The following is a 70,458-nucleotide window of genomic DNA, read 5'->3' on the forward strand; positions in this document are numbered from 1 at the left end:
GTCGCACATTTTATTTTAAAATTAAGAAATAAAACTCTTTAAGAATAAATAATTTAGGATACATGGCGCAAAATTGGAACTCTAATTTGGAATTTTAATTTGAGTTTCTTTCAGTTTCACCTATTATTATATACTAGCTTGTAACCCTATGCATATGCATGGATATACTTAAAAATATACAAAAAATAAATGAATAATATAATTCATATATATATATATATATAATTTAAATACAATAAGTTGTTAACTCTTTAAAAAAAATTAAGGATATTATTATGTATAAAATGTAAATTGTCCTTTTTTTTCTAAATTATTGTGAAGCACTTTTTTTTTTTTTTTAATGATTCATTTATTCTAGACTCTTTAGATTTTGTACTTTTTTTTTTTTTTATAAGAATGATTAGANATAGATGTACCAAAAAAAACTAGCCTCTGAGCATGCGTTCACACGCGTGCTTAGAGGCTTTTCTAATTTTTTAAGGAAAAAAGTTAATAATTTGCAACCATTAGAATTTGGGATTAATACATTTTCTAATAACAAAAATACCTAGGGGTATGATGAAAAAATTATTTCATCTAAAGTGCATAACACTTAGAGGCTAGTATAATTTGATTCATCGATAAATTTGAGCTCAATATGTGTTAAAAATTATTTTTTTTTTAAAAAAACCTTAATTTTTAATACATGACTAGACTTTTTTTTTTTTTAATAATTCAATAGCTATAATGGAGAATGTCAATCAATTGCTTGACTTTATACAAATCAATTCGTTTAGAACTGTGGTGACAATTTTAGCTAATTAATATATTTTTCCTTATTCAAAATATGAAAAATGTTAAAACAATTACCAATTTCATTACCAAACTTTTTATAAATCGATGTGATAATAAGAATAATTATCGAATTTCAAACACTATGCTAAATGAATATTAAAAAAAAAAATTCATAATATTTTTTATGAGATTAAACTATTAAACTCTAAACCACTCATTGCTCTTTCCTTCTATCCAAACACTACTGCTACTACAACTTTCCCTCTTTCTGGTTCCGAATAGTTTCAAAGTTTCAATATTAAAGCCCGCAGAACACACACACACACACACAGAGAAAAATGAATTGTTGTGCATTATTTCTCAACTCCACTCTTTTCCCAATTACCATTAATATCAAATCTGTTACATTCAAAAAACAATCATTTTTTCTCAGACAATCCTCAATTGTCTCCGCAAACCTTAGTACTGTTACCAAACACAAATCCTTATCCTCTGTTCACTCCAACAGCCTCAGAGTTCTCGAATGGGACAAGCTCTGTGACTCTGTCTCTTCCTTTGCCACCACTTCCTTTGGCCGCGAAGCCACAAAGGTCTCTCTCTTAAACTCTGCTTCAAATTCTCAATGAATGTTTCATCACATTGCTTTGTTTTTATTTTATTTTATTTTATTTTTTTCTTCTCTGTGTGTTAGGCACAGCTGTGGTCTCTGAATCAAACGTACGAAGAGAGTCTGAGGCTTTTGGAAGAGACCAATGCGGCCGTGGAAATGTACAACCATGGTGGTTGTAGATTGGACTTTACCGGCATTGATGTTGTTCTTGTTAGTGCACTGTTCTTAGTTTGTTTTGTTCTGTCTTTTATTTTAGTCAATACTATTGTTCTTCCTAAGTTCTATTTGTTTGACCAACACATGCATGATTGTTTGTTGTTTTCTAAGTTTTTGAGCTTGAACACTCTCAAATTTCATTTTGGCATTTTGTCATATATGTAGTGTTCGTTTTTGTGACCATGTAGAAGTAGGACTCATTGTAATTCGTTGTAACTTATCGTGGTAATATTTGTTCGGTAATTGGTCTCTCACATTCATTGATGGATACTCTGTACATACAATTCATATTTTCACATGCGATGTGCACATTTATAATGTGAAATGGGTGGTGTATGAACAATGTACAATAAGGATTGTGTGAGAATCAATGCCCATATTTGCTCTCTCAACAGTGGTAGATTCATAATCTTGATCTTACACAAGAATGAGAATTTTTTCTATTTATTCATGGCCTTGCTCTTAAAGTGCTTGTTATGTTGTCCTTGAAGGTGAAATCTGCTATCCAACAAGCCCGGAGAAGTTTACCGGTGGATGGAAATGCGGCAATGGCTGTTGCAGCTCTACTACAGCATTGTGAAACTTTGCAGTTAAATTTAAAAGCTGCAATCAAGGAAGATGCAGATTGGTACAGACGTTTCATGCCTCTCACAGAAGAGGTAAGTAGAGTGTTAATATTCAAACTAATTGTCTCCATGTTTATTGAATGCTTTCATGTGTTGACTTCTTCCCAACTTTGCATGCAGATAATTGGATTTCTTATAAATCGATCATTAGTTAAGTTGATACTGCAAATTATAGACGAAGATGGCTCTGTTAAAGATTCAGCGGTTTGTTCATTTTAACCACACTGAATTTCACTATTGCTGTTTTATATATATTATGACACCGGAACTTTGTTGATTTCCTCTAGTTAAGATGGTTTCTGATTTTTCAGAAAGCAGTTGTTTTATTGAAAAAAGTTTTTGAACCTTTATGCATATGCTGTTCTGCTCCACAATTATTTGTTGGCTTGTTTGTCATTTTTCATATTGAAATGTTGTACCAGGAACCTAATTATTCTACTCTTACTAATTTTGTTTTTTTCAATTTTTGTTCCTGGTTTTAGAGTCCAACCCTGAAACGATCACGCGAACAAGTGAGAATGCTTGAGAGAAAGGTAAATTTGGTCTTTTATTTATTTATATTATTTCCAAGTGGTGTTTTTGGTTAGATATGTAGAAACTTCTAGTTGTCCCCAGCTACTATTTGATGAGGGCTAGCTAGCAAAAATATTGATTAATTAAGTTAGTGTATTGCAGTCATCAGCCAGCAGATATGATTAATCATTTTGACACTGAACATAAAAGAAAGATTCACATATCCCAATGTCTCCCTTGTCATTGTGCAAAACTGTCATGAGTGCTTCAATGGAAGTTACTTGAAAGTTGAAACTTATAATTCACACATATTGCTTCTAACCCTTTGGTTGGGTTTAGGTTTGCATGGTACTGGAACTGTGCCCGGCATTTGGGCACGTAGCAGGGCTTGTCGGACCTGCTTGAGGAGCCCTTTGGGCCTTCTTTCAGGCATATAAGCTGTTAGCAGGGCCTGAGAGCCCACTGAGTTTTGGCAGCCCTTTTGGTGTAATTATTTCTGCTAAAACATATGGGATGAGCACTTTTCCACATGCTTCTAAAGTTCATATTTTAACATGGATTTATGTATTCTTTATATTTTACATCCTACTATCACAAACCTGTCCTTATATCTCGAGTTGAAGTGCCTTCTTGGTGGGTTTAAGTTGGCGTATAAGGTTACACATGTTGAATGCACTACTGGCCAGGAGCTTAAAATCATCACTACTCTATGTTCTTATTGACAATTTTATCTTAAAATCTTTTAGTCTTCTCTGTTCAGATATATCAGTTAATGGACAGCTTAATTAGGAGTGAGAAGAATGAAACACCATTTCTGGTATGAAGCATGGGATCAAAGATGTCTTTCTTTTGCATCTTCATGATTTTCTTTTTCCCCTAATAAAATAATTATCCCATTACTGGTTCAGGAAGTGAGTAACATTGATGGCAGGTGGTGTATAAAATCAGGGGCAGATCAACTGAAAGGCGTCAAGGGTCTACTGTTATACAGGTCCACAAAATTTTATTGTGTAACTTCCAAGATCATTACACATGCAAACACATTCTAGTTGAGTTTTCTTCAAGTGGTAACTCATATGTTGTATTTGTTTCCTGAGAGATAATATGCTGTTTGTAGTGGTTCAGGCAGAGGAAGCATTGTAGAGCCACTCTCTGCTGTTCCTTTAAATGATGAGTTGCAGCAAGCTAGAGCATCAATGGCAAAGGCTGAGGCAGATGTGCTTTCAATGTTAACAGAAAAGGTTGCTGTATTATGTGATGAAATTTCTTTTGATTGGACTTATATGTATTTCATTCTTATGTTTCTGTGTTGCTGTTTTCTGCACAGATGCAAATTGATCTTGATGAGATTGAAAAGTTGTTAAACAGTATAATTCAACTGGATGTGGTAGGTGTCTCACCTTTTTCTCTCTCTCTCTCTCTCAAAAGAGGTGTGGTCCCTTGCTTACTCTATACACTTGCTTCTTGAATGACAATAGGCACATAAAAGATAAATTTAGAGTAGTAGTTTAGCCAATTTAAAAAGTTTCAGCTGTGGTTTTGTTAAGTTGTGTTGTGGATCTCTTTATTGCTCATCAAGGAATTCTTATAAAATAAATAAATAAATAAATAAAACTCTGCCAAAACATTCTAGATATAATGTGTGATTGATGTAATGAAGCTTGGAAAACAAAAAGAATAATATTGGGTAGAGGCAAGAAGGCTACCTCTCTTTACCTTATAAGGATTCAGCCTCAAACATGGAGCACGCAAGCCATGTGCCATGACCCTTTAAGATTATATATTTAAGCATGCCCCAGAGTCCTTGCAGATGTTTCATCATCTGATTGTTCTAGTTGGTGATTCATTAGTTGCTTATTTTGTGGTTCTTAATATGTAGGTCAATGCTCGAGCAACCTTTGGTCTTTCGTTTGGAGGCACATATCCTGATTTATTTCTATCAGAAGGCAGTGGCTCTTCTACTTCTGTTGTGTATCCATCAGGAAACAAAAATTCAAATGCATCATACCCCATTAAGAGGGAATGGACATTGTATCTGCCAAAAGCTTATCATCCTTTATTGCTTCAGCAGCATAGGAAAAATTTGCAGAAGGCCAGGAAAGATGTCAGTAATGCTACTTCTGTAAGTTATGCTGGACCCAAAAGCTGCTGACCTCTTCTTCTTTTTTTTTCTTTTTTGGGGGGGGGGGGGGGGGGGGGGGGGGTGTGGTGTTTCCTGAGTTAAGACCACATAAATTACATTAAAATACTGCAAGTTGAGGTAGAATTTGCTTTTCCCAGAATGCTGTGGCAATTGACTTCTTTGAAAAAAAAAGTTATTCAGCTGGCTCTCGCTAGTCATTCTACCCTTAGTTTATCATTTATGCTAAGTTTCTATGTTGCATGTGGTATTAAACAGCGTTTTTTCCCTCAGGATATTAGGAGAAAACAGCAAGGTGAGATTATGGCACGAAAAGGAGAAAAAGATATAGATCTTCCATCATTAAAAATGCAGGTAATGATTTCAAAAAAAAAAAGAGTTGGAATGGAATTTCATATTTCCAGTTGCCTATAAATTTTCATTTTTTTTAATGTACATCTCAAATTATAATAATTTTTTTTCAAGACAAATGCATTTCTGGTTTTCAGGTTACTGCACTAGAAAAAGCTCATCCAGTTCCAGTTGATTTTTTTGTAAATCATAAAACTCGAGTTTTGGTTATAACTGGCCCCAATACTGGGGGTAAAACCATTTGTTTAAAGACTGTCGGATTGGCAGCTATGATGGCTAAATCAGGTTCATGTAACTCCTCTTTTGTTTTTATGTAGTTCTATTTTTACATGGCTGTGGAATCTAAATACAAATCTTACCATTCACAATCATGTAGAGACTTCTTATTCTATGTTAACTACATTTTTGCTTGAGACTCTTGATATTTAGGCAGTTATGGTAAGTTTGATATATTAATTGGAAATATAAACAGCTTGCCAGGCAGCACGGTGCAGAATATTTATGGATTAAAAAAATTAAATCCACAAACCAAGATGCAACTTCCAACAACATATACCAAGTTTGCCCCAGACTTGCTGACTAGTTTTTCTCCAAATGTTGATGATAGAAACTTTGTGAAATCATAAATCCAGCCATGTGGCTCACAAATAATCCAAATAAGTTTAGTTAGTGAGAACAGCTGAAGATTTGCACTAAATGTTCTACTAATTTTTCCTTTTAATTTTATCATTTGGGGTTCTTTATTGTACCACCCACCATTGTAATAATTTCTTAAGTGTTGCAGGTCTATATGTTTTAGCTTCTGAATCGGTAAAAATCCCTTGGTTTGATGCTGTTTTTGCTGACATTGGGGATGAACAGTCCTTGTCCCAGTCTTTATCTACCTTCTCTGGCCATTTGAAACAAATAAATGTAAGGATAATATATTTCCCAGAACATTTCTCACCTCATTAAATTAATAGTCTGTGTTGATTAAAATTACTGGCTAGAGCACTATAAACTGCTTACAAGTTCCTTGAAATTAGATATATATGCCTTTTTTCTCAATGAAATCCTTCAGCAAATTAGAGTGGCTTTTTAAACCAAGAGACTGATTTTTACTAGGTTTCAGTTAAATCATTCCTTGTGCAATCATAAATTTTTATTTTTTGATATATTACAGTATTTCCTTTTTCATATGAGAAATTTACATTCAAGTTCTTTATAACATCGTGCAGGACATTCGATTACATGCAACAAGTCAGTCATTGGTGCTACTAGATGAAGTATGTTTTAAATTGGCTTGGTTAAAGTTTGGAAACATAATTACTAATTTTACAGAAAAGTAAGAAAGAGAATAAAAACTTATTTTACAACAACTCTATATGGATTTTATTCTTTTTATATTTGTTAGGTTGGTGCGGGAACAAATCCCCTTGAAGGAGCAGCACTAGGGATGTCATTGTTGGAATCTTTTGCTGAAACTGGTGTTTTGTTGACAATAGCTACTACACATCATGGCGAACTCAAAACCCTGAAATACAGGTATTTGTGTACATGTAAAGATGAAACTGAAATGTAAACAATGTTATGTTTTAGTCACTTAACATGTCTAGTTTGAACAAGAAATCTAGTCTTATTGAAGATAATTGAACAAAGTTATGCCTCAGCATCGTGCTTTTAATTGGGATGAGCCCCAAAGATTATTTGCACCCTGCAGTGAATTCTTGGGATCATGTTCATGAGGGTTTTTTTTTTTTTTCCCCACAGTAATGACACCTTTGAAAATGCATGCATGGAGTTTGATGAAGTGAATCTGAAACCAACTTTCAAGATTCTCTGGGGAGTACCAGGTTTTCAATATCAGTTTTGGACCTCTTTCATTCATGCTGCTACCTTTTCTTTTTCTTTGACTATTTTTATCTTGTTGCCATGTAAAAAATGTAAAATAAAATGGCATAGAGATCTATTACACATGGAATAGAGGTCGATATTGCAAATTGTATTTGATTTGTATCGGCAAGTTGAGTATAAATCATGTTAATGTCATCTCTAGTTTGTGGAAGTGGTAAATGCCCACATTTGGTTTTTTAAAATGGAGTTGCATTGATGGTGACTACTACTAGTACTGGAAGCATGATAGCGTAGAGCAGTGTGATGAATCGGTAAATACTATTTGACTTCCTCAGGAAGTATGTTATTATTTAGTGTTTGACCTATTGCTAATTTTGGCAATAACTTGTTAAAGTACTCCTGATAGTGTCAACTCTAGTTATATAAATAGAGCTTGCAGTTATCTTATAGGTTTACTACTAGAAGTGTATTGTAAATTTTTGTGCTGCATGCACTTCAGACCACATTTTTTCATTGGCCAAGCAGTGGCTCTTTGGTGCTTTTTTTTTTTTTTTTTTTTTGGTGATAACATTACTGGCTATAACTCAAGGAATGAAATTTTACTGTAGGGCGTTCAAATGCAATAGTTGGCCAAGCAGTGGCTCTTTGGTGCTTTTTTTTTTTTTTTTTTTTTGGTGATAACATTACTGGCTATAACTCAAGGAATGAAATTTTACTGTAGGGCGTTCAAATGCAATCAACATAGCTGAAAAGTTAGGAGTGGCCAGTATAATTGTGGATAATGCTCGTGAGCTATATGGTTCAGCTAGTGCAGAGATAGATGAGGTAATGCGCATTAGCTCATACGTGTTTTTTTCGAATTTAGATGTGAATACTATGTGTTGATAGAGGTTTTATGATTTCTACTTTGAACTGGAGAATATAAAATTATATTTCTTTTATTCATTAAATATACACAAAATCTTCTTGAAAGGACTTGAGGTGCCCATCTCAGCTAAAATAATCACAGCTGTTCTTTTTCTATTGCTACCAGAAAATCAAGCTCTAAAATGACCTGATTGCTGTTCCAATTAAAATTTCTAGTCATATTTAAGTCAAAAGTCCATGTCAAAAGTGGAATTTTGTTACTTTGGGTTACATGATGTAGTGAATTTACTATATAAAAATAATGTAAATTTGTAATTAAGTAGCATAGATTTTAGATGTTGGAAATTTGCAGCCCCTTGCTGTCATTTTAAGCTTGCGTGTACTGAGAAGTACAGATACTAGATAATGATAGCTCATTGTGTTTCAGTCCTTTTACCAAGACGTCATCTATTTCCATAGAATTTATTTGTTATATTTTGATACAGGTCATAACTGAAATGGAAAGGTTAAAGCAAGACTTCAAGGAGTATTTGGAGGAAGCACAACATCATATGATGTGAGAATCTTTCACTCAAAAAAAAAAAGAACTTCTAATTTAGACTGTAGTGTCACAGTTTGTACATAGAAGTTTGGTATTCACCATGCTGTTTAAATCCCACAGCTTAAAATTCTAATACTATCATTTGCTATTATTAAATATTATGTAATGAATGAAGGACACCAACAATTGGTTTAACCTCCACTCCAACCCTCTTCCCTTTTTTTTTCTCTGGTAAAACCAATTCTGTTCTATGTAATAAAGAAATTTGACTTTTGATGCCATATGTAAACCGGGCGCTGCACATATCAAATATTTGAGGCATGTAGATCTCCAACAGATGTCACGAGACAACTATTGATGGGAAAAAAATGTTTTGGCACTGCGTACTCAGATAAATTGCATCACGATAAAAGCCCTCATTCTAAAATATGAACAGACATTTGTAGAGGCCTCCTTGCTGTAGTTCAGTATCATGAACTTTTTTGGATTAGTGATAAAAAGAATCCAAGAACAGGCCAGGGAGGAAAAAAATCCATATGGCCTTCATTTATCCCAATAAATATAATTTCAGTTATGTAAAACTTACTTGATAATTGATGCTCATCATTAATATGGCTAGCCTTGCTTTGTGAGTGACTGAAAAATCTGTACTCTGATGCATGCTCTATCTGATATCTCTTTGTATTTGTGACTATAGGCTCTCAAAAGACCTTTATGAAAATTTATTGGTTGCTAGAAGGAAAATAATGGAACATGGCACTAGACAAAGATTGAGGAAGATGCGTGAAATATCTGAGGCTGCAGCAATGGCACGTTCTATTCTTCACAACAAAGTGCGACAACTTCGTGCATCTGCAATTCAATCTTCACAGCCAACTCCAGCTCATAAAAGCCAGCATGCATTGGCTATCAACAGACAGCAGACTATGGCAGAATACACTGAACCTCCTATGGCATATAAGAGTGCATCCTTTATTGAAGATATCAAGCAAACACCATCAGGTATTCATTAAGAATTGATCAGATCTTCTTCTGCCAAATCCACCCTGCTTGTAGTTGAACAACGTTTGTGAGACTTAATCTTGTATCTTTGCTTTCTCCTAAATATGTTGCAGAGAAGTCTCAGCTTCCCAAGGTTGGTGATATGGTGTATGTTTCTTCTCTTGGGAGGAAGGGGACAGTTTTAAGATTGGAGCCATCTAAAGATGAAATAGTAGTTCAAACCGGTAACATGAAGTTGAAGTTAAAGTTGATTGATATTGAGAAGTGACTATCGAGGATTTATACATGTCCTTGAGAACAAGTAAGCATTTTCTGTTCCTGTTCAAATTAGCAATCTGACACTGCCTGGTATAATGCTGGTCCTCACTTCACTCTAAATTAGTCAATAATTAATAGGTAGGTAGTTGATAGGATACAGTGGCAACGAAAGGGTGAAAGACAATCTGTATGATTAATTGATTATAAATTTATAATACAATTTGAACTAACAAAAGTAATTTGCTTTGTCATACTTCAAAATATAGGAACTCATGATATACAGAAATTCTCCAAAGACGTAATAGACCTATAAGTTTGATTCTCCAAAACCCCATTCTGTACTGGGCTTTTGCTCCTATATTTTCTGATCTCAGCACTTGGGTAGTACTCAAGCATTGAAATATTCTCTTTCTCGCACCCATAATGTATGATTCTCTTATCTCCTTCGCATTATGTAGGAATTTTCTGACATATGTCACATCTTTCAGGAAGGTGGGATCATATTGAACACTGTCATCATCAGGTGCCCTCAAGAAGATGGACCATTGGAAACCAGAAGCATTCTGAAATTCAAATCTGAAGATTCAAGAAAACAAAGAGCTTTGACAATTCAATGAGTCAAGTCATAGAGTTTTAAGATATTATCAGTTATACAAACCCACATCCTAGTGGAGACTCAATGATGGTTTACTGTTCAATTCCAGCATCTTGAGTATACCAAGGAAAATGGTGCAAGGTATACTTTTGTTTAACTTCATTCATGGTTTAGTTGAATGATAGACCATCTAACAAGGCCCACAGGAATAAAGAAATTCTACTCCTATTACTATATGTAATAGCAGAAGCCTAATCCTCCATTCCCTCCCATAAATACACGTGGCACATGAAATTCCAGTACCAAAGACAGTGTAAAACACACTTCTAAGACATTGTTTATGCTTAAAAAAAAACCGTTTAATGCTAAGACACCATTTGACTTAATATGTTTAAAAAATAACCATTTAATTAAATACAAAAACTTGAAAGGATTGAGAGAGGTACAGAGAGATTTAGAGTTCGCAAGGAACAGGGGGAGAAAGAGAGACATTTATATTGAGATTTATTTGATATTAGGTATCATTCTTTTGTGGACTAATTGTTTTTGAGATGTTTTGATTAGGTATTTCAAGTTCAAGTTTAGGACTATGAATGATAGGAATATTAGGCGCTAGAAGGAGTGTTGGCAAGTTTTTTTTGGAGTTTTATGCTAAACTCATTGATTTAATTATGTTCAGGTTTTATTTCAACAATTTTGGTAGTAATTGTTGCCCGTTTTGCCAATCATCATTTAAAGGCATTCCTTAAACTTTTTTTTTGGGTTAAACACATAATTTATACAGTTCTTTTGTTGCTACTTGCTGGTCTTTTTGGTTTTCCAATTCTTTGGTGAATGTGAGAGCATGTTTATTTCAGGTGGGGATTTCATCTGGTGCTGCAGCAGCAGCAGCTGCAATAAAAGTGGGAAAGAGGCCTGAAAATGATGGAAAACTCGTTGCTTTAAGTCTTATTGCCTTCTTCAAATCTATATAGAATCTCTGTTGCATGTTTTTGTATTATGATAGTCAGCTTAGGTTATTTTAATTTAAGCTTCACATAAGAAATTCAGAATCGCTTTAAATATGTTTAAGGTGACTCCTTTTGTATTCATACTGATGGTAACATAGATTTTCAGAAGGTTTTTGATCTACTCTTGGAAGTTTCTGAGGTTGAAAAGATAACCCCAGATAGGATGGTGAAGATAGTTTTTGTGTTTAGCAATGTGGGTTCCAGCGAGGAGGGGATAAGATATTGCCAGAAATAGTGTTTTGGAATGCTAGAGACTCTGTTCAAGTTTGCTGGCAAGGAAGAGAGAAGGTGTAGCCGTTGTTCGTGGGCTTTTGGATGGTTCACTGACTACATTGTTGGAGGAAAATGTGGTTCCATCTCTGGAGGATTTAGTGAAGTCAGTTCCAAAGCCGGAGAAGTTGATGGAGTCCCCGTCAGCAATTTCTGGAGAAGATTACTATGATCTTATTGTATTTGATTGATGTATCTAAAACAGTGAGAAATTTTTCTTTTACAGAATAGAATTTGATCTGTATGCACTGTATAGTCTTCATTATTAGAAAACTGACATCAAGGATTCATTGATGTCAGCAGTATGTTTACTGTGATCTTTTTTGCTTTTTGTGTTTTATTTTAATGGATTGAATTTTCATTGCATTGCATTTACAGTTTTGTGGCTTGATGAAAGTATAGTTTTAATGTGTACAAGTTATTGAAAGTTAAGGAGCCATTATCTCTTTCTGCTATAAATAATACCCCACTATAAGTACTTTGGTTTTGGTACTTTCTTTGTAAGCTAATCTATAATTTATATAGGATTTTATTAATTTCCTTGTAAGTTAATCTATTATTTTCTTGCAAATTAAAATAATACAAAATTCATAATACAACAAAATATGAAAATAAATACTTGCACTTAAGGTCCGTTTGGATACAACTGAAAACACTGTAGCAAAATAATTTTTAAATGTGTAAATAATACCGTGAGACCCATTTTTAATAAAAAAGTTTCATAAAATTAAGGTTTGTGAATCCATAAATAGTGTACGGGATCTACTGGTGTGTACTATTCACACCTCAAAGTCAACAATCACGGCATGATGAAAAAAAAAAAAAAAGCAAACAAACGTAGACGCAAATGTGGGAAGCGCATTGCAAATGTGGGAAGCGCAAAATGCGCTTCCCAAATGCACACGTATTCAAAAAAAAAAGTTACACTGATATTGCCTTGGGAACTCTATACTAAAATGCATTTGTCACATATATTATAAAAATCTTATTTTGAATCTCTATATCTATGAGGATTGAAGAAATTTACTAAGGAAAATAGTTTGTTTACCAGTTTGCGCTTTAACATTAATATAGCATATCAACATATATTATCATGATAATTTATTTTTGAAACTAATTAAAACCTTATTTAAAATTTTATTTAAAAAAAAATCCCATGTATATCTTTGGAAGGTAGTTGTGTTTTTACTGACGTGAAATCATACACTTGGGAGGACCAACTCAACCCAAAAATATATATTACACATTGGGTGCAATGAAATGTACGTGGTGGAGGCTGCACTCTACACATTTTTCTTGGCTTTACTACTTAAATATTGAAGAAATAGAGACTTTTTTTCTCATCCTTTATGGCACTTTTGACTTCCCCAGATGAACCCTTTGGAAAAATGTCTGTTCAAGATTGTCCACATGCTAATCAGTGATGGTTTGAATTATCTCTAAACCCCATATAATGCAATTACACTTGTAATTTGAGCAAGACTATCAATTTATTTCTTAATTATCATTCGCTTCAGACTGAAATTGCTTAGAAATTTCCAAGTGCTTTTGAGTGGCAAGGATATCCCAGTCATGCCAGGGCATGATACCGACTTAAATGGAGAATAAATAAAAATAATGCTTCTTTCCCCCCATCATCTTGCAAAAAAGCCCCCATTGAATCAAGTAATATCCATTATTTGAAGTGAAGATTCTCATCTCAAAGAATATGAGGATTGATTTAAAAATGTTCCTTATTCCTTAGTCTCACAGAATGTATCATTCTTGACACAAGAAAAAGCCCATTGTGTGCAAAATTGAAGACTTACATAGATAGAGAAACTAAATTAACAAAACATGCCCAAGTGACATGCTTATTCAAGACGATAATAGAAGTTACAGAACTAGAAATGCAACTTAATTCAACTTGGGTTGAACTTTGAGTTGCTCTTTCTTTTCATTTTTGGGACTCACAAGCCTGGTTGTTGTTATTCCATACTAAGCTTACATCTATGCTAGATTGCCATAAATGATAAACCCAATATTTTTAAGTAGTTTCACTTCCACACTCAACTTCCTCATCCTTGTTGTGGTCTTCATCAGAAACAGCAACAACCCACCCACTCTCAAAACTAACATCCAGAAAATAAAGCATGAAAACCAGGAGCAAACAGCTCAAGAACATAGGGATGGGCCCAAAGATCCACAAAAACATAGGAAAAGAGAAGTAGAAGGCACGCAAGCCTAGAGACCAGAAATAGCCTCCCCTATTCACTGTCTTGGCAACATACTCAGTAGTGAGAAATTGATTGCGGTGATCCAGTAACATTTTCTTGAAGGGAACGTTGACAAGGAAACTTGCATGGCTGTAATACCTATCAAAAAATAGAAGAAATATACAAACAAACAAACCAATTCACATGTGAGTACAATACAAAAAGCACACATATATATGGAAAGTGTGTAGAGAAATACACAACCTACAATCTTACAAAAACTAATCTAAAAATACATATTTTTGTACCTTATAGACTGCATGTTGAAAAGGAAAGCAACCAAGAAGCAAACCAGTATAAGAAAGAACTTTATGGAGAAGACAAGCTCACTTTTGTCTCCAAACACAAGTATTGCTGATTTGTCCCAGTTGCCACTAGTCATCAGCACAGCAATGACTGAGCTAAGCATTATTGCTGTGGAAGCCAATAGGGTCGATGCCATTATATTGTTTCTCAGTGTCTGTACAGCCAAAACACCATTTTTGGACACATCCTACAAAAGCCAACAAACACAAAATATATATTCATTGCATCACCCTTGAGAGATTTGTTTAAACTAAAAATTTGCTATTTTCTAGCTACTAATTAACAATATTATATGATATATTTCGTTGTATCATAATGACATGCGTGTAAACAAATGAAAATAATGTGACAAAAGGAAGAGATAAGAATTAAAAACCATGGATGTGACGTACGTATATACCTCCATCATAGCACGGACCCAGAAGCGACGATTGACGGCATTGATGCCGATGATAGTGTTGTTGGGGTGCTTCAAAATTCGGTAGAGAAGCCATATGTGGTATGACACCATTACAACAAGGCCTGACGGAACTAATACGTAATCGAGAACACTTTTCTCCATTATGGGGTTGATTTCTTTCGTCTCTCTTTGTGTATAACCCTTTTTTTGTTTGTTTTGTTCTTGGACGGGAGAGAGAGAGAGAGAGAGAGAGAGAGTTCAACTCTAATACGGGTTTTAAGAGAAGTTAAGGTCAAGAGGCTTTTAATACACAATACAGCTGGCTTGTTTTCTGTTTTTGTGCGAATCATACTCAAGACCATGCTATCAATTTTATTTAAAGTATTTTTTATTTTATTTTATCAAACTTTAAATAATTTGTTTTTTTGTCCTTAAACATGATCCCAAAAAAATAGTTAAATAAGAAATTTAGGGTTCAGTCTCCACCTACGCCAAAAATCGATTAGTGTCTTAGTCTGATGATAAAGAGCCATCATTAAAAGTGGACGCCATAAATTGAAACTCTCTCAAAAAAAATAAATAAATAAAACATGAGTAGTTTTTTTTTTACCTTTCTCTAGTAGGTTTATAACCTTTATTTTGCTTTCCAAGCCCCCTAATATAAATCATTTTAGCTATTTAGGTTTAAATTTTCTATTTAGTGTCCGTTTGGCAAATATTATTTTTGCAAACTTATTTTACTATTCAGTTTATTTGTACTACTATTAATAGATCCTACTGCACTTTTTGGTACTATTCATAGATCTCTCACTATACTATTTTATCTAATTTTTATTTTTATCTATAGTACTTTCAGTCAAATAAGTCTCAAACCAACCCTTAGTGTAAATTAATTTAACCAAGAAAAAAAAAGAGACACAAATAATGGAGTACTTAAAATAAATAAATAAATAAAATAAAAAAATAAAAAACTTCTACGCACTTTCAAAAGTTTCACATGCCAAGAGTCATGAGGGGCTTCTTCCTATAAACTCTCACCACCCTCTCTAGTGCGCTACACAGTACACACAAATAGCTAATACAACAATGGCTTCCTTTTCCCACCTCCCAATTTCTTTCTTTGTCTACGCTTCCCTTCTCTCTTTTTCCACTCTCATGTGTTTGAGTAGTGCTTCAATTGAGCAACCATCTTCTATCAAGCCTTCAATTCAAGCATCACTTGAGTCATACCATGATCTACATGTAGTTCCTCCACCAAAAATTAGTTCTGATATCTTACCGGTTTCAGAGCCAAAACCACCTCAAATTCAAGCACCAGTTGAGCCATACCATGATCTACATGTAGTTCCTCCACCAAAAATTAGTTCTGATATTCTACCGGTTTCAGAGCCAAAACCACCTCATATTCAAGCACCAGTTGAGCCATACCATGATCTACATGTGGTTCCTCCACCAAAAATTAGTTCTGATATTCTACCGGTTTCAGAGCCAAAACCACCTCAAATTCAAGCACCAGTTGAGCCATACCATGATCTACATGTAGTTCCTCCACCAAAAATTAGCTCTGATATCTTACCGGTTTCAGAGCCAATAACATAGAAGAGGAATGGTGTGTAATATTACATCCATCAAACTCGTAACTAAATAATGTTTAGTAAGCATGAATACGGGGTATTGAGGGATGTTTGCTACTTATTTTTATCTGTACCTTATTCGCATGTTAAGTTTTGATTTCTCACAAACAAATTGTGCAAGCTTTTAAAATGGTAAACACTAGTGATAAAATGGCTGGCTGGCTGCTTGTACTAACTACTAAGTGCCGGTTTGGATAGCCCTTCAAATCACTCAATGTCGCGTTTTTTTTTAAAAAAAAAAAAAAAAAAAAAAAAAAAAACTTCTTTTAAGCAGCCGGCCTTATTGACTTTTGAAAAAAAATGCTGTGCATGTACTGTTTACATATTGTTTATGCATTGTTTACTCACGGTTTACACATTAAAAATATTAAAAATAAGCCCCACGATATTATTTATATATTTAAAAATTATTTTGCTACAGTGTTTTGAGCAACAATCAGTTTTCAACAACAATAAACTGTATCCAAACGGACCCTAAGTGCAATTCATTTTCCACTACAGTTTTAAGGCTGAAAGTAATTTCATTGAAAATCAAGATCTGACATTTTGATCTTAAGTTTTGTCAATTGAAAGATAGAAATTTTATTTCATCAAAGGTAATACTGATAAATGAGTACACAGCTATTACGCCACGTAAAACGGACATTTCACAATACCTCAAGACATAAGCATCTCAGATTCTCAGTTCAATGCGTCATATTAGAAGAACATTAGGTGGTATTATTAATTGAAAAGTAGATGTTACTAAGACCAAAATACAAAAAACTTAAATAATAATTTTGCATCTCAAAAAATAGGAAGATTGGATTTTAAATAAAATAAATAAATTAAATCTTAAATATAAAAATATCTCACTTAAAATCATTGCTTTAGCAAAATGTATCAAGCCAGACCTGAAAAAGATAAACTACCAACATATTTATAAAATAAAAATTAAACAAGTGGTTAGGAGTATATGAAAAAACCTGAATATATAGTTTTAAGAACACGTAGAGGCTTAACAGGTTACAAATAATCTACGGAGTTTTATTGGGGTTGACCATATTATATGCCTAGATGGTTTAATCAAAGACTTGAATCAGTCTTTCTCAAAAAAAAAAAAAAAAAGACTTGAATCAGTCTAGGTACTGTGTGGTACCCCGACATATATGGATTGATGCGTGTTGTGCAAGTGTGTCCAGAGTTTGACATCTAATGTTTACTCGATCAAATTGGGTTATATAAGTAAACACAATGAGTAGGAGTGTGCATATATCAATCAGGTTGGAAGGTTTTTTCAATCAGTGAATTGTGCACTTGTGCTTATATGTTTCTTGTCTTACAAAAAAACTGGATTTTCAAAAACTACTTAAGCATTATTTTAATAAAAAATTATTATAATTCACATAATATGTCTATATTATTTTTAAAATTTTCAAATTCATCAAAACTAATTCTCAAAATACCAAAATAAATCAAACTTAAAAATTAAAATAAGGATAATAAAATAATCTAATATATATGATGGGTTGAATTGAATAAGATGGATTGAAAAAACTATTAATCCAAACCCAACCCAACCCAACCCAAAACTTTAAATAAAATTACAACCCAAAATAGCCCACGAAAACCAACCCAAGGTGTCGGGTTAGGTTGAGTTGGTGGGTCGGTTTCATCGAGTTGGTAGGTTAGATGCATACCCCAAACGAGGAATTCCAATTGTAACTTGATTAGTCCTTTTGGGGGATGTAGTGCAAATGTGATAGTGCTTCATTAGGTCGTGACAAGTGATATCAAAAGCAACCTAGTAATGGCAATAGGTCATGACAAATGGTATCATAAGCAACCTAGTAACACAACATAGGATTTGACAAGGATGTTAGAAATTTTTTTGGGATAATTTGATAGTTGTGAGAGGAGGAATTTGAATTGATGATGTCTTTGTTATACACCAGGAAGTTCAAATGAGATATAAGGTTCCTGGTTAACATTAGGAATTTAAGTGGAAGATATTGTGATACCTTAGCTTATGTGGATTGGGTTAGATAAACTATTGTGTGGACATTTATTAGTCCTACATCGAGTATTTACTAAATCAAATTGTGTTTGTCATATAAGTGATTATGTGGAGATATAATTGTGCCCTTTTGGAATATAGTACAAATGCAACTAATAATGCTTCCTCTAATCATGATAAATAGACATGGTTTTAAGAAATATGATATATATATATATATATATATATTCCATTAGGAGAGTTATAGTGTGAAAGAATATGAACTTATCTGTTGCATTTATAAAATTCTTAAGAAGAAGTATTATTTCTTGAAACTTTTAGGGACGTCTCATTTCGTGAAACTTAAAGGGAAATTTGTATAATTTCCCCAAAAATTAAGTGACAACTCGTAGAAGGGGAATACTTATTTTTATAAAAAGGGGGTGTGATAGCAATGTTTTTCTTAAGGGAGATTCTTATCATATTCTCAACAAAGTTACTTTCTATTTATTTCTTTTAAAAGATCCAAATAAAGTAGTTTATTTCTAATTTTGCATATAATATTTCTTTTCCCATATGCAATTCTCCGCAAAAGCTCATGGGAATCAAGTAATATCCTTTGCTTGAAGTGAAGATTCTTGTCTCAATGAAAATGGGGATAGATCAAAAGAGGCTCTTTATTCCTTGGTATCACAGTAATAAGGAATAAAGAGCCTCTTTTGATCCACTTTTTATTCAAGATGATAGTACAAGTTAAACGAACTTGATGTGCAACTTAATTCAACTTGGGTTGAATGTGTAACCTTATATTGCTATGCTATTAAAGTCTACATCTATGATAAATTGCTATAAACCCACCATATATAAGTGACCAATTTTAAGTTTCCCTCCCAGGTTCCTCATCCTTATCAGCATCAACAGAATCAGCCCACCCAAGCTCAAATGTGACGTCTAGGAAATAAAGCATGAAAACCAGGACAAAGCAGGATAAGAACATAGGGATGGGCCCAAAGATCCACAAAAACAAAGGAAAGGAGAAGTAGAAGGCACGCAATCCTAAAGACCAGAAATAGCTTCCCCTATTCACTGTCTTAGCAACATACTCAGAAGTGAGATGTTGATAACGGTGATCTAGGGACATCTTCTTGAAAGGAACATTGATGAGGATACTTGCATGGCTGTAGTACCTTATAGACTGCACGTTGAAAAGGAAAGCAACCAAGAAGCACACCAATATGGAGAAGAACTTTATGGAGAAGCCAAGCTCACTCATGTCTCCAAACACGAGTAATGCTGATTTATCCCAGCTGCGACTTGTCATCAAAACCGCAATGAGGGAGCTAAGCATTATTGCTGTGGAAGCCAACAGGGTCGATGCCATAATATTGTTTCTCAGTGTCTGTACAGCAAGAACACCATTCTTTGACACATCCTGCACAGCCAAGCATATACACATTTATATCATCATGCATGAAATTTAATTTGCATACTCATTTGAAATTGATTGCATTATCAGATCAGACATGTATGTAACAAATAGAAATATATGAGAGGTCGATCTAGCGGTTCTTAGGCCCCATATGATGTAAGAGGTTCTGAGCTCAAATTCTGGACTTCTCACTTAAATTACATGAGAACAAAACAATTGTATAGAAATGTGCCACAAAGACAAAGGTAAAATTCCAATATGGTAAAGCAAAAGAATTTACCTCCATCATAGCTTCGACCCAGAAGCGGCGATTGAAGGTATTGATGCCGATGACAGTCTTGTTGGGGTGCTTCATGATTCGATAGAGAAGCCACATGTGGTATGACAACATTACAACAAGGCCTGAAGGAACAAATATGAAATCAAGAACTTTTTTCTCCATTAGTATAATATCCACAGCTCTTTAATTTTGTCTCTTAGTATAAACCTTTTGTTTGTTCTTGAAGGCTTGAGATGAAAGACACAGAATCCAACTCTAATACGGGTGTAGTGTGTGTGAACTGAGTGAATTGGAAGAATAAGCAATAGAAAAGCAATGTAGATTTAGCTTTTTATACACAACACACAAGGCTCATGTGTACGTATTGCTTTTGTCTTTGTCTTTGGAGAGAGGCTTTAAATGGGATCCACGTATTTGTGGTGGGCTAAGAGTCTGTCTGTGATCCATTGGTTAAGCCAACTCCAACCCACTAAACTCACCAAACACCTATATGACTCTCTTTTTTCCCTTACTTTTTGTTAATCAATAGTGGTTTGGTCACTTGGAGTCAGTTTGAGTGGTGTATGGGTGCCTTTTTCAGTTTTTTTTCTAGTTCTAACTCATGATGAGGTTAGCAAGCAGCGGCTAATATGTCCACATGAAAAAAGCCTGCTTTGAATGCATAAATACTATATCAAACCAATACTAGAAGGGTACAATGGTAGCCTCTGTCACATGTTACCCTTTATTACTAAATTCAAATTGTAACTTTGTCAATCTAGGTATATTATAATATTCAAAGTGGTTCATACATGAGGTATCTTTAAACCAAGTTTTATGCCATGATTCTTTAAGAATGCCTTTGAATTCATTAATCAAAGAAACATGCTTTAACCCTTTTTTTTTACATTAATCTGGGGTTTCTCAAAAAAAGAAAAAAGAAAAAAGAGAGAGATAAGAAACATTCTTTAACATTTTTCATTAAAGTATTTGACCACATCTCTTGAAGTGTTTTTAACTTACTATATTCCATTTCAGAATATTATGCACTGAATCCGATAAGTCATAGTGAACTATTAAGTGGAATTCATTGATGCCCTGTTTTATATCGGTGAAATTTGAACCCCTCCCATCTTCCATAATCCATAGTACTCACAATAAAGTGAAAAATGGTAGCCCCCCGGCCATAAGAGTGTAAGACCACATTTCACAAATTAAGGCACTATGGTAAGACCAAGGGATCCACACTCAAACCAGTTAAATTCCTACGCTGTGTAATCAATAAGCACAGTTGAAAGCTAATTTCCAAAAACAAAAGCATAGTTGAAGCTTCATTTAAAGACTTTTTCCAATGTGTTCGTAAGTTTTACTTTAGGGCATAATTAATTTCAAGAAGTTGGTGGAATTGGAGTCCCCTTGTAATGGACGCCGGGCAATACTAATTGCCATCTTTTCTACTCTGCCATACGATTTTATAAAATAATAATAATATTATTATTATTATTAAATAAATAAATAATAATAAATAAAAAATTGAACATCCTCTATAAGACCCAAAGTGTTTTTTTTTTTTTAGCTAACGAGGGAGTCTAGACTTACAGACAACTTTCACATAAATAAAAGACAATAGTCATATTGAAATAGTGCAAGACAAACTAGACATAATTGATGAAGACAAAGAAAAATGAATGTTAAAGGAAGGAATAGTAAAAGAAATGATAGAGAGAATGGAAAGACAAAACAATAAAGAAACTAGTTCAATACAAATTATACGTACGAAGCGAGAGCTCTTTGAGCATTTGATTATTCCCCCGAGTGTGTGTAATTCTCCCTTTCTACAAACGAGGTAATTTTATGAGAAAAATCCCTTGAATCTCATTAAACTTTAGGAACCATAATCCAAAGTGCATTCTAATTTGCTGTCTTGTACTACCTATACATCCAACCACCAAAGTTTATTCTAATTTTCTGTCTCATACTACCAATAAACCCAGCTGTATACATAGAAACATCCAAGATTATATAAACATCATTGATAAGCAATAGTTTTATAACAGTCATTTTATATAATCTGGGATGTTTATCCATATTGGTAGTATATGGCTGTTATAAAACATTTGCTTATTATGCGTACATAATCGTGGATGTTTCTATGTCTACAGCTGGATTTATTGTTATTATGAGACAAAATTAGATGTATAGGTAGTATAAGACAGCAAATTTTAATGCACTTTAGATCATGGTTCCTAAAGTCTCATGTCATGAGAGCCAAGAAATTTTTCCCTATAATTACCTCGTGTGTAGAAAGGGGGAATTTACCCATACCTGTGATTAGTTACACATTGGTGACCATCTTGGATGAGAAATCTTGTCAAGTGGCTGGGGGAGAATGTTTCAGAAAAGAACTACAGGATTTCATCTATGATACCAAATTGACGTAGGACAAATTGGAGAATTTCTCTGCTTGTGCTTGTGCTAGGTTGACGTTTAGGAGGTTTTGAAATTAAGGTCTAGGAGGTTTTGGGACTAAGGTTTAGTTGTTGCATTACCAACTTTCCATACTACATGTTCGTTGTGATCTATAGCACTAGCAGCAGCAAGCAAGCCACTGGCAGTCAAGGAAGAACCCTAAAGATCATATACAACCTTGTTTCTACTAGTCCCAATTGCCCACATAATAGAGACCATAGAAATGAAGGTGCGAGGAGGTTTTACATGGAAACAAAAACTATAATTTGAGAACTAATTAACTCAAAATCAAGAGTAAAAAATTTAACCAAATCAGATGAGCTTCAACAAGTAACCTCTAAAACAGATTGTCTAAGACTTATTTCTCCTCTAGACATGTTGTACATCCTCCTTTGGATAAACACCGTTCTTACAGGGAATAAGTCTTTCCGTTAAAGATGAATATTTTTTAGGATAATTAAGGACCTGATGTCTCTCCAGAATTTACAGGAGGAGATTAGAATTGTGCTGAAGAGAACAAAAGTGAGAGTATTCACTATGAGAACAATTGTAGCCAGACTTAATAAAACTGCCTCCAGACTGTGAGTACTGAGTATTGCCACGTATAGCCATAAAAGGAAACTAGGATCCTTGTAATCCAATCAACAACTAGAACTAAAAAATAATGCGTCTAATAAAGGTTTATTCCACGACTTACCAAGCTCGTATACAAGTTCTAAAACTTGAATGAAACAGACAGGTTGTCCAATTAAATATTGATTTTGCAACCATCTTCCACATACCACGTGAGGACTTTAAATAAGAGGTTTCTAACATAATTTATATACTTCTTAATGCCCATGGGGCATAGGATTCAGGAAAATCAGGAAGAACATGAACATCACTGACAAGAAACAAGTAAATTAGGATAATCCTTGCCAAAAAAAAAAAGTAAAATGGCATAAAAAAGCAATTTCTAGCATATTTTTGAAAGTAAGATCGGATAAGAAATAAGCTCTTCAAGGAATTTTATATATATAAATTTTGGCCCCAAAGTGTCAGGGAAGAGGAGATTCAGCTCTTCCAGGAAAATTGACTGAAAGGCAAAGAAACAACACTCAATAATTTAGAGAAAGACTCTATACATAATCAGAAAGACAAAGAAATTTGACACCAAAAGGCATTGTACAACAGACTAAGCAGCATGTCACCACAGATGCAGTACTTTCAATGCTCCAAAACTTTGATCTTATCAAGACAATTTTGCATCTGCTGAGCGGCATCAGCTGAGAGACAAGCCCCAACAAGAAGTTTGTACTGCTCAAATTTTAGCTCATCACACTTCAACGCTGCATTTCTACAAGCCTTTATACTCCCTAGTACAAAGAAAAAAAATTATTAAATTCCTTTTTGATGGATGATAAAATCAAATAAATTTTCAGAGAAGTTTAATATGGCAGTACATAAAATTAGGTTTGCATCCTTGTGATGGTAATTGTGAAGTGATATAAGTAATGGAAGTATTGCAAACTATGATAAACAAAGCATGTAATCATCCAACTAGGAAATTATTGCACTCCTTATAGGAAATTATGACTCATCATGAAATTTATAAATGCGGTGCTTGAATAAATAAATTCCAACAGCAAGCTATGAATAGGTTACATAGTACCTTTAACACATTTTGCATTTTTAAATATAACCAAGTTTATAAGCTTTTTCACAAATTCTTCAAACTTAACGGTGATAGAAAAACGATGCTGGTCAGTATCCTGGTTAGATTTTAAAACATATGGATTTATTTTTTCTAAACTCAAATGTGCATAAATCATATATTAAAATATAGATATACACACACACACACACACATATATATATATAGCATTATCAGCAGGCCAAAAGAGTATCCATCTTGCTGTTGTTTGACTTACCACTTAGGTCCAACAAGTTACATAGAACGGGGCAATTTCCAATGCTCCTAACCATGGTGATGGCAGACCAAACCTTTTGGTACTCTTCTCTTGAAGCTCTAATGATGCAAAGCTTTGTGATGGGATTCACATACTTGACTGCACATAAACCACAAGTTGAATGATAATTGAAGATGTGACACTGTATTGAAAGTAAAAGGCAAGTCTGCATAAACAGGAGAAAAGGTAAAATATGGTACTTACCTTGTAAGGATCCAAGGGATGAAGCAAGACCACACTCTCCAAAGTTTACAAGAATGCTATCCTTGATTGCTTTTGAGACATTAAATTGCGTAATAATGATGGGATCTTGAGCAGCAAGATCTCTATTAGGATCCAAGAAAACTTCCACAATCATGTACCTATTTTTAAATCCCACCATAATTCTCTACCTGGCACAACATTTGTAAGATAACACAATTCAGCATGGAAAAGCAAAAGAGCTTCTTTTTTTCTTTTTAAATAAAACCAATAAGTTATTGTTGAAGAGAATCTATTATCTACCACAAGTATACAGGAAATAGTCCTACAAAATATATTTTGGATTGAGCAATTCTAAGACGAAGAAAACAAATAACCTTGAACAGACATCATGGAGCTATCACTGAATTGATTGTTGATGCAAATATTGATTAAACAAATAAATCAAAAAGTAAGTTTAGTAGGCAAAAAAAATAAAAATAAACACGATCAGAAATTCCACTGGTTTGGAACTTCAACAAAATGGTTAAATAAAAAACGATACAAAACTGTAGTAGTGTAAGCCCTCTCTACAGGACAATCAAACAAACAAACAAACAAACATGAATGATGAAACCATATTAAAAAATTCAAAGGTTTGACTCCACTAGAGAACTTCACACTCAAATTCATTGCACATCTCAGAGCATGAGCATACTGTACAATAATCAATCCTCACTGTTAAACTAAACTCCTATGAGCAACTGACCCCACACGTCAGAACCCGTTACCGGGTAATTGAGGGGCTTTTCACCCCTTAAGGCAGAGTTTGGCTCAGGGCCGGCCCTTCTCTTAGGCTAAAAATTTTACCTTTCTCTCTAGTCTCCAGTCTCCAGCTGGACCGCCTCAGCCTCTCTCCGCCTCTCTCAAGTCTCAACTGCTCACCTCACCGGTTCAGGAATCAGGTATAAAATTATAAATATTTGGGCACAGCCTAGGGGACTCCATTTTATTTGTTAAGAACTAAAGATAACTTTGTATTTGGGCCCTCCCTCGCTGGTTTTGTAATTTACCACTTATCAGTTTATCATTATGGCTGCCTAGACCCTCCCTGGACTGGGCGTTAAGTTTGGGCCTTCCAAGGTTTTTTTTTTTTTTTTTTTTTTTTTTTTTTTTTTTTTTTTTTTTTTTTTTTTTTTTTTTTTTTTGGTGGGTGGGTCTTATTAATAAGTCTTGTACCAGCGTTATGGCTGTGCTTAAATTTTTGTTATGTTTGTGCTTAATTTTTTTTTTTTTTTATTTATGCAGGTTGAGATTGCTAAAAATTATTATTGTTCAGTGAAACTATAACAATAGTTTTTATATAAATCAGGTTTTATTTCTCATTTGCTCTACACTTGAAAGTTATTTTTATTTTAGTCTTTATAAATATATTGTTTGATTAGAAATGTCTACTAGAAAATATGCATCTGGATATGAAAAACTTAAAAAAAGAAAAAATAATTAATTGAGTCTCAAAAAGGATCAATAAATAAATTTGTTATTAGTAACTAGCCTCATCGCACACGCGCATGTGCGATGAGGCTTTTTTTTTTTAACTAAAAAAAAAACTTGTGTTTTATTATATATATATATATATATTTTTTATTTTGAGAATTTAATTTATAAGTGAATAAAGTAATTTGAAAATCAACAGTAGCATGTGCAATGAAGCTTCTTTTTTTTTTAATTAAAAATAAAAAAAAAACTCAAGTAGAGTGGTCCAATTTTTTAGGCAATGTTTTAGTGGGAGTTAAAAGTTGTATTTTTACCAATTGCATTTTTACCAAATTGCCCTTTAATTTTGTCTCTAATTACTTATAGGGGTGTAAGGACATTTTTGAACTAAAAAAATAAAAATCCAAACAGGGAAGCCCCTTAAATAGTAGTATAGATAAACAAAATATAACACAAAATTTAGATGAAAATATCACAAATGAGCAAGAAATTCACCAAAATAATTTAGAAGAAAATGAGTCCAATTTTGCAATACAACAAATCTTGATAATGAACTTCAAAATAATTTAGAAGAAAATGAAAATAATGATGAAAAATATAATATAAAAATATTAAATAAACATTAATTTAATTAATATATAAGTATAAAAAAAGCCCCATTTTTAGTTCTCGCCTTAGGCCCCAAAATGTCTAGGGCCGCTCCTGTTTCCCTCTCATCCTCTCTCTGCCTCAACCCACGTCACACCGTGTTGCATGGCTAACCACCAAGCTCTCCTTCTAAACCTCCATGGTCGGAGTTTTTCAAGCTCATCACCTCCAACCACGCACCACTGCCGAAACCCAGCCAAAATCAATTCACGACCACCACCACGGCCAAAACCCAGCTAAAATCAAATCGCAACAAAAACCCAGAAGCCCACCAAATCACAAATCAAATCACACCCACCGAAATCAAAGCACAAAACCCACAAAACAACCAAAATCACAAAACAAAAACAATGAAAGTGAACCCACCATTAAAAAAACNCAAAATGTCTAGGGCCGCTCCTGTTTCCCTCTCATCCTCTCTCTGCCTCAACCCACGTCACACCGTGCTGCATGGCTAACCACCAAGCTCTCCTTCTAAACCTCCATGGTCGGAGTTTTTCAAGCTCATCACCTCCAACCACGCACCACTGCCGAAACCCAGCCAAAATCAATTCACGACCACCACCACGGCCAAAACCCAGCTAAAATCAAATCGCAACAAAAACCCAGAAGCCCACCAAATCACAAATCAAATCACACCCACCGAAATCAAAGCACAAAACCCACAAAACAACCAAAATCACAAAACAAAAACACTGAAAGTGAACCCACCATTAAAAAAACATATATTGGTTTTGTTATTATATTTTAGAAAAAGAATCATCTTGTTGAACTAATTTTAGATCCAAATTAATCAAACACATACCACAAGCAAGAATGATAGACTGAAAGCAAAGAAAAAAAAAAAAAAATAGTATTTCCCAGAAAAGTGTTTTCAGAAAATAGAAAGGGTATGCAAAATATAAAAACTATTTGCTTCATAATCTCAAATAAATAACCAAAAATCACACATCATAATCCGGTGAAGTCTCATGAGCCACAATTTCACCTAAGAGGATTGTCTGAGTTGAGAGGAAGAGATTTTCATAGTCTTTGGCTCGGCAGCACAATCTTTGATTTCCTTTCTTGACGTGGCTTTCACTCGCTCCTCTCATGTCAACCTAGGCGACGTATAAAGAGAAATAAAAGAAAGAAGAACAAAGCACCACGTAAAAAAGAAAAAAAGAAAAACTGTGAGAAAAGAAAGACGAACTGAGATCAGGTGCACTGTCATAGGTATTTTTTTTTTACATTTTTTACTCTTTTTTTTTTTAACTTTTTAACTCTCCTTTAATATATTTTATTTAATAGTTGAGATTGAAAGTTTTTTTTTTTTCAATTTTTAATCTCAACTATTAATTACAATTGCATCAAGGTATTGCACCTGAATCTGAAAAAGACAAAGAAACATACACATACACATACACATACACATAAATATAAACATACATAAATATAAGCACGCATAAACACATACACATACACATACACATACACATACAAATACATATAAACATACATTCACATACACATAAATATACATACACATAAACATAAACACACATACACATAAACATGTATAAACTCATATAAACGTAAACATACACAAACATAAACTTAAATATAAATATAAACACACATAAAGGCTCGATTTAGCACATCAAAGTAACTGACGAAATTGTTTGAGAATTTGTGTTAATTTGCAATTTTTTCCCATCTATATGAGGGTTTAATTTTTCTCAGTTTGTATATGTGTTTGTCTATGTATGTTATGTTTATGTATGTGTTTATGTGTATGTGTGTTTATGTTTGTTTGTTTATGTGGGTTTACTTTTTGTTTATATTTGTTTATGCTTGTTTATGTGAATGTGTGTTTATATTTATTTGTTTTTGTGTATATTTGTTTGTGTTTGTGTTCATGTATGTTTATGTGCATATGTGTATGTTTATATTTATGTTTATAAATATACATAAACATACACATATACATAAACATGCATAAACATAACATAAACATAAATATACATATACACATACATAAATATAAATGAACATAAACATAAACACACACGTACATACACATAAATATAAACATACACATACACACTCATACACATACACATACATAAACACACATACACATACACATACATTTTTAGTTCTCGCCTTAGGCCCCAAAATGTTTAGGACCGCCCCTAGAAGTAAAAAAAGCTAATCAAAGGCAATTTCTTTTAGTTTAATAATTACTAATATTTGTTCAGCAAGAAGAGTAACTCATATTCTTATCAAAATTAAAACAAAAACAAAAATGCAAATATCCCTAAAACAAAGCATTGGCTGTAACTGTGAGCTACAAAAACTGAACGTTAAAACTCAAAATCCACATTATTCACAAAATAAATAAAAAAATACTAACAACTGCTAATAAATGTTAAACTCAAACTGTTTACTTTTCGCAACTTTTCCCAGTAACCAAACAAAGAATTTTTTTTTTCCTCTAAAACGAAAATTTAAAAAAAAAAATTTAAAGAAAACTCACCAATTTGATCGACGAAGCAGTGAAATTGCGAAGGCAAAGAGAGATTCACCGCAAACGATAATTCCCTAACAATAATATTAGGTATTTGAACGAAAACGACATGTCGTACGACACTTTGACACCAAAAATAATTACATTTTCTTCTTCATCGTTAATGATGGGCCTCAACTTAAGGCCCAAAATCATGTCAATTTTGGGCTATATATTCATTCTACTAAATCGACCGTCAATGTAGTAAAAAAACTTAGGTAGTGTTCTGGACTCTCACAAAGGGTGCAGTTCCATGGTAGGGAAAAATACACCTTGCAACGGGTGTCTCACAATTGGTGGATCCCACCTTTAGTGGGACCTACCAGTTGTGAGACACAGGTAACATATACCCGTTGCAGAGTATAACTTCTCACATTGTAGGACCTAAGTATATATCTTTTGATTAGAAATCTTGAAACAAAAGAAAAAATTAAAGGAAATCAATCCCAATTTGTCTAACCTATAGTTTATTGAAATTATACAATTTAAATCCTCAAAATCTTGATGTTAGAATTCTCGGGTGTTACATTTTTAATCTCAAATTGTTAAGTGTTAAAAGTACAAAAAATTTTCAAAATTTTTGCAAGTAATTTAGAAATATTGCACCGGATTGAAAACCTGCATCTTATTCCACTTTTGTTTGATATATAATTATAGGCTAAATTAAAAATTACATTCTCTAATATTATTCAAAATTTAATTCAATCTTATGATTTTTAATTTATTCAAGTCAGTCCTATAATTTTAAATTTTACTCCATATAGTCATTGCATCCACTTCATCAAAGTTTCCTCCCAAAGTCATAATTAGATTTTACGAAGAATTAGAGGGTATAATTTGTAATATAATTATTAAAAAAAAAGCTTAAAAATGAAAATTTAAACTTAGATAAGACACAGTGTTTATCAAAGAGAGAGAGAGAGAGAGAGTTAGGGAAAATGAAAATGAAAATCAAGTGAAATTTTATGTTCATTACAGTATGCATATTCATAATTATAGTACAAGCTAAAAGAACTTGCTTTTTTTTTTCTTTTTTTCTTTTTTTCTTTTTTTTTTTCTTTTTTTTTTTATGAAAAGCTAAAAGAACTTGCTATAAACCCATCAATGACCAATTTCAAGTTTCCCTCTCAATTGAGTCATCCATCTTGTGTTCTTCTCCTAGTGTTCTTCTTCGATAATCTTGAAAGTTTTTGTCATCGATGTAGTGCTCATCAAATGTGAAGTCCTGGAAATAAAGCAACATAACAAGGAAGACGCAGGACAAGCACAAAGGGATGGGACCAAAGATCCACAAAAAGAAAGGAAAGGCGAAGTAGAAGGCACGTAATCTTAAAGACCAGAAATAGCTTCTCTTAATCACTGTATTGGCAACATAAGCATTGTGATGTTCATGGGGAACAATATTGTTGAGGTTACTTGCATGGCTGTAGTACCTTATAGGCTGCACGTAGGAAAAGAAAGCAACCAAGAAGCACACCAATATGGATAGGAACTTTATGGAGAAGCCAAGCTCGCTTCTGTCTCCAAACACAAGATTTGCTAGTTTATCATGGTTGCCACTGGTCATCAAAATAACAAGGATTGAACTAAGCATTATCAATGTGGAAGCCAATTAGGTCGATGCCATTATGTTGTTTCGCAGTGTCTGCACGGCAAGAACACCATTATTGGGCACATCCTGCACAATTAGCCATTTATATATGTTAAAGATATATTAGCTCATTAGCATAAGCCCAAGCTTAATTCTACTTTGTGTGCAAGTCAAGTCTCCTACTTGTACTAGAAGTTTATTAGTCTAGGGTTTAGTCTACTATATATACACATGTTATGATTCATTGTAACACAGAATTTGTACTACACTATAATATATTATTGATGTAACTCTTTAGATTTTCCTTCACCCTCGTGTGTTATTGTGTTCTAAATTTTATTATTTCGCTTCCGCATCCATACTAGCATATTCAACATGGTATATCAATGCTAATATTTAACTTGGTATTTGAGCCACCTTCTTGTGGCCATGGCTTTTTGTTCTTGCAGTATATTTAAGAGCAATCTTTGTCTTCCTTGGTGTTTTTTCGCTGCGTTCATCTTCTTTGGCTTTCTACTACTGCCGTCAAAATTCTCCGGTATAGTCATGCCACTGTTAAAAGTCGCATCAACACTGCAAAACCATTGCCTTCCTCAAACTACCGTCACAGAGCCAAACTTCATTCAAGGGATCTTCTCAATCTTATCAAATCTCAAGATTTCATCAAACTTCCATCTTGAGTTTGAGAGGAGGTGTTAGAAATATATTAGTCAATTCGCATAGGTCTAAGTTTAATTCTACTTTGTGTGCAAGTCAAGTCTCCTACTTGTACGAGAAGTCTATTAGTTTATTATTTAGTCTACTATATATACACATGTTATAATTCATTGTAACGCATGAATTATACTACACTATAATATATTATTGATGTAACCCTTTAGGTTTTTCTCCATGGATGTAGGCCGTTAGACTGAACCATGTAACCCTCATGTGTTATTGTGTTCTATACTTTATGCTTTCACTTCCGCCTCCATACTAGCATATTCAACATGGTGAATCAATACTAATATTTGACAATATATACACACATTATATAATCATGCATGAAATTTAATTTTTAACACTTTGGTAGTCATTGAAAATTAGTTGCCATTTCTAATATTATACAATAATTAATTCCATTATCATCATGACATGCACATAATAATTAGAGCATTCGCAGCAGTGCAGTTATAATGCTATATTGCTAAAATTTAGCTCCACAAACACAAAAAACGCGCTGCAGCAGTGGAGGCAAAACTTAAAATTTTAGATGATTTGCTACAGTGCACATCTATCTTTAGATGTGCACTATAGCACACAGGTAAAAAAAAAAAAAAATTATTATCTTCTCTCTCTTCTCACATTAATAAAACATTTCCTTCTTTCTCTCTCTCTCTCTCTCTCTCCGGCTTCTCCTTTCTTCTTTCTTCCTCAAATTTTTTTTTTCCCTCTGGTGTGCTCAGGCCAAAATCCAGTCGGTGGAGCTTGAAGAGCTCATCGCTGATCTCTGTTTGATCTCTGTCTGAATCTCCCATGGAAGTAGGTGATCAGCCTGAATCTCCCTCATCGCCGATCTGTTCCGCCGACCCGCCCCAAGCCCCATCGCCCAATATTTGCCTCTCTCTCTCTCTCTCTCTCTCTCTCTCTCTCTCTCTCTCTTAGATTGTTTCAAGCCTCAAATGATCCATGAGGTCCTGAGTTTAAATCTTTTAACTTATACATGGATCATTCCCTAGGGATTTTGTTCATCAAAAAAAATTATCTGTGTGTGAAACAAGAACTGCATGCACACCATAAGAGACTAGAGTCTAGAAAGTCACATCAAAATGTACAGAATAAGTATATAGAAATGTGCCGCAAAGAAAAAGATAAATTCCTATATGGTAAAGCAAAAGAATTACCCCAATCATAGCACGGACCCAGAAGTGGAGATAAAACAGTATTGATGCTGATGACAGTCTTGTTGGGTGCTTCATGATTCGATAGAGAAGGCACAAGTGGTATGCCGCCATTGCAAAAAAGCCTAAAGGAACAAGTGTGTAATCAAGAATTTTTTTCTCCATTAGTATAAATCCACAGTACTGTACGTATCGAATTATGGGATCAATCTCCTTTGTCTCTCTGTACAACCCTTTTGTTTGTTCTTGAAAGCTTGAGATGAAAGACACAGAGAGAGACAAAGAGTCCAACACTAATGCAGCAAGAAGATAGAGTTGCTGAATAGAAAGGAAGAAATTCAGAGGGAAACAGAGCAAGAGAGAGAGAGAGAGAGAGAGAGAGATCTTTCAAGAGTAAACTAATCTGTACAAGCAATCCTTTTATATCAGTGAGTAGGATTGTAAACCAGAAAATATTTACTTACTACTCAAGCTTAATCTCTAACAAACTTAACTGAATCTTTAACAAACTATCTAACTAGTCTCTTTTTCACACTGAGTAAATTGGAAGAATGAGCAAGAGAAAAGCAAAATCGAGTGGCTTATATATACAACACACATGGCTTATGTACATGTTGCTTTTCTTTTTGTATTCANTACGTATCGAATTATGGGATCAATCTCCTTTGTCTCTCTGTACAACCCTTTTGTTTGTTCTTGAAAGCTTGAGATGAAAGACACAGAAAGAGACAAAGAGTCCAACACTAATGCAGCAAGAAGATAGAGTTGCTGAATAGAAAGGAAGAAATTCAGAGGGAAACCAGAGCAAGAGAGAGAGAGAGAGAGAGAGATCTTTCAAGAGTAAACTAATCTGTACAAGCAATCCTTTTATATCAGTGAGTAGGATTGTAAACCAGAAAATATTTACTTACTACTCAAGCTTAATCTCTAACAAACTTAACTGAATCTTTAACAAACTATCTAACTAGTCTCTGTTTTCACACTGAGTAAATTGGAAGAATGAGCAAGAGAAAAGCAAAATCGAGTGGCTTATATATACAACACACATGGCTTATGTGTACATGTTGCTTTTCTTTTTGTATTCACCAATGTTGTGTGATGTGAGGGTGGGCTGAGTGTCTGGGATCCATTGATTAAGCCAACCCCAACCCACTTTGATCTTAGCAATACTTTCAGTGCTCCAAAACTTCGATCATCGAAGTTTTGCATGCGCTGAATAGCATCGACGGAGAGACGAGCCCCAACTACAAGTTTGTACTGCTCAAATTTTAGTTCATCCTAGTACAAAGAAAAAAATGGTATATATTATATTCCTTTTTGATAGATGAAAAAATCTGATAAATTTTCATAAAAAATTTCAGTATAGCAGTACATAAAATTAGATTTGCACCTTTGTTATGCAAATTATGAAAAGATACAAGTTATTTAAGTAATGCAAACTATGATAAACAAAACATGTAATCGTTCAATCCATTATAAACTTCTGATGAACATTACGTAAAACATTGCGCTCCTTATAGGATATTATGACTCATCATGAAATATAAGTGTGGTGATTGAATAAATAAATTCCATCAGCAAGCTAATATGAATAAGGTTTAGGTTTTTAGTATAATGTAGTACATTTAACACAATTTGCACTTTTAAACAGAAACAAGTTTTTCACAAATTCTACTTACCAAAAAAAAAAAAATGGTGCTGGTTGGTGTCCTGGTTAGATTTTAAAACTTACGGATTTCTTTCTTCTAAATTCAAATGTGCAAACATTATGTATGTAAATACACACACACACACACACACATATATATATATATAAAAGCATTATCAGCAGGCCAATTGAGTATCCATTTCGCTGTTATTTGACTTAGCACTTAGGTCCAGTAAGTAAAATAGCAAAGGGCAATTTCCAATACTCCTAGCCATGGTGATGGTGGACCATACCTTTTGGTACACTTCCCTTGAAGCTCTAATGATGCAAAGATTTGTGATGGGATTCACATACCTTTTTTTTTTTTTTTTTTGATAAGAGGATTCACATACTTGACTACACATAAACCACAAGTTCAATGATCATTGAAGACATGACACTGTATTGAAAAGGCAAAAACAATAAATGGCAATATGAAGCAATACCACACTCTCCAAAGTTTACAAGAATGAATGCTGTCCTTGATTGCTTTTGAGACATTAAATTGGGTGATAATGATGGGGTCATGACCAGCAAGATCACTATTAGGATCCAAGAAAACTTCCACAATTTGACACCAAATCATAATTATATTTTCTTCTTCTTCTTCCTCCTTGTTTAGAGGAATGGTGGGCCAGAGCTTAAGGCCCAAATCAGATGTCAATTTTAGGCCACTAAACGAGTGTCTGATTATTGATAGTCCACTAAAAGTACGTTATAGACAAAAGATTAAAAGTTAAAAATTAATTTTTTTTATTTAAAAATTGTCTATTTTTAATCTCAATTGTGGAAAAGAAGAAGTTTAAAAGTTGAAATTTTTTGCAATTTAGAGATATCACACCAGATCAATCCAACTTTTTTTTTTTTTTTTTTGCTGAATAAATACTTTATTTCTAGCAAAACAAAGACATACAATCCAGAATGGGCCGGTGACCATCTAGATCGATCCAACTTCACATCTTATCCCACTTTTGTTTGATATATATAATATATAGGCTAAATTAAAATTTACATTCTCTAATATTACTCAAAATTTAATTCAATCTTATAATATTTAATTTGTTTACTTTACTCCTATAACTTCAAATTTTATTCTATGTAGTCATTTTGTCCATCAAGTGGGTTGTCGTTAAGTGCCGTTCACCACCCACCGGCTGGGGAGCACTCTTCAGTAAACTTGGATCAGAGGATGTGGAAGAAGATATGGTCCATGAACATCCCTTCCAAAGTTCAGACCTTTGTCTGGAGAGCCTGCTCTAATATCCTTCCGACAAAGGCAAACCTCTTTCGGAAAAATGGGCAAGTTGATCCCATCTTTACTATATGTGGTCAGCTAGAAGAAACCACAGGACATATCCTGTGGGTAGGGGTGTCAAATGGGCAGGTTTGGGTGGGTTTGGGGTGGGCATAATTGGGTTGGGTATATAAAACTCATTTACCCAATTAAAACCCATTTAACTAATTATTTTTAACCCAAACCCAACCCAACCCAATTATTATGGGTAAACCCCAACCCACCCAATTATCAAAATTACCAAAATGCTCATAAAGTAAAAAACTCCAACACTTTCTTGGATTCCCTTTTCCACTCTCTCTAGTCTCCATTCTTGGGATTAAAAATTCCACATAAGCACATCCATATCAGCAATTATATTAAAAATTTAAATAAAAAAATATTTTCTTTTCTTTTCTATTTTCTCTCACTTTCTTGGCAACCAAACAGTGCAACAAATATGAAGAAATGTCATTTTAAGCTCAAAACTTTCTTGAAATTTTGAAAGCAACTGTCCTTGAAACAAATAGAAATTCTTCAAGAACGATGAAGGCAAATGAAAAGAGAGAGAGAGGGCTATCTCTCTGGTGTAATCAAAATAGCTATTTGGTAAAATAATAACGAAACCCCCAAAAAAAATTTCACTGTGAATCCAAAAATCAAAAGAAATTTCACAGGACCATAGTCAGCGAGCTCAGCATTAGCAATGACATCCAGGTACCAAGCGTTGAAGTCCTGCGACCAAGGCGTGATGACTCGATCTCTGTCCGGGTTGACTCGGTTCTTCGCGTTGCTATCGACTCGTTGTTCCTCACTCGCCATCTCTGTAGCCGCAGTTCCTTTAGCCGACAAGAATCGAGCAACGAACAATGGCGGCGGTAGCTGCTGAGACTGAAACCGGTGGCTCCGACTCCGCCGTAGAAACGCCGGAGATCGCCGCTGTAGAAATGCCAGAGATCACCGCCGGAGAGAATTTGACGAAGAAGAGGGAGGGAAAATGAAAACCTGAACACTGAAAAGTCTGAGGTTTTTTTTTTTTTTTTTTAATTGGGAAGAGTTTGGTTGAATTTGGGTATTTTATTTTTGGGTTAAACGAGGCCCAATGAGTTTTTAGTTAAAACCCAATAATTACTAGGTCTAATTGGGTTGATGCCCATTTAACCCAACTAATAATTGGGTGGGTTTGGGTTCAATTAGAGTGAGTGGCTTTGGGTGGGCAAATGGGTTTGGGCTTATTTTGCCACCCCTACCTGTGGGAATGCCCTTTCACTCGCAACGTACGAGCCCTGGTCCAGGGTAAGATACAGAAAACAAACTCCTCAGCGGCGAAATTCTTTCTACTCACGAGACAGATGTTAGAAAGATTGTCAAGCAAGGAGTTTGAGTTGTGGGCTATGGTCACATGGTCACTATGGAATGCACACAACAGAGTTCAGTCCCGGAATGCACATTCCCACCTTGAGGAGACTTTTAAGCAAGTTACGTCTCTCGTGGAGGAATATCATAAACTTGTTAGAGACCTTGTCCAACGATAGCGGACGTGATGTTTTCTGCTCCACAATCCTTTTATACTTTTTCTATTCTTTTTTTTGGTTTTTCACTTGGGTTCTCATGGGAAACTGTAGGCAACTAGGTGTTGGCTGCCCCTCTGTAATACAGCCCCACACCCAAGTTTTTCCTTTGTACTTTTCCTTTCTTTATTATTAATATGATAAAGTTTAGCTATAAAATTTACTGTAGTTTAAGGTTATAACCTTACTCAATATCATTCACATTATTACATATTTTAAAAATCTAACTATTGAATTACATGTTCTTTATGTTCTTATTATACATATCAAATTTTGTGTCAATTAGATATTATTTACTCATGATCTATAAACTTACATTTTATGCATAATTTTAAACTACAAAAACTTGCAATTTAAACAATTTATTGATAATATAGTTATTGATCTTTAATTTTATAGAAATTTTGCAAGATGGATGATATAAGAAGAAAATATAATCTAATGGTGAATTTGTCAAAATTCACCTCTAATAAAAAGATATTAAGTGAGGTTGTAGCCTAAGGCTACAACCAATTTTGTAGCTAAACTTTATTCCTATTAATATAATTCTATCTTGGATGTCAAAAAAAAGAAGTTACTTAATGACACATGGTAACAAAGGGGTGTAAGAAATACATCAATAGTAGAGTTAGAAATTTTTTTCATAAGAGGCCAAGCTACATATATATTGCTTATATATTTTTCTTTACATAAAGAAAAATATCTACATCAAATAAGTCTTTACATCTTTGCAAAACAAAAAAGTAAGTCTTGACATGTCTAAAAATATACAAGTAAATTTAATAAAAATAAAATATAATTAAATTACACATGGTATATATTAACTGTCTGTTTGGGAACAGCATATCTAGCTTTTTTACTAAAAATGTGCTAAAGTATACTAGTTCATTGAAAATTTTTGAAAATGTGAGAAAATGCAGTAAAAAATGAGGTTTTAAAAAGATGTACTTAAAAGCTAAAAGTTGTTCCCAAACACACTCTAAATACACTTTAATTTAATGAGCTATTAAATACACTTTAATTTAATGAGTTATGTATGACATAAGAGTTATTAGAGTAAATAAAAATGCATTACAACTATATAAATACATTACATGTTTTTATTACCAAAAATACAAGAGGATGAAGGATTTTTGAAAAGTCAAAGGGGCCATGAATACATTGAACATGAAGAAAAAAAAAAGTTATAAAATTGAAATGAACATATAAGCAAAAATTAAAGGGAATAATTTGTAATTTAATTATTGAACAAAGCTAAAAAATAAAATTTTATACTTAGATAAGACGGTGTATATCTCTATGAGAGAGAGATAGACAGGGACTGATTTATATATTGACTAGAGGTAGGGCTATAAATGAACCAAGAGACCTTTGTCTGGAGAGCCTGCTCTAATATCCTTCCGACAAAGGCAAACCTCTTTCGGAAAAATGGGCAAGTTGATCCCATCTTTACTATATGTGGTCAGCTAGAAGAAACCACAGGACATATCCTGTGGGTAGGGGTGTCAAATGGGCAGGTTTGGGTGGGTTTGGGGTGGGCATAATTGGGTTGGGTATATAAAACTCATTTACCCAATTAAAACCCATTTAACTAATTATTTTTAACCCAAACCCAACCCAACCCAATTATTATGGGTAAACCCCAACCCACCCAATTATCAAAATTACCAAAATGCTCATAAAGTAAAAAACTCCAACACTTTCTTGGATTCCCTTTTCCACTCTCTCTAGTCTCCATTCTTGGGATTAAAAATTCCACATAAGCACATCCATATCAGCAATTATATTAAAAATTTAAATAAAAAAATATTTTCTTTTCTTTTCTATTTTCTCTCACTTTCTTGGCAACCAAACAGTGCAACAAATATGAAGAAATGTCATTTTAAGCTCAAAACTTTCTTGAAATTTTGAAAGCAATTGTCCTTGAAACAAATAGAAATTCTTCAAGGACGATGAAGGAAAATGAAAAGAGAGAGAGAGGGCTATCTCTCTGGTGTAGTCAAAATAGCTATTTGGTAAAATAATAACGAAACCCCCAAAAAAAATTTCACTGTGAATCCAAAAATCAAAAGAAATTTCACAGGACCATAGTCAGCGAGCTCAGCATTAGCAATGACATCCAGGTACCAAGCGTTGAAGTCCTGCGACCAAGGCGTGATGACTCGATCTCTGTCCGGGTAAGATACAGAAAACAAACTCCTCAGCGGCGAAATTCTTTCTACTCACGAGACAGATGTTAGAAAGATTGTCAAGCAAGGAGTTTGAGTTGTGGGCTATGGTCATATGGTCACTATGGAATGCACACAACAGAGTTCAGTCCCGGAATGCACATTCCCACCTTGAGGAGACTTTTAAGCAAGCCACGTCTCTCGTGGAGGAATATCATAAACTTGTTAGAGACCCTGTCCAACGATAGCGGACGTGATGTTTTCTGCTCCACAATCCTTTTATACTTTTTCTATTCTTTTTTTTGGTTTTTTACTTGGGGTCTCATGGGAAACTGTAGGCAACTAGGTGTTGGCTGCCCCTCTGTAATACAGCCCCACACCCAAGTTTTTCCTTTGTACTTTTCCTTTCTTTATTATTAATATGATAAAGTTTAGCCATAAAATTTATTGTAGTTTAAGGTTATAACCTTACTCAATATCATTCACATTATTACATATTTTAAAAATCTAACTATTGAATTACATGTTCTTATTATACATATCAAATTTTGTGTCAATTAGATATTATTTACTACATGATCTATAAACTTACATTTTATGCATAATTTTAAACTACAAAAACTTGCAATTTAAACAATTTATTGATAATATAGTTATTGATCTTTAATTTTATAGAAATTTTGCAAGATGGATGATATAAGAAGAAAATATAATCTAATGGTGAATTTGTCAAAATTCACCTCTAATAAAAAGATATTAAGTGAGGTTACAACCAATTTTGTATCTAAACTTTATTCCTATTAATATAATTCTATCTTGGATGTCAAAAAAAAGAAGTTACTTAATGACACATGGTAACAAAGGGGTGTAAGAAATACATCAATAGTAGAGTTAGAAATTTTTTTCATAAGAGGCCAAGCTACATATATATTGCTTATATATTTTTCTTTACATAAAGAAAAATATCTACATCAAATAAGTCTTTACATCTTTGCAAAACAAAAAAGTAAGTCTTGACATGTCTAAAAATATACAAGTAAATTTAATAAAAATAAAATATAATTAAATTACACATGGTATATATTAACTGTCTGTTTGGGAACAGCATTTTTAGCTTTTTTACTAAAAATGTGCTAAAGTATATTAGTTCATTGAAAATTTTTGAAAATGTGAGAAAATGCAGTAAAAAATGAGGTTTTAAAAAGATGTACTTAAAAGCTAAAAGTTGTTCCCAAACACACTCTAAATACACTTTAATTTAATGAGCTATTAAATACACTTTAATTTAATGAGTTATGTATGACATAAGAGTTATTAGAGTAAAAAAAAATGCATTACAACTATATAAATACATTACATGTTTTTATTACCAAAAATACAAGAGGATGAAGGATTTTTGAAAAGTCAAAGGGGCCATGAATACATTGAACATGAAGAAAAAAAAAAGTTATAAAATTGAAATGAACATATAAGCAAAAATTAAAGGGAATAATTTGTAATTTAATTATTGAACAAAGCTAAAAAATAAAATTTTATACTTAGATAAGACGGTGTATATCTCTATGAGAGAGAGATAGACAGGGACTGATTTATATATTGACTAGAGGTAGGGCTATAAATGAACCAAGCCATTCATAAACAGCTTGGGTTTGGCTCGATAAAAAGCTCGTTTATGTTTGTTTATTTATAAACAAGCCAAGCTTAAATTTTAGTTTTAGGCTTGTTTAATAAACGAGCCGATGCCAAGTAAAAAATATTGTTCGTGAACAAGCTTGTGAACACCAAGGCTCAATACAAAAGTAAACCAAAAATTAAAGGGAATAATTTGTAATTTAATTATTGAACAAAGCTAAAAAATAAAATTTTATACTTAGATAAGACGGTGTATATCTCTATGAGAGAGAGATAGACAGGGATTGATCTATATATTGACTAGAGATAGGGTTGTAAATGAACTAAGTCATTCATAAACAGCTCGAGTTTGGCTCAATAAAAAGCTCGTTTATGTTTGTTTATTTATAAACAAGCCAAGCTTAAATTTTAGTTTTAAGCTTGTTTAATAAACGAGCCGAGCCCAAGTAAAAAATATTGTTCGTGAACAAGCTTGTGAACACCAAGGCTCAATACAAAAGTAATAAAACAAGTTGAGCCTAGGCTTATTTATGAGTTTGGTTATAAAATTTATATGAGCTTGACAAGTAAACTCATATCCTTCCAAAACTTTAATTAATTATAAGTTGAGACCACTCAACTAAACTAAATAGGCTAGATAATAAACTTGATATAGGCTTGATAACATACTTGTGTTGGATCTCAAGCTCAAAAACATGATATTGAACTTGAGTTTGGGCTTGATATTGAGCTCGAGCTTGGCTTGACCTATGAATCAAGCCAAGCCAAGCCGAGCTCAAGCTTTTATACTTTATAAAAAGCTCAAACTTGAACATTATTTGTAGGCCTGTATCGAGCTCAAGCCAAGCTTGATCATTCTACTTTTGCTATCGAACCGAGCTTGAACATTCACTATTTAACAAAACTTAGCTCGTTTACAACCCTAACTAGGGGGAAATGGCACCCCCTAAATTAATATATATATTGTACAGCACTCTACACCAGAGCTCATCTGGACCTGGGGACCCAATATGGGTGAATGGCCCGCGGGCCCATAATGTACCACTTCAGAGTTTCTCGGCGAATCGTCTGTCCCGTCCTCCGAGCATATATGAACAACCAATAGGCTCCCATTCTCCAAGCATATATGAACAACCAACAGGCGCCCCGTCCGTTGCATGTTCGGCGGCTCCTCAAACAGCACCTCCGCCAAGGATACCCGCAAAATGGGAAAAACAAGTTCCTAGGCCACTTGCACCGCCTCCCACTACCACCTAACCACCCACTTATGAGTGATAGCATTGGACCGCTTGGGCCACTAAAACTGAAAATAATCACAGCCACTCCACAAAGTTTGAGCTATAAATAGGAGAAACGCAGGGACGAGGGGAGGTGGTTGAAGGTTGAGGAAAAGAAGTCAAGTAGAGAGAGAGAGAGAGGGAGAGAGAGAGAGAGAGAGAGAGAGAGAGAGAGAGTAAAGAGGGGAGAGTGTTTCAGGCAGGATAAGAGAGAAAAGTGACCTCATTAGGTCTCAGTGTTGAGAAAAACCCAGTGTAGGAAGCCCAAGCCCACCACACAAATAAGTTGTCAGCCAAAGTGAGTCCCAGCCCAGCCCAGTGGTCTCGCTTTCGGTGCGCACATATATATATTAGTATATTAATAGGTATTAATTTTTGCAATTTTGTTTAATAAAATTACATCTTGCCCACCCTTAACAATGCCATCAATTCTTTTAAGACTAATGTTATAGTCATACACTTTTTTACAACATTTTTACAACTATTGAGATAGCAAATTCTTATTGGTTCGCACACTTGCATCACTTTTTAGTTATCAATAACCACTCACCATATTAGCAATTTGTAAAAATTTTGTAGTTTTAGCATTTTCCACCTTTTAAATGCCATAAAAACTAATAGATTAAATGTAAAACAAAATATACAAATCCAAAAAAATTAGCCCAGCAACAAAAATTACCAATAATAAAGCTAAAAAAAAATTAAGCCCAATCAATCTATATTGCCCAAAACAAACAACTTAGTCATTTAAAAAGTTTTAGACAAAAATATTTACGGATAAAGTAGTAGAGTCAAAAGCAGGAGTTGGCGCACACAGCTAGTAGCAAAGCCGCCCCCCTAACTCCAAGTCTTGGCTCTGGCCCTAAAGAGAGAGAGAGAGAGAGAGAGAGAGAGAGAGAGAGAATGAAAAGTGAAAATGAAATTCACGTGAAATTGTAAGTTCATTACAATATGCTTATTCAAGATTATATTACAAGCTAAAAGAAGTTGATGTGCAACTTAATTCAACCAGGGTTGAATATGAGTAGCTCATGTCTTGTTCAGCCAAAAAAAAAAAAAAAGAGTAGCTAGCTCTTTCCTCTTAATTCCGATAATGTTTAAAGTTTGCCTCATCGATGTAGTGGTCATCAAATGTGAAGTCCAGGAAATAAAGCAAGATAACAAGGACGAAACAGGACAAGCACATAGGGATGGGACCAAAGATCCACAAAAACAAAGGAAAGGAGAAGTAGAAGGCACGCAATCCTAAAGACCAGAAATAGCTCCCCTTAATCACTGTCTTGGCAACATAAGCTTTGTGGTGTTTATGGGGAACAATAGTGATGAGGAAACTTGCATGGCTGTAGTACCTCACAGACTGCACGCTTTAAGTTTCAAGTGAGCACAATTGGTCCCTCAAGTTTCCAAAATGAGTAATATAAGTCTTTCCGTTTACTTCCGTTAATAGTGTTGCTTACGTGGCTGATGATATAATAACCTATCATTTTTTTAATGACTTGGCATTTCTTTTTATTAAAAAATTACAAAAATGAATTTACACGTAAAAAATATATAACTATTTTAGTTCAAGTCTTAATTCTAACCAGTACCAAATTAAAACTAATTTGTAATCTGATTCACAAACCCACAAAGAGAGATTGAACAATTCCAAAGCCCTAGCCACTAGCGACACCGCTGCCCTCTGCTGGAGATGGTGGCCTTTGCCTCCTTGCTTCTCTCACACAACTGTAAAATTCAGCAATTGTCCAACCCTGCAATAACTTGTTCGAAAATGGCATTCATATCTGCCAAATCCAGATTGTTTCTCAATAAAATCACAATATAGAAAAGCGAATTATCCTCTGGCATCAACACATTTGGCGTTTTTTTAATGCTATTCCTAGCTGAATTATGACCTTCCTTTATCCACCAAAAGCCACACATGGCACCCCCATAAGCACAACTATCATTGCCGGCCGTTTCTGGGACTAATCTTCTTGCTTGCTAAAAACTCCATCTAGATTTCTGGCTTCCAATACATTCTGGTGGTCCTTCATATGGGGATTCTCTTTGGTAACCTCGACAGTCATATTGTCACAAGAGGCCCCATTAATAGAGTTGATAACAATCTTATTTTCCTCCACATGCATCATGTCTGGAGCTCTGTTAGAGAGTTATACTCCAGTATTTGGCTATTAGCGGTAGAGTTTGGAACTGTTCAATCTATTTCTCTCGTGGGTTTGTGAATTAGATTGCAAATGAGTTTAATTTGGTAGCAGGTTAGGATTAAGACTTGAATTAGAATGGGTCAATTTTTTTATTTTTTTAATTATGTGTGAATTCATTTTTTTTAAAATTTTTTAATAAAAAAATGCTATGCGATTAAAAAAAATGACATGTCATTATTCCGTTAGCCACGTAAGCAACACTACTAACAGAAGTTAATAGAAGGACTTATATTGCTCATTTTGAAAACTTAAGGAACCAATTGTGCTCACTTGAAACTTGAGGGACCAATTGCGTACACAGGGTAAACTTCAGGGACTAATAGTGCGGTTTCGCCAATTTATTATATAATTATCTTTACATTTTATTGCTTACACAAATTTTATTAGTGAAGAATGAATTACTACATTAAAAATTTGTGATTCTGTTATCATTTTTATCAGGCAATAATAATATTATTTTCAATCTTTTCNAAAAAAAAAAAAAAAGAGTAGCTAGCTCTTTCCTCTTAATTCCGATAATGTTTAAAGTTTGCCTCATCGATGTAGTGGTCATCAAATGTGAAGTCCAGGAAATAAAGCAAGATAACAAGGACGAAACAGGACAAGCACATAGGGATGGGACCAAAGATCCACAAAAACAAAGGAAAGGAGAAGTAGAAGGCACGCAATCCTAAAGACCAGAAATAGCTCCCCTTAATCACTGTCTTGGCAACATAAGCTTTGTGGTGTTTATGGGGAACAATAGTGATGAGGAAACTTGCATGGCTGTAGTACCTCACAGACTGCACGCTGAAAAGTAAAGTAACTAAGAAGCACACCAATATTGAAGAGAACTTAACTTTATGGCACCCCCATAAGCACAACTATCATTGCCGGCCGTTTCTGGGACTAATCTTCTTGCTTGCTAAAAACTCCATCTAGATTTCTGGCTTCCAATACATTCTGGTGGTCCTTCATATGGGGATTCTCTTTGGTAACCTCGACAGTCATATTGTCACAAGAGGCCCCGTTAATAGAGTTGATAACAATCTTATTTTCCTCCACATGCATCATGTCTGGAGTTCTGTTAGAGAGTTATACTCCAGTATTTGGCTATTAGCGGTAGAGTTTGGAACTGTTCAATCTATTTCTCTCGTGGGTTTGTGAATTAGATTGCAAATGAGTTTAATTTGGTAGCAGGTTAGGATTAAGACTTGAATTAGAATGGGTCAATTTTTTTATTTTTTTAATTATGTGTGAATTCATTTTTTTTAAAATTTTTTAATAAAAAAATGCTATGCGATTAAAAAAAATGACATGTCATTATTCCGTTAGCCACGTAAGCAACACTACTAACAGAAGTTAATAGAAGGACTTATATTGCTCATTTTGAAAACTTAAGGAACCAATTGTGCTCACTTGAAACTTGAGGGACCAATTGCGTACACAGGGTAAACTTCAGGGACTAATAGTGCGGTTTCGCCAATTTATTATATAATTATCTTTACATTTTATTGCTTACACAAATTTTATTAGTGAAGAATGAATTACTACATTAAAAATTTGTGATTCTGTTATCATTTTTATCAGGCAATAATAATATTATTTTCAATCTTTTCGATTAAAACGTGTGTTTCTTAATAGTTCTTTTGTTTTATCTTTTATATATATATATATATATTGAGCTTTACATTGATAGATTATTAATGATTTTATTTTTCTTCCATATTTAATGAAATTTCCATAAAATAAAATAAAAACAATAGTCCAATGATTATTTTATAGATGAAAAAGAAATACGTAAAGCAAATCCATGCATGAACACAACAAGAAAATAAATGGATACAAAAATTAAGATGGGCCAGCCATATGGAGGGGAGGGAACAAATTGATAAAAGGACAAAAACCTTGAAACTCACACAACAGTAATTATGCTTGAGCTCTATTTCCTCATATTCCTATTATTTAGTGTAGAGTGTAGGCATATGATTGGAGGTAGCAAACTCATGACATATAAGTAAATCTCTTTAAAAAATTGAACAAATGGATCGATCATTCCCTTGTGTGTAACGGGAACTACACGCCAGTGCTCTAATGATTCATTTGGATTGAGGGGAAGAAGGGGGAGTAGAGTAGAGTTGGCCGGAAAATAGCCAACTCTGCTCTACTCTCCTCCACTACCCCTCAATGCAAACAGGCTTTAAGAGTCTAAAGGCTCACATTAATACAAAGAGTGCCACAAACAAAAACAAAAACAAAAAACAAAAAAAGAGAGAGAGAGAAAAAAGAGAGGAAGAAGATAAATTCCATCATGGTAAAGGTAAAGAATTACCTCCATCATAGCACGGACCCAGAAGCGGCGATGGACGGTGTTGATGCCAATGACAGTCTTGTTGGGGTAATTCATGATTCGATAGAGAAGCCACAAGTGGTATGCCACCATTGCAAGAAGGCCTAAAGGAACTAGAATGTAATCAAGCGCTTTTTTCTCCATTAGTATAAAGCCTCAGTACTGTTGTATCAAATCATGGAATCGCTTCCTTTTGTTTTTCTGTGTAACCCTTTTGTTTGTTCTCTAAGACTTGAGATGAAAGACAAAGAAGACTGAGTGAAGAAATATGTAGCAGCAAGAAGATACAGTTGCTGAATAGAAAGGAAGAAGAGAGAGAGAGAGAGATGAATTTGATTCTCCTTGATTGTGAGACACTATTGTAGCAATAAGATCTACTAGCAAGACAATAAATGCAATGAATGAATAAATGGATAATTAAACACCTCATTACTAGAAAAAATTTATAACCAATAGATTAAACTTGGACAATCTATCTATAAAGAATATAATGTGTTATAAAGAGAATAAATTCTATAAGGGTGTGTTGTAAAACCTAAGTTTTACAACCACCAATCCCAATATATTAAAAAATAGGCACAATCACCCACAATTAATTTTAATACCCATATGAAAATCTAAACCAATTGGGAATTTATTGAGATATTATTAGGTATTTGAAGCTTAACAGTTAGGACGAATATGTCCAGACTTACCCAATAATGACAACCCAAGCAGGTTTACCGATGCATCTTGTATCTTAGATTTGGTAGGCTCTTTAGATTTAGATTCTCTTAAGTCTACCCTAGTTTCCTTAGGTGGTGAAACTTCTATAGGTTTAACTACCTCACTCACAGGTGGTTTGACAGTTCTCACTCACAACCTCACTCACAGAAGGTTCAGAAGAAGAAGAAGAACAAAAGTATGAATGTGGTCCAGTATCAAAGATGCTTTCAACATACTCCTAACCAGTTTTATCAGAAGGATACTTTGAACATTAAGCATAGTGATCAAGTTTAGAACTAGCAGATCTAGCAACAGATAAATCATGTTCCAAAGTTCTAACTTTATCAAGCAAAAGCATGTTCTCAGATTTAACATTATTCAAAGTTCATTTGCATCAAACAGTTTAACAAGCAAATTTCTCTTTTCAACTCAAGAGAATCAATTTTCTTTAGCCAAGATCAACTTTCAAAGCATCCTTTGCAGCAATTTGCAAAAGTTTGTTATAGCCTCTTGAAGATCTGCATCTTCAGAGAGTTCCCATCAGAAGGTTCTCTTCAGCAGATATGCCTTCAATTGACTATAGCAGTAGCCGTGAAAGCAATGAAGTTTCCATCCTCGTCACCACCAAGACTCATCATCAGAAACCTCATTATCACTAAGGGTTACAGCCATAGCTTTACCCTTAGTCCTAAGAATGTAGGACATTCAGATTTCATGACCATACCCTTGACAGCCAAAACACTGAGGACCCAAAAGTTATTAGAAATTGACCAGAATTTTCTCTAGGTTTTTCAAAATTGTTAAACCTTAGTGGGATCATTCTTCCAAAATTTCTAGGTTCAGCAGTGTAAGTACCTCTTGCCTTTCTATTTGTATTCCTAAGAAATTCTTAAAGTTTTTGCAAGATAGGCAATCTCTGTAGCAGAAGAGCTCATCATCAAATCCATCACCATCAACATCATCAACTGACTTAAGAGCCATTGATTTGGATTTGTTCACTTTAGGTAGGTCAGACTCATAGGATTGAAGAGATCCTACAAGCTCATCAACAGGATGGAGTCCACATCCTTGCTTTCAGTTATGGCAGTCACTTTGGTCTAAAGTCTTCAGTTAAAGATCTAAGAATCTTCCTAACAATCTTAGGTTGATCATAGATTTCACCCAAATTAAAAGCAGAATTAACAATATCATTCAGTTTGGCATAAAATTCATCAAAGGATTCATCATCAGACATCCTAATGTTTTCAAACCTAGAAGTTAATTGCTGCAGTTTGTTTATCTTAACTGCCTTTGTGCCTTCATGCACAGTTTGGAGATTTTCCAAGCAGTATGAGCAACCTCAACATTAGAGATTCTCTTAAATTCCTCCATAGAAACAGCATTAAAGATAGCATTCATAGCTTTGCTATTGAAGCTTGTGCTTCTTTTTCAGAAGTTTGCACTCACTCACAGGAGTAGCGGGCTTCTCCCATCCGTATTCAACGGAATTCCAAACCCTTTCATCAATGGATTTCAGGAATGCTTTCATCCTTACTTTCCAATAGGCATAGTTGTTCCCATCAAAATGAGGAGGAACAAACAGAGAGTCCATGCTCCATGACAACAGGGGTCAAGGATCAGTCAGAGATTAAAAATCTCAAACAAAAAGAGCTACCACGCTCTGATACCACTTAAGGAATTTAGACCCTTAAACACCAGATTGCGTAGCCTAGATTAATTAGCCAAGTTGTTACTTAGTCAAATTAAGCAATTCTAGGTTAAAACAATCCAAACAATCATATCAAGAATATAAAGCAGCGGAAAATAAATAACACAAGATATGATCACCCAGGAAACCACACGGTAAAAACCTGGGGAGGATTTGACCCACCGATCCTCAAGGCTAACCTGAATTCACTATGAAAGAATTGAAGTTCGTACAAAAGGACTACAAGCTCCCCGTCGACTTCCTAATGCTACCCACCAGTAGAACTTCCTGACACGACCACGCGCAGGCTCCGAATCCACGGACTACTTCTTTCTTGAATTCCTCAATCAGCTACAAGCTCCCGCTTGCTTTTCTTTTAAGTTCCAATGGTTGCAACAGTAATGATCTTCAAGATGTTGAAATAATCTCCACCATGAAAACCCTAAGTTTTGTGTAAAGGAAAGCTCCTCAAAGATCTCACACGAGATTCACACAAAACAGCAATGTATGAGCAACAATACAATCTGGACCTCTCTTCAAAAACGTGGCTAGGGTTTTGTTTATATACCTAGGGTAAAACATAAAACCCTAAACGTTTAATGAAGTAGGGCTGAGTTGGAAATTCTGCAGAAAATTCAACCTGTGCGATTTTCGATCGATCGAGTCTATTCTTCGATCGATCGAGCCAGGCCGAAAGTCCCAAGTACTTCTGCAGCCACTCGATTCCAACTTTACAATATTAAACCAACTTTGAGCAAGTCTAAATAAGACTAAATACAATGTTTTGATCATGGTTTGCCAACATTACAAATTAGAGTTCTAAATACATAAAATCCTAAGACCTTAGAACCTAACAGGTATGATAGGATATATTGAATTTAAGTAAAAAAACTAATGTGCAATTATTGGATGATGAAAATATGAGCTTTACACTCATCTTACCAAATTTGGACTCTATTAATAAGTTGGATCCTTACAAGTGGATACACAAAATTGTGACATATGTCCCTTTGCGAAAGCCTTTAACAAGACACGTGTCATTTTTAAGAGTGATGTTAACGAGAAATTATTAGATCCACTGAGAGAATTGCTGAGGTAATCATCCTAATCCTTCTAACCAATAAAAAGCTATTATTTATGCAAATGTAATATCACCTAGTGATTTTTTATTTTTATTTCTTCTACTGATTAGAAATCTAACTCACACATTTATATTAGTTATATTATTTCATTGGTTGGGAGGACCACTTAGCAGTCCTCCTGGTGAATCTAATAATTTCTCAATGTTAACATACAATGCCATATAGCAAATAANTGATGGAAATTTAGACCCTTAAACAACCAGATTGCGTAGCCTAGATTAATTAGCCAAGTTGTTACTTAGTCAAATTAAGCAATTCTAGGTTAAAACAATCCAAACAATCATATCAAGAATATAAAGCAGCGGAAAATAAATAACACAAGATATGATCACCCAGGAAACCACACGGTAAAAACCTGGGAGGATTTGACCCACCGATCCTCAAGGCTAACCTGAATTCACTATGAAAGAATTGAAGTTCGTACAAAAGGACTACAAGCTCCCCGTCGACTTCCTAATGCTACCCACCAGTAGAACTTCCTGACACGACCACGCGCAGGCTCCGAATCCACGGACTACTTCTTTCTTGAATTCCTCAATCAGCTACAAGCTCCCGCTTGCTTTTCTTTTAAGTTCCAATGGTTGCAACAGTAATGATCTTCAAGATGTTGAAATAATCTCCACCATGAAAACCCTAAGTTTTGTGTAAAGGAAAGCTCCTCAAAGATCTCACACAGATTCACACAAAACAGAATGTATGAGCAACAATACAATCTGGACTCTCTTCAAAAACGTGGCTAGGGTTTTGTTTATATACCTAGGGTAAAAAATAAAACCCTAAACGTTTAATGAAGTAGGGCTGAGTTGGAAATTCTGCAGAAAATTCAACCTGTGCGAATTTCGATCGATCGAGTCTATTCTTCAGATCGATCAGAGCCAGGCCGAAAGTCCCAAGTACTTCTGCAGCCACTCGATTCCAACTTTACAATATTAAACCAACTTTGAGCAAGTCTAAATAGACTAAATACAATGTTTTGATCATGGTTTGCCAACATTACAAATTAGAGTTCTAAATACATAAAATCCTAAGACCTTAGAACCTAACAAACTCCCCCTTTGGCAATCCGTGACAAAACCCTAATTAACAGCCTCAAAGTTTTACAAATAAAAAGCCCTTTACAAAGATAATGCTCATAAAATTCAATTCAGCCTAACTACTATCCATAGTTGCAAGTGTAGACAGCAGCTTAGTTGAATCAACCTGTATAATCCTGAAATACTCAACAAACGCATAAACGCATGTGTGACAGTAAAGAGTAAAACAACAGGTATAACATTCTTGTAAGATCCACACAACACAAAATAAAGACATATAAAAATGAACAAGTCATAAATATAAATCAATACGCAGTGAATCATAAAGCAGCAAGAATCAATAAAATATCATGTATATCAATCAATGTTACTCCCCTAACATGAATATGCCCAAAAATGATATACAAAGTAACATACAATGCCATATAGCAAATAATGATTTATACACATCATAATGTCACCTTAAATACTCCTAATTAAATTACGGTTATACATATTTGGCATTTGAAAAGCTTATTAATTAAATATTTGTATTTAATTCAAGAGTAAATGGGTTTCCTTAAATTAAACCAATCATTTAATTTCTTTAATTAAAAAAATGCTAAATATGTTAAGTTTAATGCTTCTCCCCATAAACCTATAAAAAAATTATACCAAAAGTGGATGTTTTTTTATTTAACTTCTTTTCATTACATGGTTTTTTTTTTTTTTTTTATTGGAGAATTCATTACGTGGTTTTTAAACTATACATATATAACAAGAAATTAAAAAATTAGTTCAAGTTACACCTGCCTTTACAAGAGTTATACCTATTTAAGGCGAGAGATGCTACGTCTACAACAATTTTACAATATTTTTACAACAAATCACAGGTGGTTAATTGTTATTGGTTCAAATTTGAAACTAACACTAAGATTACTTTTTTGCCCTAACAATAACAACTAATAACAACCTGCGACTTAGGATTTATTGTAAAAATGTTGTAAACATATCATTTCTCATTTAAGGCTATTGATTTCAATTAGATCTAGGAGTAAAAAACACTCATAATAGTAATTAATGTTATCTAGAAATTAATAAATTAGGCATTTACTCTATTATCAAAGGAAAGAAAAGAAAAAAACACAGCATTAACTCTCTAGAGTCTAGTCTCCTCACGTTATCATCTTCTTCCTCTCATCCTCTCTCACATCATTTAAGCTGATAATTCTTCGAAGATTGTGTATTTGAGAAAGGGTAATTAGGAAATATTAAGACCAAGGCAATGTTGAGTCAGATTTTTTTATAAAAAAGAGGTACTGGATTCTTTTTTATACACGAATAGAAAGGCCCTGCCCATAGGAACATCTTAAAAATGGAGTTACCAATTCTTACCCGTCTGGTAATGTTGTTCTAATAATGTTGTTTGTATTTTTTTGAAAATACGTATGAGTGAAAAAGCGTGTAAAAATATGTGTAATATTATTTAAAAATTGAATATATGTTTTTAAACACATATACCAAACGAGCCTCTATATTAGATAAGATGTGGAAGCTTTTTAAAAATATTTAAGGTTAAAATTTTTAAAATGATGTGAAACATTATAAATCTTACACAATCAAATACGTAAGAATCAGACAAAGGAATTTCCTTTTCACAGATGGCTGGGCTCTGCCCCAATCTTTTTACTCAATATACGTTTTGTTTCTTTTAGTTATTAATACAAACTCTTTCTTTTATCTCCAAAAAAATAAAGGAATAGTACTTCTACACAATTGCTGCGTAACGAGTTTATGTGTCAACAAAAAAAAGGTAATATGTGTTCAAGGGTCTACATAATCATATGCATTGCACATGTTCCTTTCTTTTTGTTGTTATATAACTTATTATACAGCAATTGCTGCATAGTATGCAGCACAGCAGCAAAACATTTCCCATAAATTAATTAGGAAAAGAGAGAAAGTAGAAAAATTAAACTGGTTAGTTGGTGTGACAAATAGTAAATGTTTAATGATAATATGAATAATTGACCTTTTTTTAACCGTTAGATCTCATAAATATCTACAGTCTAAAAAAAGTGTTAACTTTTATGAAGTTAAATCAAATGTAAATTGAACTCACTAATATATAAGTGATATTTTCTTAACCTTTAACTATTGAGATTCTACTACCACGCACCCTTAGTGCGATGATCACTCTACAAGTATAAGTGTTTGTGGGGTGTGGGGGGTTAAGGGTGGGGTTTAAGTCTTCAGAAGAGAGTTTCATACACATATATACTTAGATTAGGTTAGAGTAAAAATTTTATCTTGTAAATAAAAAAAATAAAAAATAAATAAAAAAAAAGGAGATTCTTTTATCAAGGGTGTGGATGACTTTTAGGATTTCCCGCCAACCATAATTATTACATAAATATTTATATTTAATTCAAGAGTAATTGAGTTTCCTTAAATTAATTCAATTATTTAACTTTCTTTAGTTAAAAAAATGACACTAAACATGTCAAGTTTTATGTTTCTCCCCCCATAAACCTATAAAAAAATAATGCCAAAAGTGAGGATTTTTTTATTTAACTTTTTTTCATTACATGGTTTTGAAGTTTAAACTATACATATATAACAAGAAATTAATGTATATAAAACATTTTCAAGATGGTTTTTAAACTATAAATATAAAACAAGAAATTGATGTATATAAGACATTTTCCTAATATTTAGCTTTTGAGATTTTTCAAAAATGAGCATTTTCTTATCCTTTAACTATTGAGATTCTACCACATTTCTGTCAAAAAAAAAAAATGCAAATTTTTGCATAGCATTCAATGTGGTGGCAGCAATTTTTCCTTAGGTATTTCCTAGCTCCCATTCTTCTAGTACGTTCATAGTGCGTGTCTTTATCAATAGAAATTCCTGGTACGTCACCTTGGCTGACAAGAGGCACATCTTGATCTTCGTTGCCTTTAACAGAGGGTATGCTCCTCCTCTGACAACCTCTTTCAACCATTACGGACATAGTTTGCTCGTGAAGTTTAGAGTGTCGTATCTCTCTTGCCATTGATCCATTCTTGAACTATTGTGCCTCCTCGAACAAGGCCTAAGGCCCAATATGTATTTGGGCCTACGTCCCCACAGATTCTTTTATCAAGGTTGGGTGCCTTTTAGGATTCCCCACCACCGACAATTATTAGATTAGCATTTTTTTTAAACAATTTTTATATAAATAAATATACCAATTTTGAAGTATAAAACCAAATGGTATTCTTGCAGTTGAAGATCAGCACCTTTTTCATATCCTCAATTTCTCTAGCACTCAAATGTTATGTGAGGCTGCCATGAGAACCAAAAATGATGGAAGCTATACGATTTCTATTTGTATTAAGGAGGAGAGCACTTTTTTCTTTTGTTTTTTGGTGAGGGAAAGGAGGAGAGAAAATTGATAAAACTATACGACGATGAGTTTGCGGAACTAAATTAAAAGGAAAGACATTGTACATTTTGTGAGTTTTGTTTAATTCTTTTAATTTTTTGTATACTCTCTTTATCTATCTTAGGGAAGAAATGAGATTAAGTATATTTATGATTGAAATATTACATTTGCAAGCAAGTTTAAGTTTAAACAATTAATATCACAACATAGAAATGATTTAAGGAAATATCTTTATTCGTAAGTCGTAACCATTGAACGTGTAAATGCAAATATTGCCTTTTTTTTTTTTTTGATAGAAGATGCAGATATAACCTTGATGTTAATAACTTTGTAAATGTGCATGAACTGCTTAAGTAGTCTTTTACTATTATTAATTTTGTAAAGTATGTAGTTTCACCAAAATTTAAATATGGACGTATACAAGCTTTGACATCTATGTCTATTTATTTCAGCCTAAGATATAAATTTTAAATGATTTATAAACACACATAATTTTAACGTTTTTAAGTGGAGTGTATGTTACTATATTGTAAAGTGTAACTTTATTTGTTTTTACAAGGTTGTCTTTTTTTTTTTTTGGAGAAAATTATAAGANTACCTATTAAGATTCTGTAAGGACCTAATTTGGCTCCCTAGCCCAAAAGATGGATGGACTTAGGCCCAAAAAGCCCAAAACAATGAATTTATAGAGAATGAGTTGCAAAACTAGGGTTTAGTGAATTAGTCAACAAATAAGATGGATCTTGATGATAAGAAAATGAAGATAGACAAGTTTAAACTTAAGAAAATCGTCCTCGGCAAAGTTCGAGAAGATTGATTTTTTGTATTGATCCTCAAGTTGGATTACAAGTTTTGTTCTTGATTGCTACAGTATTTTTCTCTCTTTCTTCCGATCCCTCTTTTCTCAAGGGTCCCTTACATTATATATTTCCCTTTCAATGATTTTGGTCCTCCATTTGTTGATCATCCAAGCCACTACTTGAGTGCTTGTCCCATCAGATACCTTCTTTGGCTCTCTGTGAGTTGGGGTAGCTAAGGCAACACTATTCAGGGGTCTTCTCTACATAAATATGGCCAAAAAGTTAATTGCATAGCATTCAATGTGGTGGCAGCAATTTTTCCTTAGGTATTTCCTAGCTCCCATTCTTCTAGTACGTTCATAGTGCGTGTCTTTATCAATAGAAATTCCTGGTACGTCACCTTGGCTGACAAGAGGCACATCTTGATCTTCGTTGCCTTTAACAGAGGGTATGCTCCTCCTCTGACAACCTCTTTCAACCATTACGGACATAGTTTGCTCGTGAAGTTTAGAGTGTTTTTTTTTTTTGGAGAAAATTATAAGATTATGTCTACTGTTAAATAAATAAATAAATAAAAAGATTTTGCCTTTGTAAAATGTAAATAAAAATTATTTTTATTAATCTATACCATACATGGCATAATCATTGGCTTATAATTTATTAAATGGGAATCTAGTGGTCATAAAGAATCATACATGTAATACACGCATCTAGGCAATCAGTTTTATGACAAGAAAAACAAAATTAGAATCTTGAAGATCTAGTGTGCGTTTGTTTAGCTACGCGTCTGCGTTGACGCGTCTGCATTTTTTGACTGGTCACATGGCACTGTTCATGAACCAGTCAAAGCACAAAACGCGTGAATAGTAGTAAGTGAACAGTATTTTACTTTTTAAAAAATATTTTGTTACAGTGTTTTCAGCAATAAGTTTTTAATTTTTAGCAAATAAACGGTATCCAAACATACCCTTAATCAATAAGATAGATACCCTCATGCCCCATAAACAGAGAAATACAGAAACAAAATCATGTTCTGTTGTTCATGTTAAATAACAAAAACAAACACAAAAACACAATTGGCTCCACAGTTCTGACAGCAACCAAACTATACTAAAGGTGGGAAAATCTCCATTGAAACATACAGAGTCCCCAAAACATATATTTTTTTATATCAGTGAGTAGGATAGTAAACCAGAAAATATTTACTAACTACTCAAGCTTAATCTCCGACAAACTGAACTGAATCTCTAGCTAACTGTTAAACTGACTGAAACTAATCATCTTCACTAATCAATACTTACAACGACCAGTCATAGGCCAATATACTCTGAATAACAACGCATCGTTTCTCTTTAGAAACCAAGACTAAACCTTCAATAGAAAAAGACAACTCAGCAGACAATATCCACTCCAAAGCAGCATGTAGCAGCATGTCATTGAGTGGCAGAGTTTATAATCACTGAGCTTTGGTTTTAGTTGAAGGAACAACCTGTAGCTTATCCTCAACCTTAGCTTCATGTTCAGAACTAGTCTCCGTTTTCACACTGAGTAAATTGGAAGAATGACCAGGAGAAAAGCAAAGTCAAGTGGCTTTTATAAACAACACACGTGGCTCATGTGCGTACTGCTTTTCTTTTTGTATTTGCCAACGGTATGTGATGTGAGGATGGAGCACTGTGGAGGAAGGATTTAAATGGGATCAATGTATTGGCGGTGGGCTGAGAGTCTGGGATCCATTGATTAAGCCACCCCCAACCCCTTTGATCTTAGCAATACTTTCAGTGCTCCAAAACTTTGATCTTGTCTAGACAGCTTTGCATGTGCTGAATAGCATCGATGGCGAGACAAGCCTCAACTACAAGTTTGTACTGCTCAAATTTTAGCTCATCATACTTCAAGGCTATATTTCTACAAGCCTTTATACTCCCTGGTAAAAAGAAAAAAATGGTATTATATTCCATTTTGATAGATGAAAAAATCTGATAAATTTTCAGAAAAAAGTTCCGTATGGCAGTACACAAAATTAGATTTGCATCTTTGATACGTTAAACATTAAGAAATATAAGTTACTTAAGTGATTCAAACTATGATAAACACACACACATATATATAAGCATTATCAGCAGGGCAATAGAGTATCCATCTCTCTGTTATTTGAATTACCACTTAGGTCCAATAAGTTAAATAGCACAGGGCAATTTCCAATACTCCTAACCATGGTGATGGCAGACCAAACCTTTTGGTACTCTTCCCTTGAAGCTTTAATGATGCAAAGCTTTGTGGTGGGATTCACATACTTGACTACACATAAACAACAAGTTCAATGATTATTGAAGACATGACACTGTATTGAAAGTAAAATGCAAGTGTGCATAAACAAGAGAAAAGGCAAACTAATAACTGGCAATATGGTACTTACATTGGAAGGATCCAAGTGATGAAGCAAGACCTCACTCTCCAAAGTATACAAGAATGCTGTCTTTGATCCCTTTTGAGACATTAAATTGGGCAATAACGATGGGATCATGCCCAGCAAGATCTCTATTAAGATCCAAGAAAACTTCCACAATCATGAACCTAATTTTAAATCCCACCATAATTCTCTGCCTGGCATAACAATTGTAACATAACACAATTCAGCATGGAGAAGAGGAATTCTTTTGCTTTCTTTCTTTCTTTCTTTCTTTTTAAGATGATAAAAACAAATAACCTTGTACAGACATGATGGGGAATGACTAAATTGATCGTCAATGCAAAAATTGATAAAAGGAATAAATTAAAAGGAAATTTTAGAAGACAAATAAACATAACCATGATTTGGAAGTTCCACTGGTTTGGAACTTCAACAAAATAGTTATATAAGAAATGATACAGAACTTTAGCATAAGGCCTCTACAGAACTATCAAACAAACAGGAAACCATATAAAAGAATTTGAAGGTTTAGTTCTACTCAAAAATCAACTGTAGCACTAAACAATCAACAGGTCAGCGAATAACTCAAAACACAAATGGAAGTAAGAACAAACAGCTTGAAACTCATAACTACACCTAGATATGTAATCCAAAAAACAAATAAACCCATGGTGATCAAGTTAATCGGTTCTTCGGTTTCACCCAAAAACTGACAGAATCTGGTCAAAACCATCAACTGAAGCTAAGGGTCCATTTGGTTAAGCGTTTTGGAAGCCTAAAAGAGCATTTTTAAAACCCAAAACTCTGATTCACAACAGCAACTTCTCATAGTTTTTTTCTACAAAAGCTCATTTTAAACCCAAAACACCGTTTTGCACCAGCTTATACAAACGCACCCTAAATTTAAATTCAAGTTTTGGGTAAAACTGATTAGTGATTAGGGATCCCAAAAATTAGATCTGAATTCCAATATATCTCATACCAACAAACATGCTTAAAAAAATTTCATTCTAATCAAACCTATACTTCAAAAAAAGCTAATCAAACGCAATAACTCAGTTAAATAGTTACTAATATTTTCTTATCAAAATTGAAACAGTACAAAATTCATTCAAAAATCACTCAAACACAGGCTCCAATAACAATCACAATCAAATTCACACAAAAGAAAAATAACATCCACCACTGCGAAAAAACTTACCTTTTTGGGTTTAAAGAAATCGCTGCAAAATTTTCTCAGTAACCCAACAAAGAACTTAAAAAAAAAAATGCTAATCAAAATTAAAACTCTACAAAAAATTTATTCAAATATTACCCAAACACAGTAGTGGCTCCAATCAAATTCACACAAAAGAAAAATAACATCCACCACTACGAAAAACCTTACCTTTAAGGGTTTCAAGAAATCGCAGCAAATTTTCTCTGTAACCAAACAAAGATCTTCAAAAAAAGATTAAACAAAAAAACTCACCGCATCGAGATTTGGATCCAATTGCAACGACAAACCCTAATTCCGCACAATTAGGTGAAACGAAACGACATGTCGTTTCGAAAACCCAAAAAATTTCGGTTTGTCTCATATTGAGATGGTGGACCCGAATCTGAGGCCCAAATCTGAAGTAAATTTTGGTCCATATTTTTATTCCATAAAACGAGGAAGAATTTAAAAATTATAAAAATAAAAAAATAAAAACAAAAATAAAAATAAAAAGAGAGAAAAGTAAACGTGGCCAGTAGCGTAGCATATGGTGGTAGTCAGACGTGTCAAGTGTTGATTGGGTAATAAAAGTCTACGGTCTCATCAACAAGTAAAGAGCGCGTTTGAACCGTTAAAAAAGGTATAAAGATAGAGAGAGAGAGAGAGAGAGAACCGTTGGAAGGACACGAGATGAAAATTTAGATTAATTTAAAGTCCGTCACAGTCGTTGCACTTGCCTCTACATATTACCTACTTTTGTTTTTTGTATATTTAATATATTTATTAAATAAAATTAAAAGTTAGAAGAAAAAGACCAAAAAAAAAATTTTTGAACTTTGAAGTGCCTTTTTCCCAATTATTGTCATTTTGGACGTTTAAATTTTTTTTTTTTTGGGTTCTATTTTCAATTTCTTTTAATATGATAACCTTTCATGATTTTTTTTTTTCTAAAATGTTGCCAAATACATAAATTACATTGTTGTTTATAGGAAAAATATATTATGAAGCTTTAGAGCATCTCATCAAAGATCTCAAAAAATTTAGCATTTAGAATCTTAAAAATCTACTTTATTTATTTTAACAACTTATTTTAATACACCCAACATCAAAAAATTTATATTTTTTACCACTTCATTAATTAAAGATAATAAGAAAGAGAAGAAAAGATAGTGAGAGAGAGTTGGTGAGAAGAAAAGAGGAATAGTGAGAGAGAGAAAAGATATTTTAATTAAAATAGTATTCAAATATTATTATATTTATAAGATTTGAGCTACAATGGACTATCATAGACAGCAGTCCACTGTAACTCAGATGCTAAAAATTTTAACACTAACACCTTTGTTGTAGTGTGCTTTTTTAGAACGAAATGCTAAAAAATAGTATTTTTACCTTTTGAGAGCTTTAATCTGAATGCTCTTAGATTACTAATGAAAATTCTTCTAGAAAAATGATTATTTAAGAAGTAATCTTTTTTTACAAATGAAAACATAACCAAAAATAAATAAATAAATGTTAAAGTTATAAATTTTTTACAAATTAGTAATGTGGAGAGTGACATCAATGATAAGTTTAAATAAAAATCCGTAAAAATTTACCATAACCATTATTTATAAAAAAAAAATTATGAAATAATTTGTGAATGTAGCCTTACTAAAATATAAATGGGCCAAAAGATAAAGAATAAAGATAAAAAAAAATATCTCTAAGATATTTCTACCTCAAATATTATTTATATATTAATAGAAAATTGAAAACTTTAGACTAAGGACCAAAGTGTCTCTTTTTTTTTTTTTTAGTCTTATTTCTATAATAAAGATAGAAAGAGAACTTATCAAAAAAAAAAAGATAGAAAGAGAAATGTCATGTACATTGCAATTTCATGTGAATTTCATTTACATTTTCCCCTAAAGTCCTCTCTCTCTCTCTCTCTCTCTAACTATCTTTTTCTGTGTGTCTCTCTCACATAGACACTGTGTCTTATCTAAGTTTTAAAGTCTGTTTTTTTTCTTTATTACATGGACGTCAACCCCAACCCAAAACCCAACCACCATAGGAATAGTCTCCTTTAATATCTATAAATACGCACCCCACCCCACTCCCATTGTTCTCACATTTTTTCCCCTTCTTGTCTAGCCACCCTTCTTCACCTTATAGCTACTGTTTAGTTAGAGAGAGAGAGAGAGAGAGAGGTAGTGCGTGTTATAGGCTTTAGTGTTTGTTTGGTTTGGTTTGGACTACTTTTGTTTTTTGTATATTTAATATATTTATTAAATAAAATTAAAAGTTAGAAGAAAAAGACCAAAAAAAAAAAATTTTTGAACTTTGAAGTGCCTTTTTCCCAATTATTGTCATTTTGGACGTTTATTTTTTTTTGGGTTCTATTTTCAATTTCTGTTAATATGATAACCTTTCATGATTTTTTTTTTTTCTAAAATGTTGCCAAATACATAAATTACATTGTTGTTTATAGGAAAAATATATTATGAAGCTTTAGAGCATCTCATCAAAGATCTCAAAAAATTTAGCATTTAGAATCTTAAAAATCTACTTTATTTATTTTAACAACTTATTTTAATACACCCAACATCAAAAATTTTATATTTTTTACCACTTCATTAATTAAAGATAATAAGAAAGAGAATAAAAGATAGCGAGAGAGAGTTGGTGAGAAGAAAAGAGGAATAATGAGAGAGAGAAAAGACATTTTAATTAAAATAGTATTCAAATATTATTATATTTATAAGATTTGAGCTACAGTGAACTGCTACAATGGACTATCATAGATAGCAGTCCACTGTAACTCAGATGCTAAAAATTTTAACACTAACACCTTTGTTGTAGTGTGCTTTTTTGGAATGAAATGCTAAAAAATAGTATTTTTACCTTTTGAGAGCTTTAATATGAATGCTCTTAGATTACTAATGAAAATTCTTCTAGAAAAATGATTATTTAAGAAGTAATCTTTTTTTACAAATGAAAACATAACAAAAAATAAATAAATAAATGTTAAAGTTATAAATTTTTTACAAATTAGTAATGTGGAGAGTGACATCAATGATAAGTTTAAATAAAAATCCGTAAAAATTTACCATAACCATTATTTATAAAAAAAAAATTATGAAATAATTTGTGAATGTAGCCTTACTAAAATATAAATGGGCCAAAAGATAAAGATAAAAAAAATATCTCTAAGATATTTCTACCTCAAATATTATTTATATATTAATAGAAAATTGAAAAACTTTAGACTAAGGACCAAAGTGTCTCTTTTTTTTTAGTCTTATTTCTATAATAAAGATAGAAAGAGAAATGTCATGTACATTGCAATTTCATGTGAATTTCATTTGCATTTTCCCCTAAAGTCCTCTCTCTCTCTCTCTCTCTCTCTCTCTAACTATCTTTTTCTGTGTGTCTCTCTCACATAGACACTGTGTCTTATCTAAGTTTTAAAGTCTGTTTTTTTTCTTTATTACTTGGACGTCAACCCCAACCCAAAACCCAACCACCATAGGAATAGTCTCCTTTAATTTCTATAAATACGCACCCCACCCCACTCCCATTGTTCTCACATTTTTTCCCCTTCTTGTCTAGCCACCCTTCTTCACCTTATAGCTACTGTTTAGAGAGAGAGAGAGAGAGAGAGAGAGGTAGTGCGTGTTATAGGCTTTAGTGTTTGTTTGGTTTGGTTTGGTTTTTTTTTTTTTTTTTCCTTATATACAGGTTCGGTGGGGACTCGCCTGCTTCACTGTTGGAACGGCAACAAAGTATGTATCTTTATACATAATTCTATGTCTTATGTCTATGACTTGGCTATTATTTTGATTTTTTTGTTTATGGGGTTTTTTTTGTTTGTTTTTGAAATAAAAGTCCTAGCTTTTAACATATAGCCGACAACCCATGTATCATTTTCAGTTTCTTTGATCATTATGTGTCGGTTCTTTCAATTTTTCTGAGATTTTATGGTTTTGAGAGGTAGTTTCAGTTGGTGGTAGTACAGATCTGTTGATGAAATTACTGTTACTTGATTAAAGAATGTAATTTGGAAGAAAAGGGTCCAATTTATTCATGTAGTTCTTTTTTGTGGGGCAAAACAGGAAATTCCTTTTGAAAGATCAGCTTCTTTGAGTTGTACTGTGTTAATGCCACTCAGAATTTTCCATTTTTGTACAACCCATGTGCTGTTTTTCCTTCTATATACCTTTATGTAAAATTAAATGTCCTCTAGGCACAGTTTGTTTCCAAAGAGAACTGAAAAAGAAAAAGGATGAGTGGGGAAATATTTTTATTGTTAATTGTTAAGTAGCTATCTGGTCTTCAAGTGGATATTATTTTATAATATAAGGAGGATCTAGAATCTTAGACATTTTTTGTCATGATTTGAATAAGAGTGTAAGATCCTGTTAGATAGATTTTAGTGCTTACAGATATTTATCCGGAATAGTTATAGAGGAGTTTGTTTAAGAATGCCGAGAGCTAGTCATTACCATAAAGTCATCTCATTAGAGCGATGAAATTGACGAATTTTCTATGTTGTGTTGGGCTCTGCAGAGCGTTTGGGACTGGAGTTTGGAATCTATAAAGTTTGAAACTTAAGAAGTCTGATTTTTGCAATGGAGGTGTGTGGCAAATCCATGATGGTAGCAGGGCCTGCAAACGTTATTTTTCTGTCAACTATACTAGGCCGAGATGGGCTGACTGCTGTTCACAAATGCGACTGGAAATGTGAAAATGAGCGTGTTTGTGGAAATATGTACCGCTGCAAACTAACAGGACTGACTCACATATGTGACAAAAACTGTAACCAGAGAATTCTATACGATAACCATAGCTCCCTTTGCAGAGCTAGCGGGCAAATTTTCCCCCTTACACCAGTGGAGGAACAGGCTGTGAGAGGCATCCGGAGGAAGCTTGAGCCAGAGAATTCCCCTACTGATGGCTATGCCTGTAAGCGCAGACGGGATGCACAGTTTCATCCTTCTCCTTTTGAGAGGTCCTTCTCAGCTGTCAGTCCAATCTGCAGCCAAGCTGGAGATGGCATGGATATGAGCTAGATCTATGATTTGACTGAAAAGACAAGTATCAATTTTCTTAATCATGTTCCTTTAAATTTTTCCCTTCTTTTTCCCTGGAACGATTATGGAGAATAATAGAACTTAATTCGCATAACTAAATGGTGAAAAAAAAAAAAAAAAAAAAAAAAACATTAAGATACTTCCTACTCATTATATATTGAAAAGATGGACACAAGATGCAAAGGTTGGTTCTATCAAGAACTATCATGGTGTTGATATTAAAGGTAATGCTCAAGAGTCATTGGGAAAGCGTTACTCTCATTTATGTCACAATTTTCGTGAAGTTTCTATACTTGCAACAGAGTCTGAGATAATGTATGATTATGCCAAAAGATGTTCTGACATATTATTGAAGGATTTGCAAAAAATGAGAAAAAAATGTTATTCCCTTAGCATGGAGGATCAGACAGAGGTCCATGATGAAGTTGTTCTTGGGGATGTTTTACAAGGTGATAATGGATGCCAATCCCATGAGAGCATAACTTTTCAAGATATACGTGGGATTAAAACAAAACCTACTGTTGGACGTCCAAAATTAAGATTGAAAGGTGTGTTAAAACGGCCAAGAAATCCTAAATCGCAAAGAAAAAAGGCATGTGAGTCAAGACAAGTTCAATCACTTTGATGCCTAAATAAAGTAAGATATGCTACATTGCACTATAATATATGAATCTATATGTCTATAAATTTATTTTAAGTTTATGTGACAATTATTCTTTGCAAATGTTATAGGCCAATTCCTCAGTTGACATTAATTCTCTTGAAGAACATAGTAAAGTTGAACAAGTTTTACAGTTGATGGATAATTTCACTCAGGTATGAATCTTTGGGTTTGAGTTTTCAAGTTTCACAGTGTGATACCCTTTGATTGATTGTGTGATTTGTGTGGGTGTGTGATGAGTCCCACATCGGGTATTTACTGGGTAGATCTGGGCTTTATTAACAACTACAAGGAGCCTCAATTGTGACTAGTCCTTTTGAGGTATAGTACAAATGTGGCTAGCGCTTTTCCTTAGGTCGTTACATTTGGTATCAGAGCCAGCCCGGTAATCCCGTGTGGGCTCAGAGACACTACCCCACAAAGTCGACCTTAACGAGGACGTTAGGGATTTAAGTAAGGGAGATTGTGATACCCCGATTTGATTGATTGTGTGATGTGTGTGAGTGTGTGATGAGTCCCACATCAGGTATTTACTGGGTAGATCTGGGCTTCATTAACAACTACAAGGAGCCTCAATTGTGACTAGTCCTTTTGAGGTATAGCGCAGATGTGGCTAGCGCTTTTCCTTGGGTCGTTACACACAGTAAATGGAATTAGATTTATTTGTATTTTGAAATTGTTTGGGAGTTGCTTGTGTTTTGGATTGTGAATAAACAAGGCTTAGATAGAGCTACTTATACTTAAGTCTAAATTTCATCTCCTAAAATCTATTATTCCTTTTATTATCTTTATCCCTTTTTTTCAACTTGTAACACTACTTAAATCCCAATGCCGTCTACATTTTCCTTTTAATGAAGTGCTGTCAAAATGCCAACTTATGAAAAGCCCATGGTATCTACCATGGTATTTGGTCCCTAGGCTATTTCTGTTTAAGCCCTGTTAAATCTACAGCTACTTGCCTGTAAGATATCACAAGGCCTAAAATGGTGGAAAAGTGCTTCCCTGTTTGTAAATTTTTTTTGTTCAATTTTTGTAGGAAATAGCAAATCCTTACTTGTCCAAAGATTGTTCTGTAAAATTGTGTTTTAGACAGCTTTGTTTGCATCAAATTAGTATGTTAATTTCTATTGATGCATTGAATTATTGGTCTACATCTATCTGTCCCCTACTGGTTGTTCTTTTTATTATGGATTGGTTAATTGATTCAGAAGGTAGTGTCTTCATAAGACCATTTATCATAGTTGTTGCAAATGTTAAGGAAGTGTTTGTTAAATTCCATGGAGAGTGGACCTAATTACTTCCTCTACTGGGAACAGTAGATCCAATTGCAAGGAGAAAGTGGTCAGGTGACTTAGGTGATATGCACTTGACACAATTTCTCACAGCAAAAAGTTCTTTAAAGAGGTGGGTTACATGCTAACATCTACATGTGACCCTGTCTTTCCACTTATTGTTTATGACCTAGTACTATCAATGTATAGTGAAACTAGATTGGATACTATCATGTATAGTGAAACTAGATTGGATACTTTCCTCCAATCTTAGGAGTTATTAAGAGGATAGAAAGTGCTTTACCTTACTTTATAAATCAAATTCTTCTTTTGGGTCTGCAAAATAATATTGTTTCTTTGAAAAGATTAAATTAGAATTGATTGTCTGGTTAAATAATGTATTTCTCCAACATGAAGAATCAGAGGTCACTACTTGAAATAAGAAGATAAACATGTCATTGACATAAATTTGTTAAAATGTGAAATGTAGGAATCTGTCTTTTGTAGTCATTTGGTTGGACAAGACTATGTTGTTGGACAAATTGTTGAGACAAATCAGGTATGCATATTCCTTGTGATTTTTGCTACAACTTGAACCTATATTTTTCTTAAGTTTTTTTTTTTTTTTTTTTTTTTTTNCTCCCATTTACCCGAAGAAAGTACAACTTAAAGAACAAACCAGAATCCTCAACAATGCCAATGATGACATCCTGGGTGTTCCCTATTTTCTTTCTTGTCATTTCTTTCTTTTTCTCTTGCTCATCTTGCACATTCACAATAACAAACAACTGCCCCTACACCATATGGCCCGGAACCCTTGCAGGTGCTGGGACACCTCAACTATCATCAACTGGATTCCGGTTAGACTCAGGCCAAAGTGTCAGCATTCCAACTATTCCAGGATGGTCAGGACGACTATGGGCAAGGACCGGGTGCACTTTTGACGAGTCAGGAGCTGGAAAATGTCAAACAGGGGACTGTGGAGGAAGGCTGGAATGTGATGGCATGGGCGCCATTCCACCTGCATCCCTCTTTGAGATAACTCTCGGAACAGGAAATGGGTTAGATTTTTATGATGTCAGCCTTGTAGATGGCTACAATATACCGCTTATTGCTGCACCAAGGGGGGCGTCTGGAGCATGCAATGCCACAGGCTGTGCTGCAAATATCAACATGGGTAAGCTTTTAAATTACTTTTGCAGTTTCCAAGGAGGAAAATAAATTACAAGATGATTTGGCTTCACTTATAAAATGATCAAACCTGAAACCCCCCCTAAATGCAACCATGAAATGAAACAGGTTGCCCAAAGGAGCTTCAAGTAGTTGGTGGAGAAGAGGAAGGAGGGGTGGTTGCATGTAGGAGTGCATGTGGAGCATTTGGTTTGGACCAGTACTGCTGCAGTGGTGAGTTTGCGAACCCAACGACATGCCAACCCTCCTCTTATTCAACCATCTTTAAGAGCGCTTGTCCCAGGGCTTATAGCTATGCGTTTGATGATGGCACAAGCACTTTTACATGCAAGGCTAATGAATATGCCATTGTTTTCTGCCCTAGTGTTAATGGGTACTGTTTCTCCCCTCAATTCTGTTAAATTCAACTGCTAAATATCATTTTTCTCCATCACAACAGCAGATATACAAGAAGTGCACATGCTGCCACTCCTACCTTAGAACCTGAATTTGAGAATAATTTGTGACGCAGGGTGAAGAAAAAATCTGACAATCCCATAGTTCCAATTGAAGAGCCGCACAACGGGGATGTAGTGAGCAAAGTTTCTTCCTCGAACATCCGCCTACCCCTTCCAATGCCAATCCTTCTTCTCATCTTAAATTTAATCTTCTGAGTTTACTGTGACTACTTCACAGCATTTGACAGCATGCCTCAATCGTAGAAGGGAACCTTAATTGCGCCTTTGAAAGAAAATATTGACCGAATCAAGCACAATGGATTGCAAGACAGCATAAATGAGAAAGCAATTAAACTAGATGATTTCTTTTGTAGAGGAATTGACAGTGCATTCTGCTGAGTGTACCAAGTGCATGGTAGCAAATACATGATTCTGTGACCTATTGTCAAGATGTGCTTAACCATGTATTTTAATTGTATTGTGTCCTGAAATTAGACAACATAAGATAAGGATAGGTTCAAGTTAAATTCAAATAAAGTTCTTAAGTTGAATTCAAATAATATCATGTAGCTGATTAGGAGATTAGGATTGAATTTCATTTCAAGTTGTATTGAAATTTAAATAGGACTTGGTCCCTATTTGTTAGAATTAGATTGTGATAAGGTTATCTCATCCTTGGCTATATATGAACATGGAAGGCATTAATGAGAATTAAGCAGAAAATTAACCAAAAATGTCTATTTCCTCTTTCAAGTTCAAGAGATTGATCATCTCAAATTGACCACACTCAATTTACATTTTATTTTCTCAGTTCACAACAAATGGCCACAATATTCATAATAATCTTGGAAGGAATGCAGCAGGCCAAAACTCATATTGCATGTCTTTCCAAATTGAAACAGTTTAAGATGTATCATTGAATATCCAATTAGTCAGACTCATAATGAGACACGTCAATATAATGGTTTAAGAAAGAAACCGTGGTACCAAAAAAAATTTAAAAAAAAGAGGGAAAATTAAACATTTTCTATAAGTTTGATGAAACAACTTTCTGGCTAACTAAATTGTAGTAATTAAAAGCAGAGTAATCTATTTTGAATATAGTAAGTAATTCATCAACCCACCAGCAGAAACAGTCAAAGTAAAGAAACAAATCACAACATATACTCCTTAAAACCTTAAATTTTATGAATTTAAGCACCAAGGACCACCATTTGACTATAATCTGTCACTGAAATTAATACAAGGCAATTCTACTCCTACTCCTGTCAACTATCAGAACTAATATCTGGTCATTAATGGTTTAAATCTTATGACATGTATGCAAAATACAAAACATATTTGTCTCTCATTTCTTGGTCTTTCCTTTCTTTGAAACTTGATTTTTCTTTCTTACTCTTTTTGGAGCTTGGGGCTTTCCGCCTGCAGTTTTGCCTCTCTTCCGGAGACCCCCCTGCATACAGATTTCCCTCAAATAAGCATAAATGCACCACCATGTATCTTTTTTTTTTAATGGAAAAAAAAAAGGTTGGGAACTGGTTAAAACAGAAGCAGTGTAATTTAACTAATTTGAGACGCTCTATAAAGGAAGAAGGTTGGGAACATACCGATTTTTTCTCAGCTTTCCCTTTGATCTTTCCATTGGTTTGTCCTTCAATGTCCTGATCATTTTGATTAGAAGAAATGGCTTTAGGCATCTTATCAGCCTCATCTTCTGAATCAAACAAGAAACCATCCAGCGTTCCTGCTCAAACAAAATGGTGGATGTGAAGGAAGAGCAATGTTTGGGAATTTTAAATATAAAAATAAAAATAAAAAGGAAAAGGAAAAGAAGAAAGTCAAATGATGAGACAAACACTGCATGGAAAATCTTGGAAATAGAACCCAACCTTCAACCATAGTTTCAGCTTCATATACATTAGACTGTGGGTTAAGCTGAATGAAGTCGTTCATGATAGCCTCAATCTGATCAACAAATATACAATGTTGAGCCAATAAATCAGATAACACTTCCTACTATTCTGCTATATATTTCACTGTACTCTCTAATGCATGCTACAATTAGGGAAATAGCACCAATAAGGAAGGGAAGAGATGAATAGCAAGACAAAAAAAAATCTCAGAAGTTTATGAACTACATATATACATCTTCCAAAGGAGATATCTTAAAGCAAAAAATTAACACACCTTTGCCTCTGACTGACCAAAGCTAACCTGAACAAGAAAAGATCTGTGTCATATCATAGCAATGTCACTTTTAAGGATGAAAATTGAAGAGTAGTTTATTATGTAAATCATAACAGAGATTTCTGGTTTCTACAAAACATTTATACTGATAACTTTTGAGACCAAGATGTTCACTACAATATTTTTTAAGGAGATTGACGACTTACAACGCAAAATGTCCTAGAAGGAACTATTGTTGTTTGGTATATGGTTCCTGAAATAGTAGCCAAAATTAAACCAATCAGAAGCAGGCTGTTATGTATGGAACATGCAAAAAAATAGTTGTCACTAAGTCTAAACAAAACGAAGGTCTACAAAAAATATATATATTTTTGATAAATAACCTACAAAAAATCTATATAGGAAAATAGAAGAGATTAGGTCATGAGGGCATATACATTAAGAAACATATGTGGACAAACAATATAAGTGTAAAGTTGAGAAA

General features: G+C 33.8%; 9 protein-coding genes and 1 pseudogene across 14 annotated transcripts in view; 4 read left to right on the forward strand and 6 right to left on the reverse strand.

The window, feature by feature from the left end:
• The first annotated feature begins 1,014 nt into the window (after positions 1-1,014).
• Positions 1,015-11,976, forward strand: LOC112011141 (uncharacterized). Of its 2 annotated transcripts, none has more exons than XM_024043528.2 (22): positions 1,015-1,364; positions 1,466-1,594; positions 2,092-2,259; positions 2,347-2,430; positions 2,709-2,759; positions 3,500-3,556; positions 3,648-3,730; positions 3,857-3,980; positions 4,067-4,126; positions 4,619-4,861; positions 5,153-5,233; positions 5,368-5,515; positions 6,015-6,142; positions 6,448-6,495; positions 6,624-6,754; positions 6,980-7,062; positions 7,785-7,888; positions 8,416-8,486; positions 9,169-9,473; positions 9,587-9,774; positions 10,220-10,467; positions 11,184-11,976. In XM_024043528.2, exons 1-20 carry the CDS (start codon positions 1,113-1,115, stop codon positions 9,739-9,741), a joined length of 2,505 nt encoding a protein of 834 aa, XP_023899296.1. In that variant the 5' UTR covers positions 1,015-1,112; the 3' UTR covers positions 9,742-9,774; positions 10,220-10,467; positions 11,184-11,976. The 2 variants fall into 2 exon arrangements, with proteins under 2 accessions (XP_023899296.1, XP_023899297.1); XM_024043529.2 differs by having other exon boundaries at positions 11,443-11,976.
• Positions 11,977-13,262: 1,286 nt separating this feature from the next.
• LOC112006760 (uncharacterized) lies at positions 13,263-14,937 on the reverse strand. 2 transcript variants are annotated; one of them, XM_024039074.2, is made up of 3 exons: positions 14,560-14,937; positions 14,110-14,354; positions 13,263-13,960 (listed from the first exon to the last, which is right to left on the reverse strand). In XM_024039074.2, the coding sequence occupies exons 1-3, from the start codon at positions 14,659-14,661 to the stop codon at positions 13,633-13,635; spliced, it is 675 nt and encodes a 224-aa protein (XP_023894842.1). In that variant the 5' UTR covers positions 14,662-14,937; the 3' UTR covers positions 13,263-13,632. The 2 variants fall into 2 exon arrangements, with proteins under 2 accessions (XP_023894842.1, XP_023894841.1); XM_024039073.2 differs by having other exon boundaries at positions 14,568-14,936.
• A 716-nt stretch (positions 14,938-15,653) lies between these two features.
• On the forward strand, positions 15,654-16,166 carry LOC112011136 (pollen-specific leucine-rich repeat extensin-like protein 3). The gene has a single exon (XM_024043525.1). The coding sequence runs from the start codon at positions 15,654-15,656 to the stop codon at positions 16,164-16,166; it is 513 nt and encodes a 170-aa protein (XP_023899293.1).
• A 2,494-nt stretch (positions 16,167-18,660) lies between these two features.
• On the reverse strand, positions 18,661-20,182 carry LOC112011125 (uncharacterized). Its single transcript, XM_024043516.2, has 2 exons — positions 19,886-20,182; positions 18,661-19,608 (listed from the first exon to the last, which is right to left on the reverse strand). Exons 1-2 carry the CDS (start codon positions 20,045-20,047, stop codon positions 19,054-19,056), a joined length of 717 nt encoding a protein of 238 aa, XP_023899284.1. The 5' UTR covers positions 20,048-20,182; the 3' UTR covers positions 18,661-19,053.
• A 3,134-nt stretch (positions 20,183-23,316) lies between these two features.
• Positions 23,317-25,487, reverse strand: LOC112011144 (probable ribonuclease P/MRP protein subunit POP5). The gene is made up of 4 exons (XM_024043535.2): positions 25,333-25,487; positions 24,487-24,674; positions 24,244-24,381; positions 23,317-23,688 (listed from the first exon to the last, which is right to left on the reverse strand). The coding sequence occupies exons 2-4, from the start codon at positions 24,662-24,664 to the stop codon at positions 23,540-23,542; spliced, it is 465 nt and encodes a 154-aa protein (XP_023899303.1). The 5' UTR covers positions 24,665-24,674; positions 25,333-25,487; the 3' UTR covers positions 23,317-23,539.
• Positions 25,488-30,269: 4,782 nt separating this feature from the next.
• On the reverse strand, positions 30,270-30,749 carry LOC112011135 (uncharacterized). Its single transcript, XM_065783109.1, has one exon. The coding sequence runs from the start codon at positions 30,747-30,749 to the stop codon at positions 30,270-30,272; it is 480 nt and encodes a 159-aa protein (XP_065639181.1).
• Positions 30,750-56,557: 25,808 nt separating this feature from the next.
• LOC136061578 (probable ribonuclease P/MRP protein subunit POP5) lies at positions 56,558-59,581 on the reverse strand (annotated as a pseudogene).
• A 3,126-nt stretch (positions 59,582-62,707) lies between these two features.
• Positions 62,708-64,326, forward strand: LOC112018532 (uncharacterized). The gene is made up of 2 exons (XM_024051061.2): positions 62,708-62,919; positions 63,704-64,326. Exon 2 carries the CDS (start codon positions 63,766-63,768, stop codon positions 64,204-64,206), a length of 441 nt encoding a protein of 146 aa, XP_023906829.1. The 5' UTR covers positions 62,708-62,919; positions 63,704-63,765; the 3' UTR covers positions 64,207-64,326.
• A 2,474-nt stretch (positions 64,327-66,800) lies between these two features.
• On the forward strand, positions 66,801-68,459 carry LOC112009997 (thaumatin-like protein 1). Its single transcript, XM_024042357.2, has 3 exons — positions 66,801-67,336; positions 67,459-67,723; positions 67,862-68,459. Exons 1-3 carry the CDS (start codon positions 66,853-66,855, stop codon positions 68,001-68,003), a joined length of 891 nt encoding a protein of 296 aa, XP_023898125.2. The 5' UTR covers positions 66,801-66,852; the 3' UTR covers positions 68,004-68,459.
• Positions 68,460-68,929: 470 nt separating this feature from the next.
• Positions 68,930-70,458, reverse strand: part of LOC112018531 (DNA-binding protein BIN4) — a 6,293-nt gene continuing 4,764 nt past the window's right edge. For all 4 annotated transcript variants that reach the window (XM_024051056.2, XM_024051057.2, XM_024051059.2 and 1 more), the window contains exons 9-13: positions 70,181-70,227; positions 69,975-70,001; positions 69,677-69,752; positions 69,395-69,531; positions 68,930-69,240 (exon numbers count right to left, since the gene is read on the reverse strand). In XM_024051056.2, coding sequence (XP_023906824.2) covers positions 69,136-69,240; positions 69,395-69,531; positions 69,677-69,752; positions 69,975-70,001; positions 70,181-70,227 — 392 coding nt within the window. In that variant the 3' untranslated portion in view covers positions 68,930-69,135. The remainder of the gene's footprint in view (positions 69,241-69,394; positions 69,532-69,676; positions 69,753-69,974; positions 70,002-70,180; positions 70,228-70,458) is intronic.

This window comes from Quercus suber, unplaced genomic scaffold (genome assembly GCF_002906115.3).
Source record: "Quercus suber isolate HL8 unplaced genomic scaffold, Cork oak 2.0 scaffold_329, whole genome shotgun sequence".
NCBI lineage: Eukaryota > Viridiplantae > Streptophyta > Magnoliopsida > Fagales > Fagaceae > Quercus > Quercus suber.

Excerpts from the sequence above, each read along its gene's own strand:
- LOC112006760 (XM_024039073.2), bottom strand. The coding sequence starts at position 14,729 with ATGGAGAAAAGTGTTCTCGATTACGTATTAGTTCCGTCAGGCCTTGTT. Across the intron at positions 14,355-14,567 it reads GGGTCCGTGCTATGATGGAG|GATGTGTCCAAAAATGGTGT; the intron begins GTATATACGTAC and ends TGGCTTTTGTAG. Across the intron at positions 13,961-14,109 it reads TTCAACATGCAGTCTATAAG|GTATTACAGCCATGCAAGTT; the intron begins GTACAAAAATAT and ends ATTTTTTGATAG.
- LOC112011136 (XM_024043525.1), top strand. The coding sequence starts at position 15,654 with ATGGCTTCCTTTTCCCACCTCCCAATTTCTTTCTTTGTCTACGCTTCC.
- LOC112011141 (XM_024043528.2), top strand. The coding sequence starts at position 1,113 with ATGAATTGTTGTGCATTATTTCTCAACTCCACTCTTTTCCCAATTACC. Across the intron at positions 2,760-3,499 it reads TGAGAATGCTTGAGAGAAAG|ATATATCAGTTAATGGACAG; the intron begins GTAAATTTGGTC and ends TTCTCTGTTCAG. Across the intron at positions 9,474-9,586 it reads TATCAAGCAAACACCATCAG|AGAAGTCTCAGCTTCCCAAG; the intron begins GTATTCATTAAG and ends AATATGTTGCAG.
- LOC112011125 (XM_024043516.2), bottom strand. The coding sequence starts at position 20,047 with ATGGAGAAAAAAGTTCTTGATTTCATATTTGTTCCTTCAGGCCTTGTT. Across the intron at positions 19,609-19,885 it reads GGGTCGAAGCTATGATGGAG|GATGTGTCAAAGAATGGTGT; the intron begins GTAAATTCTTTT and ends TTGGCTGTGCAG.
- LOC112018532 (XM_024051061.2), top strand. The coding sequence starts at position 63,766 with ATGGAGGTGTGTGGCAAATCCATGATGGTAGCAGGGCCTGCAAACGTT.
- LOC112011144 (XM_024043535.2), bottom strand. The coding sequence starts at position 24,664 with ATGGTGGGATTTAAAAATAGGTACATGATTGTGGAAGTTTTCTTGGAT. Across the intron at positions 24,382-24,486 it reads ATCCCTTGGATCCTTACAAG|TCAAGTATGTGAATCCCATC; the intron begins GTAAGTACCATA and ends GTTTATGTGCAG. Across the intron at positions 23,689-24,243 it reads TAACTTGTTGGACCTAAGTG|GGAGTATAAAGGCTTGTAGA; the intron begins GTAAGTCAAACA and ends TCTTTGTACTAG.
- LOC112011135 (XM_065783109.1), bottom strand. The coding sequence starts at position 30,749 with ATGCTTAGTTCAATCCTTGTTATTTTGATGACCAGTGGCAACCATGAT.
- LOC112009997 (XM_024042357.2), top strand. The coding sequence starts at position 66,853 with ATGCCAATGATGACATCCTGGGTGTTCCCTATTTTCTTTCTTGTCATT. Across the intron at positions 67,337-67,458 it reads TGCTGCAAATATCAACATGG|GTTGCCCAAAGGAGCTTCAA; the intron begins GTAAGCTTTTAA and ends GAAATGAAACAG. Across the intron at positions 67,724-67,861 it reads TTCTGCCCTAGTGTTAATGG|GGTGAAGAAAAAATCTGACA; the intron begins GTACTGTTTCTC and ends TTTGTGACGCAG.